This window comes from Anabrus simplex, chromosome 1 (genome assembly GCF_040414725.1).
Source record: "Anabrus simplex isolate iqAnaSimp1 chromosome 1, ASM4041472v1, whole genome shotgun sequence".
NCBI classification, from domain to species: Eukaryota; Metazoa; Arthropoda; class Insecta; order Orthoptera; family Tettigoniidae; genus Anabrus; species Anabrus simplex.
The window spans coordinates 345,518,535-345,590,623 of record NC_090265.1 but is presented as its reverse complement, the minus strand read 5'-3'; the positions used below and the strand labels follow the sequence as shown (position 1 = coordinate 345,590,623).

General features: G+C 37.8%; 1 protein-coding gene across 4 annotated transcripts; it reads right to left on the bottom strand.

The window, feature by feature from the left end:
• Positions 1-17,744: 17,744 nt before the first annotated feature.
• On the bottom strand, positions 17,745-70,375 carry LOC136865987 (uncharacterized). Of its 4 annotated transcripts, none has more exons than XM_067142592.2 (4): positions 70,323-70,375; positions 63,572-63,689; positions 22,701-22,768; positions 17,745-17,917 (listed from the first exon to the last, which is right to left on the bottom strand). In XM_067142592.2, the coding sequence occupies exons 1-4, from the start codon at positions 70,344-70,346 to the stop codon at positions 17,822-17,824; spliced, it is 306 nt and encodes a 101-aa protein (XP_066998693.1). In that variant the 5' UTR covers positions 70,347-70,375; the 3' UTR covers positions 17,745-17,821. The 4 variants fall into 4 exon arrangements, with proteins under 4 accessions (XP_066998693.1, XP_066998711.1, XP_066998702.1 ...); XM_067142610.2 differs by lacking the exon at positions 70,323-70,375 and adding an exon at positions 68,710-68,736; XM_067142601.2 differs by lacking the exon at positions 70,323-70,375 and adding an exon at positions 68,551-68,677.
• Positions 70,376-72,089: the final 1,714 nt, after the last annotated feature.

Genomic DNA, 72,089 nt, shown 5'->3' with positions numbered 1-72,089 from the left:
AAAATTTTGAGGTCAGAATTTGACAGTGCTTTGAGATACCTAGATAGGAACAAGACACCTGGAATTTACGTTGTACCCTGAGAATTACTGACTGCCTTAGGAAAAACCAGCATGGTGAGGTTATTCCATTTAGTGTGCGAGATGTATGATACAGGAGAAGTACAATCTGATTTTAGACAGCATTTTGTGATACCCTTTCTCCAGAAAGCAAGTGCTGACAAGTATGAAAACTACCACACCATTAGTTTAGTATTTCATGTTTGAAAAGCCTTAACACATATTATTTACAGGAGAATGGAAAGGCAGATTGAAGCTGAGTTGGGGAAAGTCAGTTTGGCTGCATAAGAAATGTAGGAACATGTGAAGTAATCCTAACTTTCCGCCTGATCTTAGAGTACCGGTACAGAATTAAGGACAAGCTCATGTACATGGCATTTGTAAATCTAGAAAAGGTATTCGTTAACACTGAATGGACTAAGCTATTTGAGATTCTGAAGGTGATTGGGATCAGATACCGGGAAAGAAGCAGCAATCCAGAGAGGAGTGGGGCAAGGCTGCAGTTTGTCCCCTCTCCTTTTCATAGTTTATATAAACAGATGGTAAAGGGATTTTAAAAAAGATGTCAGTTAAAGAAATAAAAAGGTATTAAAATATGTGAAATCAAAAGATACCCTTGTCCTCACAAATGTACTGTTATAAGAATTGGTATAGATCAAGCAGAGTCAACTAAAGAAGGCTAAATAGGAAAGAAGAGAGTTAGGAGGCTGACACCAGGAATTGGAAACAATGCAGACTCTCTTGGTTACCATACTAGTGTCTCATAAGATGTAAAATCCTGAAGAAAAGAATATGAAAGAGGTTCATTTTAGGGAGATAGTGGGTTCAAACCCCACTGTCAGCAGTTCTGAAGATGGCAAATGGCTGTATGTTCATCAAGGTCACAGCCACTTCCTTTCCAGTCCTTACTTTTCCTACCCCATAGTTGCCATAAGGCCTGCCTGTGTAGATGCAAGCTTAAACAAAACGTGATGTCTTAGCAAGATAAAGTCAAAAGTCTGAATATCTTAGAACATAGATGTTTATTTATTATTATGATATTTTACGTGGGGTTTCAAGTACTGGGTAGGCCTACTTGATGTTACAATAGGATATTCATGAAAAGATGAACAGACAAAAGTTTTCTGAACGATGAACAGTTAATTGGAATAATATAGAAATCTGAATTATGTAGAAGTGAATACAGTATGCTCACAGTTTCTGACCAGATTTATGAGATTATTATCTTACCAAACAGTTGACAGTAAGTAAAATGAACACCAAAACTGTTTTCAGCACAACCTCCATGTTTGTTTCCATAGATAGATTTGTATCCCAAACATTAGCATGAGGGCCAGTGATAGTTATCATTCACACTTGACTTGTTCACAGGAAGTCAGAATTCTGGATATTGTAGTAGTGTTTCCTGTCCATACTAATATGTGTTACATTCACCTGTTAAGGTGACTGGTAATTACATAATATATGATATTCTTTATAACATGAAAATAAAATAAGGTAGCAGGCAAATCATCCAAAAAGATTCCTCAACTCTGTAATTTTATGCTCAAGTTACAATGGGTTAGCTTGAAGACCATATACATTCTCCTATGGTTTCATATTACCAGTACTGCACTACATAAATGTTCATGGATTCAAGGCAAAAACAACCAGAAGCAGAAAATCTAGAATTCAAATCCATGAGCTTCTTCATATTATAAGAATGTTTGGAATATGTTACCATGTGTTCTGTAACACCATACAAAATATTTTACTCAGTATTGGATATGCAAGAAATTAATGTCCACATTTGGACACAAAAACTGATTTCTAAATGTATGCTGCTGTATTTGGGGTATAGTTCCTACAAAAGTTGGAAAGTAAAAAATAGGATGCTAATATTTGAAAGGCTCTATTTTAAACATCAAAATATTTGTGAGAATACCATGGCCTTTTGTAAATATTAACATATAACTTGAAAGCTTTTCAGTCTGTCGGACACACAAGTTCAATATAAATATTACACTATAACATGCCTTAAAAAACACATTATTAAACAAGGAAGAAAAACACACACTTTTTTAATACATCGAGTTGAGCCTCTATGGACTGCGTGGTAACAACCAACTTCATTTTAGTGTCTAGGTCTTGTTCTTGTTCTGGCTTTGACTTCCTGCCAATCTATTAACAGAACAGAAATGCTTATAAAAACCGGTCAAAACAAATTTCAGTAAATTGTTGAGTTATGCATAATTTCTGTTTAGTCTGGCCATAGACCACATTCCAAATGTATTGTCAGAAAGAAATATTACAGAAACACATTTGCCTGTCGAAAGATGATGGATGATGAAGGTACCAAATAGCCAACGAAATTGGTGATTAGAAATTGTTGAATTCAAATTAATGCCACAAGGGGCTATTCAAGTGCTGGGAGTCCATTGACATCCGTAGCTGGAAACTTTATGCTACTGTTTAGTGAACTTGATGCTCTGGTCCTACCTACAAGTAGCATATCACTACTAGACATCTCACTGTTAGATGTTATAGTATCACTCCATTTCCCATCTGGGAACAGATTGTCTAGCTATGTGCTGTTAAATACTTTATGCTCGACAATGCCAAAATATTATATGCCAGAAAACTGAATCTTAATGAGGCTCATTATAGTTCAAGTTTCTTTATGATACAGGTTCTCCACCAATCAGAGTTTAGATTTTCATTATGATACAGGTTCTCTACCAATCAGAGTCCATATTTTCATCATGATACAACTGTGTAACCAATTAGGTAAGGATAGTAGAAAAACAAAACACACATATTAACATCAATGCACCTTCTACTTCCAATATTCCACAACTATACAGTACATTCCCACAAATTCACTTCACCAACTGTACAATAAACAATTTGTATTTGAAATAAAGCTAGGTTATGATAACCTTCTATCAATGTTTTTGTTTCAAAGCTTTGAAAACATGACATTGTGAAGGTCTCTGATCCCCTCACGGAAAATCAATAATCCAGCGCATGCGCTCTGTTCAGTAAACTGAACTGTCAAGCGACATCTCGACAGAAATTTATGAATATTTAAAAAATAGAGTTATAATTATCGTTGAGCATAAACAGTCGTATGCGACTCACCTATAATGGTAATTAAGACACTCGTATGGAAATTATAAAAGTCGCTTCGTTTGTTTTATAAACATACTTGTGTCTTAATTATTGCCATTATAGGCTTGTTGCATAATGTACTATTTTGGTCCTAGCCCTGTCCTATCCCATCATAACTATAAGACCTGTCTGAGTTGGTGTGATGTAAATTCAACAGAGCAGACTTTGCAAAATTTCCTGGCAAGGCAGTATACCTCCTTGCACTACCAGTTCAACTAGGTCAGATGGCCAGAATGATGTTTAAAGCTGTCTTACCAATACAGTTCTTTGTAGTCGTCGTGTTCATTATTGTTTGAAGAAAAAGTACTACAACTAAGCAACCATCTTCTTTTCACATTAATTAAAGAGAAAAAAGCAAAGAATTAAGGCATTTGCAAAAGAAAGGGGAATGGCTGGGAAGGACCGTGAAGGGCATAGAAATGAGTGACACTCTATGCCTCCCAAACCTAAAACCGTTGGAGTTAGAGCAGAACAAGTGTTGAGTAAGGGAGGTCATATAGGGAAGGTGGAAGTGAGGAGGTTGAACAAGTGGAAGCATTGTAAGGTATAGCTAGAGGCACTTTACTCACCAGTTCATACTCCCAAGACGATAACTCCAGGGGATTCCCCTTTTAGTCACCTCTTACTATACAGACAGAACATACCATGCATGAATTGTACTGCCCTCACCCACAAGTGGGGAATGAGGGGAGGAACGATGCATATTTATGGTCATTTTTTCTGTTGTTTGAATCCTAATAAAAACCAACTGAAGGCAATTCATTCCTCTTGACTAGGTAACTACTAAATATTCAGACAAACTACAATCTGTAAATATAAAACAGCAAAGAGTGGCATAATCCAAATACACTGAGTGACCAAAAGTCAAGGGAAGGGCTGTCCTATTGGAAAATGTACCATGTATGACCCTCTGAGCATTGCAGCTAGCTGCGGCATAACTGAGCAGTCTGTCACAGACACCAGTGTCGTGAAGATACCAACTCTTCTCGAGTTAACCGACTTTGAACATGGGATGATCATCAGCGTATGGCGCATGGGTCATAGAATTGCAGAGATGACACGTGAATTTGGGTTTCTGAGGTCAGCAGTGTCGAGGGTGGATCTTTAATATCACAGAGAGAATGTTACCACCTAGGTAAACCACCATACGGAAAGACCACAGGTGTTTAACGAATGGACATCACATCACATTCGCAGAACCATACTGGGCGCTCGACAAGCTACTGTGCAGTCAGATCACCGCCCAGTTAAATGTTGGGAGTCAGGAACCCATTTCCACCAGGACTGTAAGGGGGCAACTGCACCACATAGGCTTCACCAGCTAACCACCAACTTGTGTCCCTTTGCTGATACATTGATGCAGAGCTCAACGATGTACATGGGCCCGCGAACATCAGCAATGGACCATGGAATAGTGGCGGCATGTGGTATGGTCTGATGAACCCCGGTTCCAGTTGTACCGAGCTGATGGTTGCGTGAGAGTGTGGCATATGCCCCATGAAGCTATGGATCCTGCGGGTCAACAAGGTTGTGTCCAGGTGAGAGGTGGCTCAGTTCTGGTCTGGGCAGCATTCTCATGGTCGCAATTAGGCCCCGTTGTCTGGCTGCAGGGAGCGCTGGCAGGTGCACGTTATGTGGACATTCTTTTCGACCATCTGCATCCCTTTCTGGCCCTAGAGTACCCTAATAGAGATGCCATCTTGTTTCAGCAGGACAGTGCACCATTTCACTGCTCTGTGGTGGCACACAGATGGTTGGAGGAACACTCCAGTGAAATTACGACCATGGATTGGCCCTCCAGATCCCCCAATCTTAATCCAGTTGAGCATTTATGGGATGCTGTCGATGCTGGTATACACTCTATGAACCCCACACCAACTACACAAGACCAATTTGTGGATAACAGAGCAAGATGCGTGGGTCCAGATCCCACCAGAACAATTCCAACACCTTGTAGAGTTGATGGCTTGCCGTATTGCTGCCATTTTGAGGACTCGCGGAGGAGCAACTCGTTATTAACATCACATTCAGTGTCTTCCCATGACTTTTGGCCACTTAGTGTATACCTCATTACTTGCCAACACAATTAGACTGATACAAAAGGTAGAACATAGTGACAAGCTAGTCAGTGGTAAACTTGATAGGGGTTGAGAAAAAATAGGTCTGGAATTTTAATTTAATTTCTGTATTGTCATAAAACTATTTAAACTTTTTTTTTTTTTTTTTTTTTTTTTTTTGCTAGGGGCTTTACGTCGCACCGACACAGATAGGTCTTATGGCGACGAGGATGGTAAACTGATGACTTGTCAACTTTAAAATTAAATACACAAGATACAAACACTATAGGTAATTAAAATAACTAAAAAAAAAAAAAAAACCAAACCCCATAGCACTACAGCCCTTGAAGGGCCTTGGCCTACCAAGCGACCGCTGCTCAGCCCGAAGGCCTTCAGATTACGAGGTGTCGTGTGGTCAGCATGACGAATCCTCTCAGCCGTTATTAATTAAAATAACTACATAATTGTAAATGCAATTGTTTTCTGCATGAAGTATTACAGGCCAGTAACAGAATTGCTTCAGGTTGAATTGTCTTTCATATATACTCATTTATGGAATAAAACATTTTCTACAAATGTATTTTCCTTTCTTCTGGTGCCATCTCCTCATACAGCGAAGGGGACTATCTATCAACAAATATAGTGTATAAAGATATAATTTGTCTTGTTTTCCTAAATCAGTTAGCATGTAAGTCAGGCGCGGCTCCATAATATGATCTGTAGAGCTGACGAACCATCAGAATGAAAGATATAATATACAGTCATTAGCGATACCATCCTTCATATTGAGTGTTGATGTTGAGCCAAAGATTGATACCCATACATATACTGGTGATCTGACAATCCTGTTTAGATCTGTGAACATTAGAAGAGCACACTTAACTACAGCTTTTTTCTGAGAGGTGGCTAAGAGTTGCGCATAAGGTTCTGTATGAACCAGTGCTACTGTCTGTGAGAGAATCACTGTAGCGAGTGAGCATGTTGAAATCTCAGCTGTTTTGCAAAAAGCTCTCTCCACTGTACTCATCAGTGTAAACAGAGAACTTTTAAAACTGTGTGGAAATTAATGTGGTTTAAAATTCTTACATTTCAACATTCTCAGATACTACAGTATAGTTGTGATGCTTCTGTTCAGTAGAAAGAAAACCCAAATAGCTTAAATACAAGAGAAATGTGTGATAAGAGAGGATGGTTTTGGTTAAGTAACACAAAGTGAATTTACTGTTCATGTCAAGTCTTCAAACAATGTACTTTAAAATTGGGGGTATGTATATTTCTCTACCTTTTGTGTAAATGGCCAGGACTTAAGCATAACTTTATCTGACTGAAAACATTCTCTCTCATATGAAGCGAATGAGCTTACAGGTCAGTTACATAGTCAGATTTATTTGGGGATATACTAAAGACAATCGGTTGGATTATAATGCCATATATAAAATATTTGATGAATGCAGAGTTGCTATAGTGTACAAGGGAAAGGGTGATGAATAAGTCCGGTGACAGGATTCTCAGGCTCCTGGGAAACTGAGGGGTCTGGGCCCCAAAATCCCGGTTTCTCCCCACCCTTCCCTGCCCTCATTTAATTTAGACCAGAACTGCGAACTTGCAGGTTATTTTACAAGCAAGATGTACTTAATTTATCAGCCTCCGGTAGTGGAGTTTGCACCAATAATTGGTGTAATTATAGTGTAAAAATGGTATAAAATATTTATTGGTACAAACGTGGTGTATTTTATGGTGCTAACTTGATGCAAAAGTGACAATAGATGCACCGATTTAACACCAATGAAAAATGCACTAAAACTGCACCATAATTACATCACACATTTTTCAAAACACCATTTTTACACCAACAAAACTGGTGCAAGAGAAGTGACATTTTACACCATAGTTACACCAAAAATGAAATACATTAATCGGACAATTTCTGCACCAAATTTGTGCCAAAATACACCAAAGTTTTTCTTTCAACCTTCTTTATTGTCAACACTGCTGTCCACCTATTCAATACCATACAATGTTATAAAATAATTTATTTAATTTATTTTATTTATTTATTTAATTTATTTATTTAATTAATTTAATTTATTTTATTTAATTTATAATTTATTTTATTATTCTTAGGACCGGTTTCGATGCTGGTGTGCATCATCATCAGCCATAAAATTAGAAAACCATACAATGACAAAGGTTACAAAAACAATGCATAAAAGTGTACACAAATTTTACAAATTAGGCATGACTTAATTAAAAAACATGATCCGTAAACATTAACTTAACAACCTAAACCTAAAAATATAGCACCAATTGTCTTAAAACTTTGTATATACGTCATCTTGACAAGACTCCTCTGAATCTAAAAACGTTGAATTATATGTGAGCAGATTAAATTGAGCCGAGGACAAAAACTAATATCTCACTATCTGAAAAGTCCAAGAGCATATTTCCTTATTTTGTAAGAATATTTGTATAAAAGGTTTCTTGCTGAACATCCACTGAGTCTTGAAGTGTTTTTTTTTTAAATTTCATGTGGCTATTTCTAGCCAAGTGCAGCCTTTGTATGGCAGACCCTCCAATGAGGGTGGGCAGCATCTGCCATGTGTAGTAAACTGCGTGTTATTGTGGTGGAGGATAGTGTTATGTGTGGTGTGTGAGTTGCAAGGATGTTGGGAACAGCACAAACACCCAGCCCCTGGGCCATTGGAATTAATCAATGAAGGTTAAAATCCCCGACCCGGCCGGGAATCGAACCCGGGACCCTCTGAACCGAAGGCCATTATGCTGACCATTCAGTCATCGAGTCGGACAGTATTGAAGTAAAAGGTGCAAATATTAAGAAAACATTTTACCATTGGTTAAAAAAATGTCTGTCGTTAAAATAGCTTAACCAGTCGTAAGACGTAACAATTTCTAGAACTAAAAAGAACATGAAGGAACTTCAAACTATGTTTTGCGTAATAAAATGCATGTCTTCTCTAACCTAAAAAATGTGGCTGGATTCGGTCTGCTAAGTATTATATAACAAAATTTTATTTTACATGAAAATGAGGTGGACGCTGTGTTTCCAGGGTACTAAACGTGTTCTCGGTTCAAAATGGGACCTCTGGCAGCCTGTGTGATGTGTGTAATCAAATGTTGGAGAAGACACTGCCCATTTTGAACCGAGAACATCCTCAGTGTCCTCGGCTCAATTTAATCTGCTCACATATAGTTCAACGTTTTTAGATTCAGAGGACTCTTGTCAAGAGGACGTATATACAAAGTTTTAAGACAATTGGTGCTACATTTTTAGGTTTAGGTTGTTAAGTTAATGTTTATGGATCATGTTTTTTAATCAAGTCATGCCTAATTTGTAAAATTTGTGTACACTTTTATGCATTGTTTTTGTAACCTTGTCATTGTATGTTTTTCTAATTTTATGGCTGATGATGATGCACACCAGCATCGAAACCGGTCCTAAGAATAATAAAATGTTATAAATTATTTTATAACATTGTATGGTATTGTCATCTTGTCTAGTACGCCTCATTTTGGTGCTGCCATTGGTTTTTGGGGTTTCCTTATAACCGCATAGCCTTTGGTGGTGCTATTTGAGGATCCAACCAGCCTCTGGGCTGTTGATCTGACAGACAGTATGGTATTGAATAGGTGGACCTTTCTTGTTCCCATTAGATTCTCAGTTCAATATGGAGTTAACCTGAAATTTTTAAACTTGTACACTGCTGTAGAAATAACTTTGCTTCAAAAATGTACTTAAGTTATACTAAGGATATGGGTGCATTTGTGAAATCACCTTGGTGTCATTTTAATGCAAAATTTGTGCAATTTTCTTTGTATTTACCCCGCAAGTATAATGGTTCAAAATTGGTGTAAAGTTGGTGTATTTTCGGTGTATCTTTTGAAGCAAGTATTGTGGTACATTACCTGCATCCTTCACTTGATTATATTGTGAAGGTGAATCTATTTACTTTGACACTTGCCTAGGAAACACGTCAGGGACCCTCGATCAAACGTGCATCATCCTCTTGATGAGGAGAAGGTGATACAGGATGTCCAAGCAGTTTTTTGTGGTATGTCTATAAGACAGGCAGAGAAAAAATTTGAAATTTCAAGGTTAGCCGTTCATCATTATTTGAAGCAGTCAAGAGACACCCCAGTAGCTGCAAATGTCAGCCTGACAGAATTCTTGAAGGAAATGCGATATGGAAAAGATTAAATGGAGCAGGTAAGGGGCCAAAAAAAAGGCTGAATGTCCCAGCTGGATGCAGTGTGACTCTAGGTGATTTTGAGGAAGCTAATGAAGATGATCCTGAACAACAAGAATATGTTCAATATGAAGTACACTTGAGTGATGAAGAAGGACAAGATGGTGAAGTGGAGAAAGCAAGTGAAGGAATAAATGATTCTGAAGGAAGGAGACTACAGTAGGTCGAGGTCCAATTTTCTTATGATAAGGGTGTGAAGATATTCATTGGAATGGTTCTACAAGAACTTGAAAAGTAAAAGTACATTGCAACTTTTCTTCACCAATCAACCAAATGTTTGGATGTATTTGTGTTCCCTGATGTGCGTGATGAATGCGAGTTCTCAAAAGCTGATGTACTTGCTGTTTTTTAAAGCCATCAACTGTGCGAAGAGGATGTTACACCTTCAAGCCACACCCACTTTTAAAGTGACTGCTTTCTTTGGAAAATCAATTTTTTGGATTTTAGGTTAGCTGTTCTTTTAGAATTTGTGTCTTTGTGCCATTAAAATGATAGTAAAAGGATTAAAATAAATATTTGTGTTTTTACTTTTGTAATAAATGTTAACAATTTATTTTTAAAGAGGTAAATGATGTCCCTATTTACCGCTCTGTGTGACTGAATAGGGATTACAATAAAAATAAACACCTGTCCCTTTTCACCCTAACCTTGGGGTGAATAGGGACATGAATATATGTAAATATTTATGTTCAGGGGAAGGGAGAAGCAGATTTATATTGTATGTTATGAACAATCTACAGGACATTAAAAATATAAATAATTACTTTCGATACTAAGTTATTTATTGCTAAGGTATATAGGAAAAACTGAAAAAGTTGTCCCTATTCACCCCAGTTTATGGTATTCATCTTTCTGATGATTGCCACCTTTCAGGTAGTCGTACCTGGAGATCTGAATGGGGGACTATTTTACCTCCAAAATATTTTACCCAGGAGGAAGCCTTTAGCAGTATATCATTCATACAGAGAGAGAGAGAGAATTGCATGTCCTCGGGATTTATTTACGGCTGTAGTTTCCTGTTGCTTTCATCCGTGTAGCAGTATCAACATCAAGTTAAATATTATTACAAGGCCACATCACTCAACCATTCAGACTGCTGCCCTTACAACTTCCGAAAGGCTGCTGCTCCCTCTTTTCAATGAACAATTTGTTAGTCTTGTCTCTTGACAGGTATCCATACGATATGGTTGCACTTATGACTCGGCTACCTGCTTCATTAGGACACACAAGCCTTCCCACTGTGGCAAGGTTACATGGTTCACGGAGGAGGTGAAAGAACCTATTGAAACTTAATACAACTTACCTGTTTCATGTTGTACTGTACTTGCAGCATTGCATTTACAGATGTTAGTGTTATCTTGCTCCTTTCTTCTGTTTATTGGGCAAGTCTGCATTTGTATCATGTCCAGGAACACAGAAATAATATGCAGTTTTTTTTAGGAGTTCAGAATACTGTTCTGTAGAAACACAATCATCGCAATGTTGCTGCATTGATAAGCAAAGAGCAACATTATGCATACCTTCATGACCAAAGATAGATATTTGGTGACAAATTTTAATTATCCAAAATTGACTTCAAAAACTTCTAAATAATCTCAGTAAAATATTGCAGATTTTCATCTTTTTAGTCCAGACCTTCTTACTCTATAAAATCTTGTACTGTCCATAAAATTCTTGACATATGGAAACACTAATCACAAACTTTTTAGAGACAAATGTAACCATTAACAAATTGCACATGTTCCTGATTGTGTATAATTCTTCATTGTAATTTTTTGTGGAGAGTGGCTAGTTGTTGAGTGCTCTGTGCTTGTATTGGTTGGTCTGAACTTTCATGAATAAGTGTGTGGTGTGTCATAGCAGCCTTACTGTTTAAATTAAAGTTCAACATCTCTCTTTCACCAAATGAGAAGATTGATGTTGGAAAACACAGGCTTGTGAACATATGCCATTTTCAGCTAACAAACGCATAGGCAGAATTTTGAGAAGCCTGTATTCTTTAATATGTTAAATTTATGTTTCTAATTGTTGTTTTGTGTGAAACTGAAGTCTTGAATTTGTATTACTGTAATTTGGTGGATTCAGATTCTGTTGGTACTGGAAGATTTTTTGTGTTATAAAGTCAGTACAGTAGTTGTGCACATTGTCTAGGGTTGCTTTTGTAGGGGAGGACAATATCATCAACATACAAGTGCAATTATGTTACCTTAACATAAATTTAAAGTTTTAGAAGTGCATACATGAATCCAGGTTTGACAAAATTGTGTATTTAAATGTATATTTTCTTCTCTATTCATAAATCAAAATTGCGATGATTGTGATGCTTTTTCTGCATAGTTTGCAACATAGATATAAAAGTTCATTCATTCTCACATAAGTGAAATTCTTGTTGAAATCTTGGAGACAGGATGTTGTTTACTTTTCGTATCAATACTTTGACCTAGTACGTTTCAAGTGTCAAATGTGAAGTGATAAGTTAGTTATAATAATGATTTTACAGTGGTATACAAATATGATTTTATTTGGCTAGATGTAAGTGTTAGCTACTTTCAGTTCACAGTGGTCAATCCACCTACTTTTCAATATGGTATCTTTATCCTGACAGAAACCTTTGGAACCAGCAACAGACATCTCAGGATTCTACTCCAAACAGGAACTCATTAAACAGGGACCTGTAAGAAAAATATCCATCTACAAAACACTGATTGGGAGAACCCTACACACCTTTTGAGAAGATGACATAATAATACTGGAAAAAGGGAAACTGCTGACAGCAGTGGGTATCTACAGTATGTAGAACCCCTGAACACCATTAGAAGGCATCATAACAACCTTATGATAACCTTATTGAAGAAAACACACGATCATAGCCAGGGCCTCATCTGTAGAGAGGACATCAGTGATTTTAGAAGCTGGGAATTGATTCAAATGATAGCAAAAAAAGGTTTCTCGCTCATTAACAAGAGAAATGAAAAGACATATTTTGCACATAATGGTAGCAGCATGATTGACCTGATGTTTTACAAATGAACAGATCTGAGACAAATCATACTGTAGTTAAAAATTAAATAATTGAAAAGGAGGTTCAACCTATTCAATACTTAAAAGAAAGAAATGCAGTAATCACATTCCTATTTAAATGGGTCCGGTTTCGACCTTAGTCCAGGTCATCATCAGCCGTAAAAACATGTACAATGTTTATGAATATTGGAGGTCAGTTTCACACTTTGATAGGCACAAAGACACGACACCACATTCTGTCATGCACAAAGTCACAACACTATCAACTAATATACGAAGATCAAAAATAACTTGAAGTCGCGGCACATTCAAGGTCATGCGCTGATCACCAGGAGCTGGCGGCTTTCTACTACAAATCTATTCGTCTGCGACTTCAAGTTATTTTTGATCTTCGTATATTAGTTGATAGTGTTGTGACTTTGTGCATGACAGAATGTGGTGTCGTGTCTTTGTGCCTATCAAAGTGTGAAACTGACCTCCAATATTCATAAACATTGTACATGTTTTTACGGCTGATGATGACCTGGACTAAGGTCGAAACCGGTCCCATTTAAATAGGAATGTGATTACTGCATTTCTTTCTTTTAAGTATTGAATAGGTTGAACCTCCTTTTCAATTATTTAATTTTTAACATCAATAATTTCAATACGGAACAATGAAGTTTTTATCTTTAAATCATACTGTATGTTATTCATCAGATGACAGACTTATAAAGAAACATTGCCCTGTTTCAGCATGAGTAGGCATGCTCTCCCCAAATGTGAAAACACATCCACGCAGTTCATCTCCCGAAGGTTAGATGGAAGCCTCGTGGCACATTATAAGGATGAACTCATAATACTCAAGAACAAAATGAAAAGCAATACAACACTGACTCTGCTGCTCTTGAAGACAATTAAATCAGCCACTATCTTGGTCACCAGATGCAGATCCCAGAAGCAGTTCAGTCAGATATGGTATCTGACAAAGAAACGTGTCCTACATATCCTTCACTTAGCTAAAACACCAATAGCCAGGATGACTTAATTGTGTATCATCAGCTCAGGAGGTGCTATAAAGACCTCCTTAAAAAGACACAGAATGACTTTATTAAACTTGAAACATACAAGCTGATGGAGGAAACAAAGACAGATCCATATATAGTACTAAAACCTCGGAAAACCAAACCACCTGGAATAATTGAGATGGACATCTTTGATGAACATTTCTCTAAATATTAAATCAGAACAGATCCACAAAAGCCTATTATACTGAGTCAGCAAGATCAGTCCACTTCAGTAATAGAACATTCACAATGAAAGAAGTTTAAGACACATTATTAACTCTTCACGGGTGGACACATCTATACATATATGCTATACATTTCTTCCTCTCAGTGTGGAAACATACAGTATATATATGTGTTCTGCTCAAATTTCGCAGCTTTACTAGCCGAGGAGGTACACAAATATGCTCATAGATAGCAGAAGTTGTTCCTTCAAATCTACTGATGAGGGAAATCCCCTCAATATTTGCAATATTTGCAATATTTTTTCATATGTTAGTGAGAGTTATGTAATACAGGTGTTGCATGATGCAAGATTTTTGTGCACTTTCTTATTACATATTTTCACAGATTTCTGGCAAAATGGTGTAACAAAAACAGATTAGCGATACCAATATAATGTCCATATTGGATGATACAGACAAAGAAATGTCTGATTTTAGTGTATGTGACTCTGAAGTTGAAAATTCTTTCTCCAGCTCATCTGAAAGCAACAACCACACAAGTAACACTGGCAGTGACTGAATGGATGGGACGTAAGTAATAACAGTTGCAGAACTATGACTATTACTCCCGTACATAATATTGATCAAGGGCCAATGTTGCCGTCAAACTTTGACTCTGAACACACCATACAGAATATTTATGTTATTTGTGCGGAGCGTGGGTTCAACTGCTGCGACTATTCTTTGACTAATTTTTCCACTTTTCGACAAAGATAAAAAATGAAACCAAAACATCAATGAAAGTAGCTTTTTGTATATTTATTTCAGAATAGTGGACTAATATATACTGAGCAGAATAGCTGCTCTGCAGCTATGGAGCCAAGCTCTGCAATCAGGAGACGTATGTTCGATCTTAACCTTCGGCTGTCCTGAGAATGATTTTTCGTAATTTCCCATTTTCACTTTCAAGCAAATGCTGGGCTAGTTCCTATTCATTGCCCAGCCATTTCTTTTCTCCTTCTTACCCAATTTCATTCACCATCATTCGTTACACCTTCATTAGCTCCTCGGTTCAGGTTGACATCGAGATGGGCACCCGGCTGTACAGACACACCATATAAATTCATCTCACCTCATCCCTGACCCTGTGTCAGTAAATGGGACTGACAGATAGACATACAGAGGACTAATGTGTACTTAAAGTTAACCATTGTCAAATATCATTACAATAATTGACATTAATTAATACGGGTCCTCCTATTCAATACACAAACATTTATCAATGTGAATCAATCACATGTCATTCACATGAGATACTAGTTTTGGCACCAAACTTGTGCCATCATCAGCCACCAAGTCAAATCAGGCAAACACAATAACTAGAACAACTTTAAAACACACTGTAACAACTACATAGATTAATATTAAATAAAATATGGTACATGATAATATTGCACTTCAGTATAAAATCCTTTTAAAATGACAATGCTTCATTGTTTTGTACATATGGTGGTTTGTCCAGCTTGTATATGTCTTTAGTTCTTTGATCTTGTTGAAATTACACTGCAGAGTATAAAGTCATATGAAGTTAACACTTTGTTTGATCTGTGGTTTGGTTCCGAAAATAAACGTGCATATGATGAACTTGGTTAGACCCAAAGAATTAATTCTCACTTCAATATAGGGTTTTTGGAACCTGGAGAAAGAAATTAAAAGCCGAATTAGGCAAAAGAGAGAAAGGAAAGACTAAAAAGAAGAACGAAAGACTAAAAAGAGAAATCTAGAAATGACGAGAAACAACTAGAAACAAACTCTCCTTGAGCAGCCTGTTTGATCAGCGGACGGAGCTGGACTGATGGATGGAATCGTGAGGTTAAGGGCCAAGGCAGAGGGGAGGGGAGGGGTAGAGGCAGAGCAACCGGCAGAGAGCTAAGGTGGAGCGGAGGGATGTGGTAGTGGGGGTAACAGATGAGGATTACGTATGGTTTTAAATATCGAGTTGTTAATAGGCGGTCTAATATTTTATAACCATTTAATTAAGAGATCAAAAAGAATATTAGATTTCTCGGAAATTTCATTTATATTATAGCTAACTATAGAACTAAAGATATATACAAACTGGACAAACCACCATATGTACAAAACAATGAAGTCATCGTCATTTTAAAAGGATTTTATACTGAAGCGCAATATTATCATGTACCATATTTTATTTAATATTAATCTATGCAGCTGTTACAGTGTATTTTAAAGTTGTTCTAGTTATTGTGTTTGCCTGATTTGACTCGGTGGCTGATGATGGCACAAGTTTGGTGCTGAAACTAGTACCTCATGTGAACGACATGTGATTGATTCACATTAATAAATGTTTGTGTATTGAATAGGAGGACCCCTATTAATTAATTTCAATTATTGTAATCCCACTTCCATATGGATCATGAAATTTCTAAATATCAGATTATATCATGGAGTGTCCCTTGTGCCGTTCTTCCAGTGAAAAAATGGTGAGACAATATTTATTTTGTTTTCAGATCACTTCAGAGTTGGGTTTCTGCTCTTAAAAAAGGTATGTGGTTAATTTGGGTATAATTTTATTAAAAAACAAAAAGCCCTTGGCACTACAGCCCTTGAAGGGCCTTGACCTACCAAGCGACCGCTGCTCAGCTCGAAGGCCTGCAGATTATGAGGTGTCGTGTGGTCAGCATGATGAACCCTCTTGGCCATTATTCTTGGCTTTCTAGACCAGGGCCGCTATCTCACCGTCAGATAGCTCCTCAATTCTAATCATGTAGGCTGAGTGGACCTCGAACCAGCTCTCGGTTCCAGGTAAAAATCCCTGACCTGGCCGGGAATCGAACCCGGGGCCTCCGGGTGAGAGGCAGGAATGCTACCCCTACATCATAGTGCTGGCATAATTTCATTGATTTAGTAAATTTTTGGAAATTTTGCATGCATTTTTTATTTTTCAATTTCTTTGCTGCCTACAGCTATGAATTACCACCACCTGTGAAGGGTTAAAACTGAAGAACAGAAAGGTGCCGGGCCCTGATGGCATTTGCAACTAACATATCAAAGCATCGAGTCATATTCTGCTCCCAGCTCTTACAGACCCAATGAATCTATTGCCTACATACAGGGAACACTGCAGTGGCATGAAAAACATCAATAATAAAAATGCTATACAAAAGAAAAGGTGATATAAATGATCCAAATTCCTATAGGGGAATTGCTCTAGAGAACAATCTTCTGAAACTACTGACAAGATAGATCACATCAAGGCTCACTGAAGAACTAGACAACAAAATCCCTGAGGAACAGTTCACCTTCAGGGGGGGGGGAAGAAGCACATTATAGGCCATAAATAGCCTTATGGACAACACAAGAAACAATCTACGGCTTCCTCAAGGCAAATTCCATGCCATACTTGTCAACTGTTGCAAATCTTTTGACAGCTTAAACGAGAATGTCCTCTACTCCAAAATGGAAATGATGATAGAGAGAAATGGCGAGTTCACAGTCCTGATACACAACATGTTGTAAACAAACACTGTCTGCATCAGCATCAAAGGACATCACTCAGACAAATGGTGTGCTGCAGGGAGACCCCTTTAACCCCCTTTTTCAACATAGCCACTCATGATGTTTTACAGAGAATAAGCTAAGGTGGCAAAGATATACAACTATGCATATGACTTAATAGTGGGGTCACATATTATAAAAGAACTGCAAAGGGCACTCAACATACTGGACCAATGGGCAGATATAAATGAACTGATAAAACTGATATCAATAAAAATAAAAACAAGGATAGGCAGGGAGAATGGTCCTAAATGCAGAAAAATGTATTGAATACTGTACTGCATTCCTAGTTGTGAAATTAATATAAGACTAACACAATATTAAACACAATATATTTACTGGGATAATTTTTGACATAGTTTTTCAAATGTGTCCTTGAGAATGCTCTAAATAAAACATTGTATATATATTCTTAAATATCATTTATTGATCAATGTGGTTAATTGAATTCTTAGTTTCACATCTCTGGATCAGAAATAATATTAATTATTGTTTGCTAACACTTCACTGATGTAACTCTTCATGAATTCTCCAGCCATGCTTTTAGCTGTAGTAATCATTGCTTGCACTTCCTTATTCTGAAATAAATAAATAAATAAATAAATAAATAAATAAATAAATAAATAAATAAATAAATAAATATGAGCATTTCTCATGTTCTTAGAGGTATCATTCTATACAGTAAGATCCATAAGTTCAGGAACATGGCATACAGTTCCTTACTTTGAATATTTTAAAGCTATGATGCATAACTACCTTAAAAGCAACCCCCTTGGATGATTATACACTTTTACCCTCACTGGTAAAGTTTCTAGAAGAAGTGCTATAAACCATGTTTTGCAACCTCTCATAATATCTTCTGCAATGCTGCTTTTACCTTATTTGCTCATGCAATATAAAGTTCTTTCATATGTTTTATCATTCTTGGAAAGTAGAAAATGTAGGGAGTGGGAGAGGTGAATAGCTGGGATACTGTAACACAGAAGTTCCATGTTTGGCAAGAAACTCGAAGATCATATGCTTAGAAATGTGGTGCATGTTGAGATCTTCAGTTAAAATGTGTGGATACATGGTCATTGATACCTGAATAGTGTTAATGACACAGTGCATGCGATGGACTATTAATCTCTTAATATACGATTATTTTGCTTAAGAAAATATATCAGGAAATATGATTGTTTATTTACATGGGAAGTTATGCAATTGGCAACCAACAATATATGAGTTACATTTCATTTTCCAACTTTTTAATTGAAGTCATTTAGTGTTATGAATGAATTTCATCCAATCATCATCATCATCATCATCATCATCATCATCATCATTCTCCCTATGGTGCAACAGCCCTGAAAGGCCATGGTCTACCAAGCAACTGCTGCTCAGCCCGAAGGCCTGCAGATTATGAGGCATCCTGTGGTCAGCACGATGGATCCTTTAGGCCGTTGTTCTTGGCTTTCTAGACCGGGTCCCCTATCTCACCGTCAGATAGCTCCTCAGTTGTAATCATGTAGGCTGAGTGGACCTCGTACCAGCCCTCAGATCCAGGTAAAAATCACTGACCTGTCCGGGAATCAAACCCAGGGCCTCCGGGTAAGAGGCAGGCACGCTACCCCTACACCGCGGGGCCGGCATAATTAGCCAACATTATATTTAAGGACTAGCAAGATACCCGTGCTTTGCTACGGTATTATACTGAAATTTATAATTGAATGCTTATCGTTTTATATATAACCCACCGATATTCACGATCTGACTCGTTTTCTGAGAGATTCTGCCAAAATTCGTTATCTGACTCGTTTTCTGAGAGATTACGGAAACGTTCCTCCCATTTTTCAATCTTTTTTCCAGCAATCGATTTCATACTTCCTGGGCTAGGTCCAGGTATTCCACCTGGTCAGTTGGGTGCCTTAAGTTGTTTCGCACATTCTGTTACCATAGCCATGGGGGCCAACGATGTTTTCACATCCTAGTCTTTCTTCACCCACATGGGCATTCAGATCACCCATAATGATTGTGTTCTCCTCTGTTATTTGTTCCTCAAGTTTGATAAGGAATTGCTCTTTGTCTTCTGTGGTACATCCTGTCTGCAGTGCATATACTTGCAGAAGAGTATGATATGCATTACCAGCACTCAATCTCATCTGGATGATCCTATCACTCACATATTTGACATCTGTCTGTGTGTCTATATCTTTATGAAGGAGGAAGCCAACTCCATTTTTGGATTTAATTGTTCCCACTCCAGTACAGCACATATCCATTTCTCAAGGATTTCTTCCCATATCCTTTCCATTTTGTCTCACTCAACCCCAATATACTGAGCTTACGCCTCTCCATAAGATCCACAAGTTCTTCATATTTGTTGGTGAGAGTGAGGATATTGAGTGTACCAATTTTCAGTCACTCCTTTTTGGGAGGGTTTTTTGTCTTCCGGTATCTCTGATGAGTGTCAGGCTTTTGGCTATCGTAAATTCAGACAGTACAAGAAGAACTGTCATGTCTGGTATTTAATTTATTCTTCCATCCGAGGCTTGTTTTAGGTTTGAAAGCAGTATATTCATACTCAACTGTTGACTTGCTTGGCCTAATACAGGTGACTTGTGCTACATATGAACATAAAATTAATTCACAAAGTAGCAATTGAATCAAATAAATAGTCACAGTACCGCATTTCCCATTTAAATACATGATGAGAGTTATATCCAACCATGTAGGGGAATCGGTTAATGATTTTCATCTTTTTGTCACAGGGTCGATCAGAGTGTTCATTATAAACAATGGATTTTGGGCTCTCTTTTAAAGCGATAGTGCCACTTTGAACACTTCTGATCTCACAGTGGTAAAGCCACCATTGTTGGATAGCATTGTGAATGTCTCTGAAGGTGTTTCTCCCAAACCCTGCCAAAATTTAAAGTTTGCATGCTGCTATTAAACATCCAATTTCTTACTTTGCAGTGCAAACATGGCTAACAATAAAAGAACACATCTGTGTGCAATACTGATTCACTATTTATGGGTGAAACCTCTCTAATTATGGAGGGGAGATGTCCTGCCATGTAATTCAGACACATTATTTTTAACTACAAACTCCTAGTTTACTAGGAGCTTACCTGAATTTTTGGATCCTACTTCTTATATTCAAAGTAATAAAATCAATTGGGAAATTGGAGGGAATATGCCAGGAAGTAAATTAAACATTAAAAAACATAGAAGTTTGAGATAATGTAAGGAAAAGGATGATGATGTGGAGCGTGTTTCAAAGAGGTCCATTACCAGTTCTTGCTTTGAGATCTGCTGTTGATATGACTTGATCAATTTTTTTGGACATGATAATTTTTACAGTTCAGGGGGCTATTTGCCAAACAAATATAGGAGTATAAAGATATAGTGTTTCATGTTTTCCTAAATTAGTTAGCATTTAAGTATCGGTATGTATCGTATCTGTAAAGCCATACACTAATTAAATAAATAAATAGGAGTAAAAATGATTACATACCAATCTTACTGAAGGTGAGAAATGTGGATGTACCGGTAAGGTATAAGATTCTACTTAATTTTATTATGAGTGATGCAAACTTTCACATCCTTATGAGTTTGCATGACTGCATCAAAACTCCCTTAACAACTGTTACCTTCCCATAGGGCCAAGTTGTGAGATGTGATGTAGCAACCAAGGGCTCCATCAGTATGTCAACTGTCTAGGTCCCAGTCTTTCACTTTCTCTATACAACTTCTCTTGGTCAACTCTCGTTCTTTTCTGATCCTGATAATATCGGGTCTGTAAGCTTTAACGACTCATTAATCTTACATACTCAGATTTATCTGGGGATACATTAAAGACAATAGGTTGGATTATAGTGCCATACATTAAATATTTGATGAATGCAGAGTTGCTGCCCTAGTGTACAAGGGAAAGGGTGATGAACATAAAGCAGATAATTACAGGCCAGTCAGCTTGACATGTGTTGCATGTAAGCTCTGAGCAAGCATTCTTTCTGATTATGTTAGGCACGTATGCAAAATTACTTCCTGATTTGATAGAAGGCAGTCCAGATTTTGGAAAGGTTATTCCAGTGAAGCTCAGCTTGTAGGATTCAAACAAGATACAACAGATATTTTAGATTCAGGAGATCAAATGGACTGTATTTCTATTGATATATCCAATGTTTCTGATAGGGTAGATCATGGAAGACTGCAGATGAAAATGAGCTATTGGACTAGACAAAAGAGTCGTTGAATGAGTAGCTTAATTTCTAGAAAACAGAACTCAGAAAATTAGAGTAAGTGAAACATTATCTGATCCTGTAACAATTAAGAGGTGGGTCCCACAGGGCAGTATTATTGGACTTTTGTGTTTTGTTACATATATAAATGATATGGGTAAAGAACTGGAATCAGAGGTAAGGCTTTCTGAAAATGATGTTATACTCATAGAGTAATAAATAAGATTGTGACCAGCTGCAAAGAGACCTCGACAATGTTGTGAGATGGACAGCAGACAATGGTGTGTTGATAAACAGGTTGAAAACTCAGGTTGTAAGTTTTACCTAGAGGAAAACTCCACTCAGTTTAATTACTAAGTTGAAAGGGTGAAAGTACCTCATGGGGTGTTTAATATAAGGAAAGATTTACGAGGTTGTAAATAAAGGTTACAGATCTCTTCGTAGGGATTGTAGTAAGGATCCAAAGGAGAGGGCATGTTAAGTCTCTGGTAAGACCCCAATTAGATTATGATTCCAATGTGTGGGACCCACACAAGGATTTTGTGATATGAGAACTGGAAAAAGTCCAGAGGGAAGCAGCACAATATGCTCTGGGATTTCTGACAAAAGAGTACCGGTAGTGTTACAAAATTGTTGCAAACTTTGAGCTGGGAAGACTTGAAAGTAAGGCGACAATGTGGTCATTAAGCAGGATGTTCCAAGATGTCAGTGAAGAGATGGCGTTGAATGACATAGGTAGATAAATAAGCTTGTGAAAGGTAGGAATGGTCATAATGATATGAGATAAAGTTCAAATTCAAGAGAACAAGTTTTTGGCAAATATTTATTTATAGTAAAGGAATTAGAGAATGGAATAATTTACCAAAAGAAATGTTTGATAAATTGTCAAGTTCTTTGAAATCATTACAAAAGACTAGGTAAACAATTGATGTGGAATTTTCCACCTGGGTGATAGCCCTAAATATAGATAAAGATAATTGATTGATTACACTGGTCTGCAGTAAAACCTGCAGATGTGAGCAATGGTCATCCCCCGGTTCATGTGAGATATAATGTGATCAACATCATACTTGAAAATTAAGTTACTAGTGATAGTTTATACAAGGTAACATAAGGAAGTGCTAGTAGATCTACTTACCTCCAAAAGAGTGTTATAACCAGCAGTTATGAATAGAAATGCCCTCTCACAATGATCAGCTCCAACATCTGAAACAACAAAATTTTCTGAGATCAGCATCTAATATTCTTTCCTACTATATTAGATAGTGAGTATAATACTACTTCGTCTGCTGTTTTTCTGACATCCAGTACAATTGCAAGTACAAACTGTGTCACACATATGAACATGGCCATGTTTTATGGCTGGATATCCTCGCTGAGGCAAATCCTACGTGGAGGGACATATTCACTACTGTGTGCTTCTGTGGTAGTTGGTAGTGTGATACCAAGTCTCCTAGCCAGAGGAATTAACCAGACACAGTTAAAATCACTGACTTGACCAGGTATTGAACCCAGGATCCTCTTAACTGAAGGTTACAATACTGACCATTCAGCCAATGAACCAGAAAAAGTTAAAATAAATAAACATAATAATAACTGATTCATTCGCTATAGATTACCGTATAGGCGATGTCAGAATGTTGGAATTTTGTTCCCATCTTTTAAGTCTAGGCACCAAGGCACTGAGCTTTCACGTTTAAGTACTCTCAAATGTCACTCACCAACCTCAGCTGGGATCAAAGCTACTAACATGGGAATAGAAGGCAATATGTTAATAAGTCCAAACTTATAACCTCTCAGCATCAACATAAGATCCCTGAAACAATAAGACCCTATTGCACCTACATTGAATGTTCTACTCAAAATATGCAAGTTATATCAAAATATGCCCAATGATTAATTACACATGTGTTACAGACATTGATATCCCACACAACTAAACATTTAGCATGCGGCTTTTAGTGCTCGCCCTGTCCAAGGGCATGTTCCACTTGCTTGGTGCAGGTCTTTCTATTTGATGCCCATGTGCAACCTGCATGACTCAGTGGGAGATGATGATGATGATGAGGTAGAGAGAGGGTGAAACCTGGTATTAGCACATAGCCTTCTCCTGTCGAATAAGGGGTCTGCTCAAGGCTTAACATCCACATTTGATGGACAATCATTTAGCATACACACCAGCAAACTGGAGCAGAAATCTTCATACTGGAAACTTGCTAGAATGTTGCATTACATCAAATGTTTGTTTGTCCAACCCTTGTCCTGTTTCTCTACAGGGTTGTGTATGAGGTGAGATGAATGTGTCATGGCGGGTTTTTATGACCAGATGCTCTTCCTGACGTCAACCTCATCAGAGGAGTTAATGAGATGAAATGAATTAGGTGATATATGGTAGTAGGAAGGGAGACGGTGAAATGCAGTGCTGGCACATAGCCTACTCCTGTTGAATAGCACCAATAGGTCTGGTCAAGGCTTAACTTCCCCATCTGAAGAACGAACCACCATCAACAGTGTCACATGTTCTCACTCCACCATATCAGCACTGCAAAGAGGTTTGGAACTTAATCCAGGCTTTTGGCATGCAATCTAGTGATTATAAATTTTATACCACCACCTCCCCTACCCTGCCAGCCCACATTCTGATGGTGAAAATTTTTTCGACCAGAACATTTTAAAAAATAAATAATTGAAAAGGAGGTTCAACCTATTCAATACTTAAAAGAAAGAAATGCAGTAATCACATTCCTATTTAAATGGGACCGGTTTCGACCTTAGTCCAGGTCATCATCAGCCGTAAAAACACGTACAATGTTTATGAATATTGGAGGTCAGTTTCACACTTTGATAGGCACATTCTGTCATTGTTCCCACCTGTTTCTTCTAGCTATCATTCTCGCTACTTTCATGTCTGTTACTTCTAACTTATGAATAAGATATCCTGAGTCCACCCAGCTTTCACTTCCGTAAATCAAAGTTGGTCTGAAAATAGACCGATGTAAAGATAGTTTCATCTGAGAGCTGACGTCCTTCTTACAGAATACTGTTGATCGCAACTGCAAGCTCACTGCATTAGCTTTACTACACCTTGATTCAATCTCACTTACTATATTACCATCCTGGGAGAACACACAACCTAAATACTTGAAACCATCGACCTGTTCTATCTTTGTATCACCAATCTGACATTCAATTCTGTTGAATTTCTTACCTACTAACATCAATTTAGTCTTCAAAGACGAACGTAAAAGGAAATCTTCCTGGTGGGGTTATGAACACATGCTCATGGGGAGGAGGAAAATGACATTGGTGAAATCACACTTGAGGAAGTGGAAATGATGGTAAATAAACTCCATTGTCATAAAGCAGCAGGAATAGATGAAATTAGACCTGAAATGGTGAAGTATAGTGGGAAGGCAGGGATGAAATGGCTTCATAGAGTAGTAAGATTAGCATGGAGTGTTGGTAAGGTACCTTCAGATTTGACAAAAGCAGTAATTGCACCTTTCTATAAGCTAGGGAGCAGGAAGGATTGCAACAACTATCGAGGTATCTCATTGATTAGTATACCAGGCAAAGTATTCACTGGCATCTTGGAAGGGAGTGTGCGATCAGTAGTTGAGAGGAAGTTGGATGAAAACAAGTGTGGTTTCAGACCACAGAGGGGCTGTCAGGATCAGATTTTCAGTATGCGCCAGGTAATTGAAAAATACTACGAGAGGAATAGGCAGTTGTGTTTATGTTTCGTAGATCTAGAGAAAGCATATGATAGGGTACCGAGGGAAAAGATGTTCGCTATACTGAGGGACTGTGGAATTAAAGGCATTTATGTTGACAATTGGGCTTCAGTGAGAATTGATGGTAGAATGAGTTCCTGGTTCAGGGTACTTACAGGGGTTAGACAAGGCTGTAATCTTTCACCTTTGCTGTTCGTAGGTTACATGGATCATCTGCTGAAAGGTATAAAATGGCAGGGAGGGATTCAGTTAGGTGGAAATGTAGTAAGCAGGCTGGCCTATGCTGACGACTTGGTCTTAATGCCAGATTGTCTCGAAAGCCTGCAGTCTAATATCTTGGAACTTGAAAATAGGTGCAATGAGTATGGTATGAAAATTAACCTAAATACTTGAAACCATCGACCTGTTCTAGCTTTGTATCACCAATCTGACATTCAATTCTGTTGAATTTCTTACCTACTGACATCAATTTAGTCTTCAAAAGGCTAATTTCATACCATACTCATTGCACCTATTTTCAAGTTCCAAGATATTAGAGTGCAGGCTTTCGACACAATCTGCCATTAAGACCAAGTCATCAGCATAGGCCAGACTGCTTACTACATTTCCACCTAACTGAATCCCTCCCTGCCATTTTATACCTTTCAGCAGATGATCCATGTAACCTACAAACAGCAAAGGTGAAAGATTACAGCCTTGTCTGACCCCTGTAAGTACCCTGAACCAAGAACTCATTCTACCATCAATTCTCACTGAAGCCCAATTGTCAACATAAATGCCTTTAATTCCACAGTCCCTCAGTATGGCAAACATCTTTTCCCTTGGTACCCTATCATATACTTTCTCTAGATCTACGAAACATAAACACAACTGCCTATTCCTCTCGTAGCATTTTTCAATTACCTGGCGCATACTGAAAATCTGATCCTGACAGCCCCTCTGTGGTCTGAAACCACACTTGTTTTCATCCACTTTCCTCTCAACTACTGATCGCACACTCCCTTCCAAGATGCCAGTGAATACTTTGCCTGGTATACTAATCAATGAGATACCTCGATAGTTGTTGCAATCCTTCCTGCTCCCTAGCTTATAGAAAGGTGCAATTACTGCTTTTGTCAAATCTGAAGGTACCTTACCAACACTCCATGCTAATCTTACTACTCTATGAAGCCATTTCATCCCTGCCTTCCCACTATACTTCACCATTTCAGGTCTAATTTCATTTATTCCTGCTGCTTTATGACAATGGAGTTTATTTACCATCCTTTCCACTTCCTCAAGTGTAATTTCACCAACGTCATTTTCCTCCTCCCCATGAGCATGTGTTCATAACCCCACCAGGAAGATTTCCTTTTACGTTCGTCTTTGAAGACTAAATTGATGTTAGTAGGTAAGAAATTCAACACAATTGAATGTCAGATTGGTGATACAAAGATAGAACAGGTCGATGGTTTCAAGTATTTAGGTTGTGTGTTCTCCCGGGATGGTAATATAGTAAGTGAGATTGAATCAAGGTGTAGTAAAGCTAATGCAGTGAGCTTGCAGTTGCGATCAACAGTATTCTGTAAGAAGGACGTCAGCTCTCAGATGAAACTATCTTTACATCGGTCTATTTTCAGACCAACTTTGATTTACGGAAGTGAAAGCTGGGTGGACTCAGGATATCTTATTCATAAGTTAGAAGTAACAGACATGAAAGTAGCGAGAATGATAGCTAGAAGAAACAGGTGGGAACAATGGCAGGAGGGTACTTGAATGAGGAGATAAAGGCTAATTTAGGAATGAACTCAATGGATGAAGCTGTACGCATAAACCGGCTTCGGTGATGGGGTCGTGAGGCAAATGGAGGAGGATAGGTTACCTAGGAGAATAATGGACTCTGTTATGGAGGGTAAGTGAAGTAGAGGGAGACCAAGACAACGATGGTTAGACTCAGTTTCTAACGATATAAAGATAAGAGGTATAGAACTAAATGAGGCCACAGCACTAGTTGCAAATAGAGGATTGTGGCAACATTTAGTAAATTCACAGAGGCTTGCAGACTGAGTGCTGAAAGGCATAACAGTCTATAATGATAATGTATGTATGTATAGGACTTGAACCGGATAACAAGGGTGTCAGACCGTTTAGACTTCAACGCCTTAACGATCAAATAAACTCTTAAATTAAAATTTATCAGCATTCAAAACATCGTTACAATAATATAGAACTTCACTCAACTAGAGGTTAGTCTCATAGGTTAAACTATTTTAAATATATTTTTACAACTCACAAGACTAAATTTCTTTAGCAGTAGTAAACTTCATTTTATTCACAGCTATAGGTACAGTACATATTTTTTTTACCTAACAATGCACAACAGCAAATTCCAAATAAGCAATGCTTGTGGGTGGGCTTGAATGAATTAACAATACAATGCCAATAAATTACTTAAACTTGTTTTGTAATACACAGTTACGTATACATAATAAGTAAATATTTGGTGTTGGCAATATTTAACAGAGTTATTTACAACAATATTTTATGGGTAAACATTTATTTTTAAAATAGTGAGTTTAATCCTCTTTGTCAGTTTTTAATTTCTGTTTATATGAGTTTTAAGGACTAATTCTGAGTGATAAAAAAATCTTTTTAGATGAAAATTATTGTTCTTGTTACATCTGTATTTAGGAGCCAGATATTCAAAATTTGTTTTACTCTGGGTTTATTTTTGGCATTTAAAACCCCAGGGGGGTTCAGGTATTATAAAGGCAAGGTCCAAGATAACTTGCATGTCTCTGTCCACCTAAAGTATTTCTGTATGGGAGTGGCAAACCGGATCTAACTTGCAGGCTTGTATTATGGTATCTCACTAGTTGTGGTTCTGAAATTTGGAATTCGTTAAAAAATGTACAGTAATATTACTTTTGCATCTAAGATGTCAGTAAAGTGGTATAAATCTAATATAGAAAAGCATTTTGCTTTGCACGGTATGATTTTCAAAATAAGTTTCTGCCCAACAGAAACAGTAATGATATATTTAATGATACCATACTGTAATATTGAATTTACAAGAGCTTAGTAAACACTTCTTAGTATTTTGACGGAAACCAGTTTTCTAATTCTGTAAAATATGTACATAAGGCTTTGTAGTCGAGTTTCCAGATGAGTGGTATGATAATTCCACTACAGGTGGCTATCAATAAATATACCAAGGTATTTAACATGAGTAACTTTGTGCAGTACAAAACAAGAGCAGTCACTAGTTGGGCAGGCATTTTTATGAATTTTGATTTGCAAATGTTCTCTAGGTTGAAGTGTTCTGTTGTGTGAGAATGTAACATAATATGTTTTATTTTGATTAATACTGGTAGTCAAAACTTTTTGTTTTTACTGTGTTTATTTCTCTGCTGCATTTATTGTAAGTCTCTTCCCATGAGCGACCACTGATTGTGATGACTGTATCATCAGCATAAGGAAGTATTTTCCCATCTATTTAAGTTACACAAATCATTTATCTATATCATAAGCAGTACTGATCCAAGGACTGTTCCTTGTGGTACTCTTGTTTGAATTATTTTTGGTTTACTTAGTTTATTATCTATTTAACTCTCTGGATTCTATTTGTGAAGAAGCTGGCTATGAGCCCCTGTGTTATTCCATGAATACCTACTTCTTCTAGTTTTTTTAATAGTATATTGTGATCTACCATATCAAATGCTCTTTTCAGGTCCATAAACATAGTCATTGTTTGCTTTCCTTCATCTAATGATTTGTACAAGTGGTCTGTTAGAGCATAAATTGCATCTTCAGGACCTATTCCTGGCCTAAATCTGAACTGGTTTGGTGAAAAAAATGTAACACCTTCCTGAGGAGTGAAAGAAGGGTGTCCTCATGAAGATACCAAAGAAGGGTGACCTCTCAGATTGCAATAACTGGAGGGGAATAACGTTGCTTTCATATGGGGTAAAGTGATGTCAAGACTCATACTGAACAGAATAAGCACAGCCATTGACAGGAGACTACATCAAGAACAGGTAGGTTTCAGAGAAGGTCGGTCTACTGTGGATCAGATTAACATACTAAGGCTAATCATTGAACAGTTTGCTGAGTATCAGACATCTATGTATATACTTTTCATTGATTTTGAAAAGACCTTTGACTCTGTCAACCAGAGGAAAATGTGGAAGGCTATGGAAAAGTTTGAAATTCCACAAAAGATAGTCCGTCTTACACAGGCAATGTATGATGGATATACTTGTCAAGTATAACATAAAGGGAAGCTGTCTGAACCTTTTGCTGTAAAATCTGGAGTAAGACAAGGATGTCTACTGTCACCAATCTTGATTATTATGACACTGGATTGTATGCAGAGAGAGGCAATGAATAGAAAGTGTGGCATTCAGTGGGGATTAAATAAACGATTGGAAGAACTGGATTATGAGGATGATCTTTGTCTTCTTGCAGAATGTTTTTGGGACATGGAAATCAAACTGAATGACTTAAAAATAGAAGCTAAAGAAGTAGGCTTAAAGATTAATAACAAAAAGACTAAAGAAATGTGCATAAACCATCGTAACAATTGTAGCTTGACTCTACATGGAATCGATATAGAAAGGGTAGAGGAATTTTGCTAAGCCAGGATGGAGGTGCTTTTAGATATATGGTGAGTCATATAAATAAAGCCAAAGGAGCTTTTGCATAGTTACGACCAATATGCAGATCCCCTCACATTCGTATAAAAACGAAGCTAAGAATATTCAACTCAAATGTTAAATCTGTGTTACTGTATGGAAGTGAGACCTGGAAAGTGACCAAAGACATTACCACAAGGTTACAGACTTTTATAAATCGGTGTTTGAGGTGGCCAAAGACCATCTCAAACAAAAACCTTTGGGAGGCCACAAGTCAAAGTCCCACACAGGAACAGATAATGAGAAGAAAATGGAGATGGACTGGGCACACCCTGAGGAAGACCACAAGAAAGTATCACAAGGCAGGCATTGAATTGAAATCCACAAGGCAGTCACAGGCAAGGCAGACCAAGGATTACCTGGAAAAGAACTATAGACAATGAGATTGCTGGAGTTAACGAGACATGGGGGGAGGTGAAAGCATTGGCGGCAGATAGAACAAGCTGAAGAAATTTCTCCGAGGCCCTATGTTCCACCTGGAATTAGAGGAAATAAGTCAAGTAAGTAAAAAAATGTAACAGTCTGGTTTTTATGCATTTCTCTAATAATTTTGAAAAGTGAGAAGTTACAGATACTGGCCGGTAATTTTGCATACCTTACTTGCTTCCCGATTAATGAAGAGAAGTTATTGTTGTCATTTTAGAACAGTCTGGGAATACTCCATTCACAAGTGACAGATTGGAAATATGTACAGTAGTAAAGGTTTCTTTATAAATGGCTTTACCTCCTGTATTGTTCTAGCTGATATCTTGTGTCCACATGCAGATCCACTGTTTAAATTTGAAATAAGTTTACTTGTTGTTCTTTCTGATACTGGTTGCAGGAATAAAGATTTGCTGTTAGAGGGAACTGAATTAATGTTAAGGTGTGTGTTACCAACAATTTCTATGGATTTGGTTAACTTCACTCCAATTTCAGTAAAATAATCTGCAAATGAATCTGCTATACTGACTGTAACTGTTATAATGGAGTTTTCTAGTTTTATTTGTTTCACAGTTTCTTTGGAGTTTTGTTTTTTCTATTATGTCATTAATAACTTTCCATGTGTCACTTAAGCTTCAGCTGTTTCAAATGTTTTGGATTAAAATATTTCTTTCACTGTTCTAACTAACGTGTTAATCCAATTCCTGTAATGCTTGTATCTATTCATAAGGTCTGTATCAGGAGTTTGATTCTGGACAGTTTGTTCTTTGTGTAGTGTTGATGTAACTTATCTCTTGTTCATATGGGTATCCAGTTATCGGGAGATAGTGGGTTCGAGCCCCACTGTCGGCAGCCTTGAAGATGGTTTTCCGTGGTTTCCCATTTTCACACCAGGCAAATGCCGGGTCTGTACCTTAATTAAGGCCACAGCCACTTCCTTCCAATTCCTAGGCCTTTCCTATCCCATCGTCGCCATAAGACCTGTCTGTGTCGATGCGACGTAAAGCAAATAGAAAAACTGTTCATATGGATGTGAGGATTCCCCTAATTATCAATAGAGGTAGTTTCTTAAATTTGGATTGAGTTTTGATTTGTTTTATAATTGTTCTTTCATGGATATAATGAATTAAAGTTTGTATAAACTGGTTTGAGGCTATGTTCACATCTGTTTTCTGTACCACTGCAGCCCAGTTTTTTTTTAATGTGCTGTTCACTAATTTATTACACTGGACAATTGTTACAGGAGTATATTTTACGTTAGGATTTTCGTACTTTGTCGAATTACCTAAGGGAAATATTGGGTCATGATCACTAATGCATGTTCTGAGTACCGCTGAAGAGAATGCTAGTTTTGGATTTAGACAAACATATGGTTTATACTTTTCGAATGATAGATAACTCTCATTGGAATGTTAACATAAGAATAGAATCCTTCCTTATTCATCTATATATATAAAGTAGCTTGTCCTGACTGACTGACTGACTGACTGACTGATTCATCATCGCCGGGCCAAAACTACTGGACATAAAGAAATGAAATTTTGGGGATATATTCATATTAAGATGTAGGTGCTCGCTAAGAGAGGATTTTTGGATATTCCGTCGCTAAGGGGGTGAAAAGGGGGGTGAAATTTTAAAATGTGTGTGTTTATATCTCAAAACTTTAAAAGTTTAGAGATGTGAGAATTGGTATGTAGAATCTTCTTTAAAAATAAGGAAACACGTATTTTTTTGTTTTCAGACAATCCCAATAGGAGGGGTGAAAAAGGGTGAAAAATGGGTTGAATGCCTAATCAGGATACCGGTGCTTATATCTCAGAAACTGAAGATATTACAGACCTAAAAATTGGTACTTTTGAACTCTTTTAAAAATAAAGAAACACGTATTTTTTGTTTTAGGAAAATCCAATTAATGGGAGGGTGAAAAGGGGGTGAATTTTAGAAATGAGTGAATCTATATCTCCAAACTTTTAAAGTTTGCAGATGTAAAAATTGGTATTTACAATCTTCATTAAAAATAAAGAAACACGCATATTTTTGTTTTCGGAAAATCGCAATAGGAATCGTGAAAAGGGGTGAAAAAGGGGTTGAATGCCTTTAATGAGGCTACTTATATCTCAGAACCTGAAGATATTACAGACCTGAAAATTGGTGTTTGGGATCTCTTTTAAAAATAAAGAAACACCAATTTTTTGTTTTTGGAAAATCCAATTAATGGAGGGGGGGGGGGTGAAAAGCGGGTGATTTTTTAAAATGAGTGTATCTATATCTCAAAACTTTTAAAGTGTATGGATATAAAAATTGATATTTAGAATTTCCTTTAAAAATAAAGAAACACGTATTCTTTTGTTTTCGGAAAATCCCAATAGGAAGGGTGTAAAAGGGTGAATAATGGGTTGAATGCCTTTAATAAGGCTACTTATATTTCAGAACCTGAAGATATTACAGACCTGAAAATTGGTATTTGGGATCTACTTTAAAAGTAAAGAAACACACGTATTTTTTCGTTTTTGGAAAATTCAAATATTGGGGGGTGAAAAGGGGGGTGTTAATTTTTTAAAATGAGTGTGTCTTCATCTTAAAACTTTAAAATTTACAGATGTAAAGATTGGTTGTTAGAATCTCCTCTAAAAATAAGGGAACACGTATTTTTTTGTTTCCTGTAAATCCCAATAGGAGGGGTGTAAAAGGGTGAAAAATGGGTTGAATGCCTTTAATGAGGATACATATATTTCAGAAACGAAAGATATTACAGAACCGAAAATTTGTATATGGGATCTCCTTTACAAATAAAGAAACACGTATTTTTTAGTTTTTGGAAAATCCAATTAATGGCGGTTAAACACGAGTGACAAATTGGGGTGAATTTTTTGAAAGACTATATCAACGGAATATCTTGGAAACGTAAAATGTTACAGGCATAAAAAGTGGGTGTTTGGAATCTCCTGTAAATGTAAAGAAATATAGGTGATTTGTTTTTGGAAACTCCACTTAAGGGGGACTCAAAAGGGGTGAAATTTTAAAATGAGAATTTTTACAGTATATCTAAAAAAACTTAACATGTTACAGAAGTGAAAAATGGTATTTTTTATCTCTATTAAACATAAAGAAACGTGTATTTTTAGTTTTCGGGAATATCACTTGGGTGTAGGGGGGGGGGGGTAAAAATGACTGAAAATGGTGTTGAATTCTTTTAATTAGGTTACTGATATATCAAAAATGAAGATGTTACAGACGTGAAATTTGATATTTTCAATCTGCTTTAAAAGTAAAAAAACACGTATTATCTTAAAATCCAATGACGCGGGGGGGGGGGGGGTGAAAGAATTGAAAAATTAATTGGCTTAATTGTATGAGAATACATACATCTAATAAAAAGTAAAGTTATTACAGACGTGAAAATTCGTATTTGGATCTCCTTTAAAAACAAATAAAAACGCGTTTTGGGCGGGAAACCATCTTGGAGGGCGGGAGTGTAAAGGAGTTGAATTCCTTTCATGAGGATACATAAATCAAAAACTGAAGAAGTTAGAGTCGTGATAATTGGTATTTAGAAGACCCTTTACTATTAAAGAAACAAGTATTTTTTGCAGGAAATTTCACTTAGGTGGGGGGGGGGGGGAGTAGTGTGAAATGAAGTGAAAAAAGTAAATTACTTTTATGGGGATACTTATATCTCAAAGCTGAAGGTAGTAGACGTGAACATTGGTGTTTGGAATCTCCCTTAAACATAAAGAAACAAGCCTTCTTTTTTTTGGGGGGGGGGTGTTGGCGGTAAATAAACTTAACGGCGGTGGGTTGTAGAAGGAGGTGAGACCAATTGATTTTACTGTTATTAATGTACTTATAAGGATCCTTCGTTGCTCAGGCGGCAGCGCGCCGGCCTCTCACAGCTAGGTTCCGTGGTTCAAATCCCGGTCACTCCATGTGACATTCGTGCTGGACAAAACGGAGGCGGGACAGGTTTTTCTCCGGATACTCCGGTTTTCCTGTCATCAGCCATTCCACCAACACATAATAGTAATAATAATAATAATAATAATAATGTTCCGGACCGTCGTCAAATGTGCGGACCGCGCTGGTAACGGCTCCTGGACGGGTAATGACTAAGAATGCAGTCCGGCCGCGGGTTCAGTGCCGCCAAGGCACCCAATATGACACCACGCAGGATCTCCTGAAGGATTTTATCCATATTAAAAATGATTAAAGGAAAAGATGGCAAAGATTTACGGACCCAACTGACCAGGAGGAATACCTGAGCCTAGCCCGGGAAGTACAAAATCGATTGCTGGAAAGGAAGATTGAAAAATGGGAGGAAACGTGCTGTAAAATAATAGAAAACGAGTCAGATCGGGAATTTTGGTGGATTCCCGCAGAAAACGAGTCAAATCGCGAATTTTGGCGGATTATATATCTAAAACAATAAGCATTCAATTATAAATTTCAGTATAATACCGTAGCGAAGCACGGGTATCTTGCTAGTTATTTCTATAATCTCTGGTGTTTTTATTTTCAGATGTGAAAGTTTGTAAGATATCTGCTAGATGGTTCATCAGTCCCATTCAGTTTAGTTTTTGGCAGCCTGCTGCTTTTACTACAATTCTGAAATACATTGGTCCCTCTCCATAAACTAGGGCAATATAATGAAATGTATGTTTACGAGCTACTGTAGAAGACAGCAGGAATCGTGGGCACCTCAAATTAACCCATAAAACGAGTACAGATATGAAGAACACATACCTTACAACAGGAGGTACCCACACAGACCAGGAGCAGGTATTATATAGGCCAGAAAATGCGCGCTGCATGTCAAGCCTCGCAATAGTTCATTTGGCAGAGGCACAATGAGAGTTACGATATTGGACGGTACTCGAAGGTTAGAATCCCATGCAAGTATAATTTTTATTCTTTTATACATACATACATACATACATACATACATACATACATACATACATACATACATACATACATACATACATACATACATACATACATACATACATACATACATACATACATACATACATACATACATACATACATACATACATACATACATACATACATACATACATACATACATACATACATACATACATACATACATACATTATCATTATAGACTGTTATGCCTTTCAGCGTTCAGTCTGCAAGCTTCTGAGAATTTACTATACGTCGCCACAATCCTCGATTTGCAACTAGTGTTGTGGCCTCATTTAGTTCTATACCTCTTAAATCGTTAGAAACCGAGTCTAACCATCGTCGTCTTGGTCTCCCTCTACTTCTCTTACTGTCCATAACAGAGTCCATTATTCTCCTGGGTAACCTATCCTCCTCCATTCGCCTCACGTGACCCCACCACCGAAGCTGGTTTATGCGTACAGCTTCATCCATCGAGTTCATTCCTAAATTAGCCTTTATCTCCTCATTCTGAGTACCCTCCTGCCATTGTTCCCACCTGTTTGTACCAACAATCATTCTTGCTACTTTAATGTCTGTGCCTTCTAACTTATGAATAAGATATCCAGAGTCCACCCAGCTTTCGCTCCCGTAAAGCAAAGTTGGTTTGAAAACAGACCAATGTAAAGATAGTTTAGTCTGGGAGCTGACTTCCTTCTTACAGAATACTGCTGATCGCAACTGCGAGCTCATTGCATTAGCTTTACGACACCTTGATTCAATCTCACTTACTATATTACCATCCTGGGAGAACACACAACCTAAATACTTGAAATTATCGACCTGTTCTAGCTTTGTATCACCAATCTGACATTCAATTCTGTTGAATTTCTTACCTACTGACATCAATTTAGTCTTCGAGAGGCTAATTTTCATACCATACTCATTGCACCTATTTTCAAGTTCCAAGATATTAGACTGCAGGCTTTCAGCACAGTCTGCCATTAAGACCAAGTCGTCAGCATAGGCCAAACTGCTTACTACATTTCCACCTAACTGAATTCCTCCCTGCCATTTTATACCTTTCATCAGATGATCCATGTAAACTATGAACAACAAAGGTGAAAGATTACAGCCTTGTCTAACTCCTTTAAGTACTCTGAACCATCATTCTACCATCAATTCTCACTGAAGCCCAATTGTCAACATACATGTCTTTGATTGATTTTAATAATGTACCTTTAATTCCATAGTCCCCCAGTATGGCGAACATCTTTTCCCTCGGTACCCTGTCATATGCTTTTTCTACATCTACGAAACATAAACACAACTGCCTATTCCTCTCGTAGCATTTTTCAATTACCTGGCGCATACTGAAAATCTGATCCTGACAGCCTCTCTGTGGTCTGAAACCACACTGGTTTTCATCCAACTTCCTCTCAACGACTGATCGCACTCTCTCTTCCAAGATGCCAGTGAATACTTTGCCTGGTATACTAATCAATGAGATACCTCGATAGTTGTTGCAATCCTTCCTGTTCCCTTGCTTATAGATAGGTGCAATTACTGCTTTTGTCCAATCTGAAGGTATCTTACCAACACTCCACACTAATTTTACTACTCTATGAAGCCATTTCATCCCTGCCTTTCCACTATACTTCACCATTTCAGGTCTAATTTCATCTATTCCTGCTGCCTTATGACAATGGAGTTTATTTACTATCCTTTCCACTTCCTCAAGCATAATTTCACCAACATCATTTTCCTCCTCCCCATGAGTTTGGCTGTTTGCAACACCACCATGATGATTTCCTTTTACATTGAGAAGATGTTCAAAATATTATCTCCATCTCTCCAGTTATTCCCTGGGATCTATTATGAGTTCACCTGAATTACTCAAAACACTGTTCATTTCCTTTTTCCCTCCCTTCCTAAGATTCTTTATTACTGTCCAGAAAGGTTTCCCTGCTGCTTGACCTAGCCTTTCCAGGTTATTACCAAAATCTTCCCATGACTTCTTTTTGGATTCAACAACTTTTGTTTCGCTCTGTTTTTTTCATCTACGTACCAATCGCTGTCTGCCTCGGCCCTTGTTTGGAGCCATTTCTGATTAAGCCTCGTTTTACGTTTACAGGCTGCTCCCACTTCATCATTCCACCAAGATGTTCGCCTTTTCCCATCTTTACACACAGTTATTCCTAGGAATTCCCTTGCTGTTTCTACTACAGCATCCCTGTATGCCACCCATTCACTTTCTATATTCTGAACCTGCTTACTATCTACTGTTCGAAACTTCTCACTAATCATATCCATGTACTTCTGTCTAATTTCCTCGTCCTGGAGATTTTCTACCCTTATTCTTTTGCAGACAAATTTCACTTTCTCTACCCTAGGTCTAGAGATACTTAGTTCACTACAGATCAGATAGTGGTCTGTATCATCGAAAAATCTGTGAAAAACTCGTACATTCCTAACAGATTTCCTGAATTCAAAGTCTGTTAAGATATAGTCTATTATGGATCTGGTACCCCTAGCCTCCCATGTGTAGTGGTGAATTGCCTTATGCTTGAAGAATGTATTCGTAACAGCTAAACCCATACTAGCACAGAAGTCCAGCAAACGCTCCCCATTCCCATTAGCTTCCATATCTTCCCCACATTTACCTATCACCCTTTCGTATCCTTCAGTTCTATTCCCAACTCTTGCATTGAAATCGCCCCTTAGTACTATTCTATCCTTGCTGTTGACCCTGACCACGATGTCACTCAATGCTTCATAAAACTTGTCAACTTCATCCTCATCTGTATCCTCACATGGTGAATACACGGACACAATTCTTGTCCTAATTCCTCCCACTGACAAATCTACCCACATCATTCGCTCATTTACGTGCCTAACAGAAACTATGTTGCGTGCAGTGGTATTCCTGAATAAGAGCCCTATCCCAGACTTTGCCCTTCCCTTTCTAACACCCGTCAAGTACACTTTATAATCTCCTATCTCTTCCTCATTATCTCCCCTTACCCAAATATCACTTACTCCTAGCACATCCAGATGCATCCTCTTTGCTGACTCAGCCAGTTCTACCTTCTTTCTTCCATAAGCCCCATTAATATTGATAGCTCCCTATCGAAATCCATTTTGTTCGCCAAGTTGTTTCCAAGGAGTCCCTCGCCTGTCAAATGGGAGTGGGACTCCATTACTCCCATAGGTCCGAGGCTTGCTTAAAGTGTTCTGAGCTCGGTAAATTCATGAAGCAGGATGCTGCCCTACTTGCACATAGTCCAAGTGAGGATCTCTCCTCTAACGGGTTATGGACCACCGGTGAATTGTATAGTCCTAACCGCCTGAGCACAAGGAGGGCCACTACTCAGAATATGTCCGAGATGCCCACTCCCATTCCATAGCAACTGGTATCCCGACTCTCAGGACCACTTACTAGGCCACTCAGCTGTTGCCCATGGTTCACGAAATAGGACGTGACTACAGTAACCCACAAACATGAACTATTGACTATAAAATTCACCGGTGGTCCATAACCCGTTAGAGGAGAGATCCTCACTTGAACTATGTGCAAGTAGGGTAGCATCCTGCTTCATGAATTTACCGAGCTCAGAACATTTTAAGCAAGCCATAGACCTATGGGAGTAATGGAGTCCCACTCCCATTTGACAGGCGAGGGACTCCTTGGAAACAACTTGGCAAACAAAATGGAATTCGATGGGGAGCTATCAATATTAATGGGGCTTATTGAAGAAAGAAAGTAGAACTGGCTGAGTCAGCAAAGAGGATGCATCTGGATGTGCTAGGAGTAAGTGATATTCGGGTAAGGGGATATAACTAGGAAGAGATAGGAGATTATAAAGTGTACTTGACGGGTGTTAGAAAGGGAAGGGCAGAGTCTGGGGTAGGGCTCTTTATCAGGAATATCATTGCACGCAACATAGTTTCCGTTAGGCACGTAAATGAGCGAATGATGTGGGTAGATTTGTCAGTTGGAGGAATTAGGACTAGAATTGTCTCGGTGTATTCACCATGTGAGGGTGCAAATGAGGATGAAGTTGAGAAGTTTTATGAAGCATTGAGTGACATCATAGTCAGGGTCAACAGCAAGTTTAGAATAGTGCTAATGGGCTATTTCATTGCAAGAGTTGGGAATAGAACTGAAGGATACAAAGGGTGATTTGTAAATGTTGCCTATTATCTTTAGAAATGAGCCTTACACCTAGAATTTCATGTGTCTCATCTTTAACTTTTTCATAGCTTACAAATTCTTCTTTCAACAGAATGAATACTCCCCCTCCAACCATTCCTATCTTATCTCTACGATACACTCTCCAGTACATGTTATAATTCTCATATTTTGGTCCGTATGGAAATGTACAATGAAGTCAAATAAATAATATTTAATTATTCCACCTATTCAATACATAAAAAGAGATGTTGATAAAGAATTAAATCTCCACACTCCAGTTCTGTGAGAAATCAATCAATCAATCAATCAATCAATCAATCAATCAATCAATCAATCAATCTGCATTTAGGGCTGTCACCCAAGTGGCAGATTCCCTATCAATTCTTCATCTAGCCTTTCCTTTAATGTTTTCAAAGAGCTTAGAAATTTATCAAACATTTCTCTTGATAAATTATCCCATTCCCTAATTCTTCTCCCTGTAAGTGACTTGTGCCAAAAATTTAGCTTCACTCAAATGTATTTGTCTATTAATTATTATTATTATTATTATCAATAATGCTGGTATCGACTTCACGAAATCACTGACGAATGGTGACATAAGTATAACTTCAGCAGAGGCAACATTTGTCAAGGAACATGCCAATGATTTAGTGGAATACATCACTGAACTAGAAGGATCTTCACTTCAGAAATGGAACTTTATAGCATTAATCCGTAAAATATTTTTTTAACAGGTGCTGGATATTTGCCACAAGTTAGGTTGTTAAGGGAGAAGTACGTTCCACTGTTGAGAGATGAAAGAGATCAACAAGTGAAAGAAGCAGTCTGTGACCAGAAGGTTACCGTTACTATGTGAAGAAATGACAGATCAGTTGGTTCGATGTGTATTTGTCATGTTAATTCACCCTCTTGAACCAAAAATAGAGCAGGAGTTATATGTTGCTGATGTACATATTTTGGAAGCAGCTGATGCAAAACCATGCAGCAGGGTAATACTTAATTCTGTACACAAGTACTGTATTAACTACGACAATATCTTGGGACTGGAAAGCGACAGTGCAAGATGTATGTCAAAGTGCTTCATTTCCCTGAGTGCCTTCCTCGGAAAGAATGCAGTTCACATTCCGTGTTGGGCACACTGGCTAAATTTGGTGGGATGCATATTCACGAAAGAAATGATGAAACTCAATTCAGTGGTGGCTAAGGTTAAAGCTATGTTTCTCAATACGAGAAAGAGAAAACACCTGTATGTTTGATTTCTCAAAGAAAAGTATCCGTCTGAGAATCCTAAACTGGTTCCAGTTCCAGTGCTGATAAGATGGAATACTTGGTTCGAGGCGATTTTCTATGTTGGGAAGCATTCATGCAGTTAGAAGATGAGCCTCCGTGGTTCAGGCGGCAGCGTGCTGGGCTCTCATCCCTGGATTTCGTGGTTCAAATCCCGGTCACTCCATGTAAGATTTATGCTACCGAGCTCAATAGCTGCAGTCGCTTAAGTGCAGCCAGTATCCAGTATTCGGGAGATAGTAGGTTCAAACCCCACTGTCGGCAGCCCTGAAAATGGTTTTCCGTGGTTTCCCATTTTCACAACAGGCAAATGCTGGGGCTGTACCTTAATTAAGACCTCGGCCGCTTCCTTTCCACTCCTAGCCCTTTCCTGTCCCATTGTCGCCGTAAGACCTATCTGTGTCAGTGCGACGTAAAACAACTAGCAAAAAAAAAATTTATGCTGGAAAGAGCGGAGGCAGGACAGGCTTTTCTCCAGGCACTCCGGTTTTCCCTGTGATATTTCATACCAGGAACACTCTCCAATATCATTTCATTTCATCTGTCATTCATTAATCATTGCCCCAGAGGAGTGTGACAGGCTTTGGCAGCCGGCACAATTCCTATCCTCACTGCTAGATGGGGGCTTCATTAATTCCATTCCTGATCCGGTTGAATGACTGGAAACAGGCTGTGGATTTTCATTTCTTTCAGTTAGAAAATTCAGACTCTATCAGCAATGCTGGTATTGACTTCATGAAATCACTGACAAAGACCTATCGGTGTCGGTGCAATGTAAAGCAACTAAAAATAAATCACTGACGAATAATGAAGTAAGTATAATTTTAGCAGAGGCAACATTCGTCAAGGAACATGCCAATGATTTAGTGGAATACATCACTGAACTAGAAGGATCTTCATATCCAATGAGTCCTACACTTTATGGAGAACTCAGGAAAATATTGCAAAATTCAGAGTAGCAAAAGAAGGGAATTTTTATAGCGAAACAGAAGAGAACCTAAATTGCATCAGAAGTGCAGATGTTTAAGGAGATATTATATCAGCTGTGAAAAGCATTGCAGCATTAGCATTTACAAAATTGCAGTTACTGATGTTTGAAGACCCTGGTAATAAGTTGTAATCAACACTTGAAGTGTTTAGTCCAGTATTCATCATTAATAGTAATGTCGATTTAGCACTAGTGAAAAAAATTAAGTCTGTTCCATTCTTTGAAAATGAGAATGATCAAATGATTACAAAAGGGTACAGTGAACTTTAAGAGCAAACCAATCAAATTATGTTGCAAGATGGAAAAATAAATATTGTGAAAGTTCTGATTAGTTTGCTTGACAATCATCCTGAGTTTAGTGGCAGAGCTCTCTGGTCATTGTGGTATCCATGTGCTAATATTGATTGTGAATGTTTCGTTTCTTGCTACGTAGGAGTTTTGATCAACTTGCATTGCAACATGAAAGAAGAAAATGCAAACATTATGGCAATGTTCTCCTTTGACAGTTAGAAAACTCAACATAATGTACTTTTATTTTATGGTATTATGCTCATTTCAGTGAGACTTAACAGTCAGTCATTGTGTTATCATTGTGCTGATGTTGACTGTAAAATTCTCTATTCTTGCTACTCAGGAGTTTTGAGCGACTTGCGTTGCAACAGGAAAGTGATAATGTTTTCCTTCGACAGTTAGAAAAAAAAAAAAAAGAATATTATGTATTTTTCTTCCATGTTATACCTTCTTCAGTGATAATTGAATGATAAAAGTGTGTGTTTTTTAAATAAAACTCTATTTTCTTTAATAATTTATTTACAATAGAGTCTTGATTATCCGACCTAAATGGGACCTGGAGTATATCAGATCACCGAAAATGTTGGATAATACAGAATAACTTTGAAAATGAACTGAAACGAACAGGAAGGCTATATGCTAGTACTAAAACAATGACATGTTTTATGATACTCTATTTATTGAATTATCAATTCAATTGTACAGTACATGCAGTATTGAACGAAAACATTCCAAATGTCTTACGAAAAGAAACTTGTCAACAATGTCTGCTTGCCTGCTGATCCACGTTTTCTTGCTGCGAGATCCCACCATCGACGAAAAATCAACACCTCCATTGCGCTTGCTTCCGGCTGTTGCTCACTGTAGGTTAAGGCCATTTCCAATGCACTTAATCCTTCACTGTGAGTAATCGTTTTCTTCTTTTGCTCTGCAATGCCTCCTTCTTCTTCATCCTCCTCATTTTCATTAGCATTCACAAAATGAATAATATCAGGGTCAGTTAGTTCAACAGCTGATCTTGTGCACACCACTTACTCACATCTTCAGTCATAGCATCCTCACAGCCAGGAATGCATTTCAGTAAGGATACAATATTTTCCATGTCTTCTTGTACCACCTCCTCTCGCTGTTCAACCTCACTCAACAATATGTTCTAAGACTTTGCTAATGTTGTTGTTTCATCTTCTTCCCAAGACTGCACTATCCAGTATGCCATGTCTTTCACGTTGATTCGTTTTAACTTTTCTATCATGTCGTTGCCATTTTTCATTTCCTCTATCAGGGATGAAAGGAGTTTCCACCAATATTTCCTCTTCAAAGTTTCCAGCACACCTTGGTCCATTGGCTGGCATAATGACGTCACGTTAGGAGGGAGGAACATAACTTTGATGTCACCACTTCTAAGTTGCTCCTCATTTGGGTGTGATGGAGTGTTGTCTAGTAGAAGAAGAGCTTTTCTAGGGAGATTGTTCGAAGCTAGAAACTGTGTAAAAAAAACAGTCTATAAAGATGTCAGCAGACATCCAGGCAGCCTTCTGATTCATGTAATGGACTGGAAGAGCATTAACAGAAATGTTTTCAAATGCCTTAGGCTTCTTTGCTTTACCAGTCATAAGCAGTTATGTTTTTAAGTTCCCAGTAATATTACTACAGGCAAGAACACTGACTTTTTCCTTACTACGCTTGTAGCCAGGTGCAGATGTCTCAGCTTCAGCTGCGAGAAATTTTGATGACAGCATCTTGAAAATAAAAATCTGATCACCGGTTAATCCTTCAGCAAGAATTATTTCCTGAAATTCCTTTTTAAATTTCACAATCTCATCGGATTTAGCTGACAGTTTTTCTCCACAGATATTAAGCTGCGTAATGCTGTACCGTTTTTTACACCGATCAAGCCACCCAGCACTGGCAGTAAAATTAGGGCCCCCTTCATTAAACTCATTCTGGAAATACACAGCTTTTTCTTGCAGAATGGTGCCAGATATTGGCAGGCCCTTTTCCCGGTGTTGAGTGAACCAAAGAAATAGTGCTTCACTTACTTTTTCGTACTCACATTTTTTCATTGTTTTTCTCTGCTCTGGTAGAGCACCACTTTTCAATTTCTTCCCTCATTTTTTTTCCAGGCTCCCACTGTAACACGTCCAACACCATAATCTGAAGCTACTTTGTGCAGGCTCTTTAATGCACTCAACTTGTCTTCCATAGAAACAATCACTTTCTTCCATTTACTCGCCATACTCACAGAGGATATGAAAACTATAACATCCGAACCCAACCAATACCACAATGAACAATGACTGAAGACTCACGGCACCTGTCCTTGAAAAAAAAAAAACGGTCCTACCACCAGCGGTCAGGCCAGTGCTCGTTCCACGGTCGCACCTTCCACACCGGGTGTCCCTGAATTTAGTCTCCACCAAAAGTTCAAATTAAGTCTACCAGTGTCGGATAACATGGAATGTCGGATAAGCAAAGGTCAGATTAGCGAGACTCTACCGTACATAAAAATGTACCTTACAAAAAACCAAACTATTAAAATAAAATGATTAAAAAATAATGCAAAATTCTATTTTTAAAAATTAGCAAAATTCTTCAAAAAAATCCAGATTAACATTAAGAAATGAAAAACACAGGTCCTTATAACCTATAACTCTTTTAAACAAACACCCTCACTTTAATGTAAGTTAGGTGAGCAGTGATTTAAGTACTGTGTGGAAACTTGGAAAAAAAATGGTGGAATCATAAATATATTCTTCAAGGATCTCACAATTAGCCAACTGAAGGAACAATTGGAGGACTTAATTATACAACTCCAAGAATAGCTGATCGCTGATAGACTTGATCCGGAGAGTTTTTACATAGAAACAAGAAGGGGGGATTAGACAAGTTGAGGAGAGGAGTAAGCATGGAAATATTGTTTGCCAACCTAATGACAGTGGTCCAGGGGTTAAATTCACAAATTTCAAAGGTAGGACAGAACCTGGGTGGAAAGATCTCGCATGTGAACTTCCAGTTAATGTCTGTGAACTCTCAATTCAAATTCCCATATTTCAAATGTACAACATAGCCTAGCTAGTAAGATCTTGCTAGTAAATTCCCAAATTTCAGATGTAAAATAGAGCCTAAATTCACAGATTTCAAATGTAGAACAAAGCTTAGATAGAAACATATCACACCAGATTTCAAATGTAAAGCAAAGCCTAAATGTCTAGATTTCTGGTATAAATAGTTGACAAAACGGATATCCAACAAAATTAGGAGAAGGTGAACAGATTGAAGGTCAAGTAAAACAGATGGTGGAAGGAAGTATTTCTACCTTCGAGGAGGATGTAGAAGTTTGCCTTGGTAATATGAAAGAGACTGTCCTCACACTGTGGAAGTCAGGTTAGCTCAAATTAATTGTACAGTTTCATCTTCACATCTACCAGCGAATACCGTACATGTAGATCTCAAGGTTATAAAAGAGTCTACCTGAGTTGAACGGGAGATTAGAAGAGAACACACCTAGTTTTATTAATAGGTCTATTAGTGTATTAAGATGAAATAATTTGCCAGAAAACATTTTTGTGTAAATTATCACACAATTGAAAGGCCTAACTTTACACTGGAACAATTTTAAAAGAGAGCTTATTGCAAGAATTGATTCTGAAAATGTGAACAGAGTTGTAAGGAAGAAGTTCTTGACTGATATCTAAACCTCTGGCATGTGACCAAGTGCATTTGTTATACAAAAGTATCAACTTTTTGTCTGGCTCCATGGCTAAATGGTTAGCGTGCTGGCCTTTGGTCACAGGGGTCCTGGGTTTGATTCCCGGCAGGGTCGGGAATTTTAACCATCATTGGTTAATTTCTCTGCCGCAGGGGCTGGGTGTATGTGTCGTCTTCATCATCATTTCATCCTCATCACGACGCACAGTTCGCCTACGGGTGTCAATTCAAAAGACCTGCACCTGGCGAGCCGAACTTGTCCTCGGACACTCCCGGCACTAAAAGTCATACGCCATTTCATTTGATCAACTTTTTAAGAGATTGCATCCTGAAGAGAATGAAGACAGTGCATTACAGACATAATTGAACTATTGCATGGTAAGATCAGGCCATTAGTAAAGGTATTGCAGCCTAAATCATTTGATAACCTATGCAAGATTAGAAGTCAGCTGGAACCAAAGAAACAAGTCAGATTAGGAAATGTTTCCAATGTGAGAGTACAGAACATTTGAGAAGTCAGTGTCCCAATGTTATGTTGAAAAAAATAGTTTTCAGTCCATTCTGAATTGAGGGGGACAGAACTGGCACAAAGATACCCCTCAAAAGCATGTGACCGAGAAGCCCTGGATGACTAAGATGATGATTAGCCAAAATGTTGGTTAGATGGGCCATCACCACCCAGCTATCACCTTGAAGATCAGTAACTAAGATTATTCAGCTATACTAAATAGCCAAGCATGCAACTTGTTTGTGAATAAGACTAGCTGATTTACTACCCCTACAAAACCTTACCAACTTAAACAAGTAAAAGGAGTGGCTGATGATGTGAATTAATTTAGTTAAGGACATACTAAGCAAACAACTAAATGTCTACAATTAAATTAATAATATATTACAGTTCCACCTATTCGATATAATAACACTTAGCAATGCAAGGTTACATCACAAGTCAATCACAAATGGTACCGGATTCGACCCTAGATGTGGGTCATCATCAACCGATCGTTCAAAAGGTACAAGATAAAAGCAATGCACAGATGAATAACAAGTAACGTACAAGATATAAAGATTTTTCCATGAAAGTTTGTGTGGAGCTATATAATACTTGAGTATAAAGCACTAGGTTTCAAATGTCTTTAAAATCTTGGTGTGAAGATGAATTAATAGCTCGATGTTAAATCTTATAATCGTATGTTTGATATATTAAGGTGCAACTAGCTAGTTGTCTTGCTATGCAGAAAAATTGAAATTAAACACCACTGTGAAGAGAAATAAGTGAAACAGAGTGCAATATTAGAATAATTGAGAATCACAGTTGACAAACGAAGGTATCTTTAAGATAAATGCTCGAGTAGTTCTTGAGGTGGCAAAGAGATCAATTTGAAGGTCATATTGTTCTGAACCATGGTTGATTTTAATTCCCAGTTCGATGCGGATATAGAAAGACATAATGAGAGTCATAAAAGCCAATTTAGGTGAGTTATAGATTTTAAAGGCCATGAATTGATCGAGAAAAATATAACATATAACTCACATTGCACAGCGTGATACAGTGAGGGGCTGAATTTGGAAATGTGTAAGAGAGCGGAAAGGGAAAGAAGAGAAGGTGGGGAAGGGGGAAAGGACGAAAGAGAATTTAAGGCGGGGCAGGTGGATGAGGTAGTGGGGGTAAAAGACGCAGATTGGTAATATGCAAGGCGTGAAAAATCAAATTTGAGTGTGCACTTAAAAAAAAAATGAAGATAAGAAAATTGAAAAGAATATCTGGTTTCTCTGAAATGTAGTTTAAATTGAAATTAGGATTAAAATGCCGGTCAAGAGGAATGTAGTAATTTTTTTGACTCTGTTAAGTAGGGCACCTTTGTTTATTATTTCAAGTATTTGCATGTCCTGTTCTATGTTGGTGAAATTATGTTTACCGGGCAAGTTGACCATGCAGTTAGGAGCATGCAGCTGTGAGATTGCATTTGGGAGATAGTGGGTTCGAACCCTACTGTCAGCAGCCCTGAAGATGGTTTTCTGTGGTTTCCCATTTTCACACCAGGCAAATGCTGGGCCTGTACCTTAATTAAGGCCACAGCCGCTTCCTTCCCATTTCTAGGCCTTTCCTGTCCCATCATCGCCATAAGACCTATCTGTATTGGTGCGACATAAAGCAAGTAGCAAAAAAAAAAAAAAAAAAAAGTTTAGAATCATGTATATGCTGTTCTACTGCAGAGAATCTATTGTATTTTGAAGCATTAACATGTTCTGAATATCTAATAGTAAAATTACACCCAGTCTGTCCCACATACAAAGAACTGCAGTTGTTGCATTTAAATCTGTAAATCCCGGATTTTGAAAAAAACATTAGATTTGTTCACCAAGGTAGAGTTATGTAAGATATCTACATTCCTGTTGTTAGTTTTAAAAGTTATTTTTACATTGTGTTTTTTGAAAATGTCGGTGACTTTATAAACATCTTTATTAAAGTAAAAGTGGAAAATGCGGAGGCATTGAGTTTTTCTTTCGTTGAAATGGTTTTGGAATGGTGCTTTAATTTGTTAATTATTTGATCTGTGAAAAAGTTGTTATAGCCATTGAATTTAGCAATAGGGCGGTTATTATTCAATTCGTTTCTTAAATCTTTTTCAGACATAGGAATATTAAAGGCACAAAAGACTAGGCTGTTGTAAATTGCATGTTTGTGTGCTTGCAGATGCGAAGAGTCTTGTTGAATGGTGGTTGCTGTTTGCATGGTTTTCTAAAAATTTTGTAAGATAAAGAGGAAGGATGTCTGTTAATGGTTAAATCTAAAATATTTATAGCTTTGTTAGTTTCAGATTCGAGAGTAAATTTAATATGAGTGTCAATGTTGTTGAGAAGATGAAGTGTATAAGCTGCGTTAGTAATTTCTTCATTCATAATAATTAGCGTATCATCAACATATCTAGCCCAAAAGAGGAAATTAGTAAAATTATTACTATCAATTTTTGTGTATTCTAAGGAATAAAGATAGATCTCTGCCAAAATGTCTGAGGCCCCATAGCTAATGGTATTGTCAAAGGGGGAAAAGTTATTATTAACAACCAATTTTAAAATAGAAATAAAGTCTTGAATTTCTAGTTTACTTATTTAAGTTATTCTCGATGATGGGGAATAACTTTGAGGTCTGTACACTGGGGTACATATTTATGATGTCAAATGAATGGAGAGAATGATTTGGTTGGATGTCAAAGTTCTTCAGTTTTTCAGTTATTTCTGTGGTGTTTCTGATAGATTTGTTGGCTAAAAATCGGTAATTTTTTGTTAAAAATATATGGATGAATTTGGATGTATTGTATAAAGGACTGGATCTGTAATTGATTATTGGGCGAATGGGAATGTCGGCCTTATGTATCTTGGGGAGGGCTTTAGCAGTGGGCAGATCTGGGTTCATGTTTAAAAGTTTTATTTTTTCTTGATCTGTGAAGAGAAAATAAGTATTTTTTAAAGTTTGTTTAAGTAGATGTTGGATTTTTTGGGTGGGGTCTTTTTTAACTTTGAAAATGTATTTTTGTTAAAGAAATCTTTTGTTTTTACAACATAATCGGATTTATCTATTATGACAGTGGTGTTGCCTTTATCAAATTTGGTGATGATAAGGTCATTATCATTTTTTTTTTAAGATCAAAGACGTTTTTGATCAGTGATTAAGTCCTTGTTCTTCTTAATATTATTATTATTGGGAGGAATGTTTTTGTTTTTAGTACTGAAAATCTTGTCAAGCTTTCGTTTTACGTCAATCCTTAGTTTGTCTTGCTGTTCTGACGGCATTTTATTGATGGCTGTCTCGGATTCAATTACTAAGTTGGTGACAATCTTAAGAGTGCTAAGGTTTGACCAATTGTGCTTGACGCCTTTAGATAGAATCAAGTTTTCTTCATCACTCAAAGCTGTCTTAGACAAATTAACAACTGGAGGATGGAATTGTTCAGTTGTTGTGTTGAATATTTTATTATCTTTGACAAGATTTTTAGATAGTGAGGAATTGTTTTTTAAGGTATTAAGCTTTTTTCCAAAATTAGTTAAATAATCGTTAAATAATCTATTGTCAATTTGGGCTTGAAAAAGGTTCCATTGGGCACTTGGAAGTAGGTTAGCTATTTCAAGGTGAGTTTCATATAATCTGTTATTATAAAGGATTTTTTCTTACATAACAAATGGATCTCATTTTTTAACCAAATTTTGTTGGTAATTTTTGGATTTTAAGGGAATGAAGAGAAGATTGATGTTTTCTGAACTGCCTTCAAGAAATTTAGGAGTTAGGTTATGTGTAATGCATTGCTTTCGAAAGTCTATGTCCATTCCCAATTTGGTGATCTTAATTCTTAAGCCCATATAATAGTATGCTTTACATTTTGCCTAGTTGGCTTGTTCATTGAAAGATAAGAATTTCATTTTGGTCCGTATTGAACTGAGATTACAATTAAATTAATAATATATTATGGTTACACCTATTCAATACAATAACACTTGGTAATGTGAGGTTACATCAGAAGTCGATCACAAATGGTACCGGTTTCGACCCCAGATCTGGGTCATCATCAGCCGGTCGTTCAAAATGTACAAGATAAAAGCAGTGCACAGATGAATAACAAGTCATGTAGAAGATATAAAGATTTTTTTCAAGATGAAAGTTTGTGTGGAGCTATATAATACTTAAGTATAAAGCACTAAGTTTTAAATGCCTTTAAAATCTTGATGTGAAGATGAATAAATAGCTCGATGTTAAATCTTATAATCGTATGTTTGATATATTAAGGTGCAAATAGCTAGTTGTCTTGTTATGCAGAAAATTGAAATTAAACACCATTGTGAAGAGAAATAAGTAAAAGAGAGTGCAGTATTAGAACAATTGAGAATCACAGTTGACAAACGGAGGTATCTTTAAGATAACTGCTCGAGTAGTTCTTGAAGTGATAAAGAAACTGATTCCCATAGGGAACCTGAAATTTTTGTTCCAAATGAGTAAATTTATAATACCAATATAGTTTGTCCGTTATTGGACATTATAAATTTTCCAGCTAACTCATTCCTGGTTGCCAGCGTTTCGCCCCAGTGTGCTAAATCAGGCTCATCAGTTGGTAAATAGCACACCCACCAAGACGCATGGCTAGTACATACCATGGAGGACACTGCGTAGGCTACTTGGAGACACCGGCAGTGCCAATACACTTGAGACACTTTGTCTCATTTTCAAAAATTGATGTCTGCCTGGCCATGAGATGATAAATTTATTCCCATAGTGAACCTAAAATATTTGTTCCGAATGAGTAAATTTATAATACCAATATAGTTGGTCCGTTATTGGACATTATAAATTTTCCAGCGAACTCATTCCTGGTTGCTAGCATTTCGTCCCAGTGTGCTAAGTCGGGCTCATCAGTTGGTAAATAGCACACCCACCAAGACGCATGGCTAGTGCATACCGTGGAGGCCACTGCATAGGATACCTGGAGCCACCGGCAGTGCCAATACACTTGAGACACTTTGTCTCAACTTCAGAAATTGATGCAGTAATTCAAGATTGGTTACCAGACATTATACTAGGTTATGACTTCCGAGTAGAGTATAATGTGATTTAGGATTATGTGGTGCAAGAGATATTCTTGGGCAAAGATAAATATCTTAGATTAACACAGTCTGATGGCAACTTCATGACTTGTGGAAACCCAATTTAAAATTCATCCATGGGAGAAATCCAGTTATGGCATTTACAGCCAAGTGAAAAATTTCCTGCAGCTACTTAGAAAGGAGTAGATAGTTTATGTAGGCACCTTACGAAGGAAATGGAAAGAGGAAACACTATTATAAAAAAGGAATTTCCTAAGAAAAGTTTGATTTGTAAATATTGAGAAAATGGCAAGAGCAAGACAAACCCTGAAGGACCATAGCTCGTTGGTTTGGTAGGCATAGTTCAGATAGCTGCCTCGTTCCAAAGGACTTCAAGATGTGTCATAAGACAGGTTGATGGAGGTCTTTTAATGTACAGATCACATCTCTACGACATGCCTGTGGTAGTAGTTATTCCCATTTCACACTCAATGGACATCCTGGAGAAGTTACACAACAGAACTGAAGCCAGTGACCCAAGAGGTGAAGAAACATCCCAAACCATCTGCCGACAGTTATTTTGGGTCTAAACTACGTCCAGGGATACTTCATTTGTGCCTGCACTAAAGCGAACAACCAGAGGGCAGACTCCAGCCATCAAGCATGATAATACAATGCCCTTGGGAGGTTATAATTCTTGACCTGATGGGTCCATACCCTAGAACACTGAGGGGAAAGACTGGACTTCTGTAGTCACTGATCTCTTCACCAGATGGGTAGAAGCCTTCGCTATACCAGAAGCAACAATGGGACAGATCACCAGCCTACTGCAGGATGAGATATTCACCCACTGCAGCTATACATGGTGCATTCTATTGTATAACGGGGGCAGTTCACATCTAAGAAGTGGCAGCAGGTAATGAATACATTGGGGTGTGGAACACTGGACCACCCCATCTACAACCCGAGGGCCAACCCAATGGAATGACGAAAGCAAGAGCTGAAACAGATGCTATGGGTTCATCTAGTGGACAAAGAGCACAAATTGTGGGGCCGTCAAGTATTGCATTTAGTGTTCACCTTCAATGATGTAATACCAATATAGTTGGTCCGTAATTGGACATTATAAACTTTCCAGCTAACTCATTCCTGGTTGCCAGTGTTTCACCCCAGTGTGCTAAGTTGGGCTCATCAGTTGTAAATAGCACACATACCAAGGCACATGGACATCCTGGCTACTACTACTAAAAATGTTTTCATTCCTTCCCTGAAGGGGGAGGTGGGCCCCTTAGATGGTGACGCCATCTCTCAGGCCGGGAGATTTGTTACGGTGAAGGAAGTGCTCGGAGAAGGTGAGGCGGTTGGCGGCCTTGGCCTATACTAGGAACTGTCCTGGCATTCGCCTTGGTGCAGGAGAATGGAAAACCATGGAAAACCATTCTCAAGACAGCCGATGGTTGGAGCCAGCCATAAGGTCCAGCACTGTCCCATCTCCCAAATGCAAAGGCATAGAGCTGTGGCCACCTCTCCTCTGCTCGGTTGGCCAGTCAGAGTGCAGAGCTGTTGGACCACGGACCAGCCATGGTCACTTATTGGCCCAGACCCACTCTGCATCTGTTGACGCCGTGGAGGCCACTGCGTAGGCTACTTCTAGCCACCGGCAGTGCCAATGCACTACGAGAGACTTTGTCTCATTTTCAAAAATTGATGCCTGCCTGGCCATCAGATGATATAGATCTTGATTCCCATAGGAAACCTGAAATATTTGTCCCAAATGAATAAATTTATAATACCAGTATAGTTGGTCTGTTATTGGACATTATACATTTTCCAGCTAACTCATTCCTGGTTGCTAGCGTTTCGCCCCAGTGTGCTAAGTTGGGCTCATCAGCTCTCCAGTAGAGCTGTTCCTTGGATGCAGACTGCATTGCACCAGTGACTGGGAGATTCAATCATCTCTATCTTCTGGAGCAGTCTCCCTCAACGAATGGTAGTACAACTCGCAGCAGGACATCCAGTGGAAGCATGTGTTGGGCTGAAAAGAGAAAAGCCCAGGCCAAGGTACTAGGCGTTTAAGAAGATAAGGTCATACTACCAGGCCAACAGGTACTGCGGCATATTCACCCAGTCAGTAACAAGACTGGTGGATTCCACGCAGGCCTCGCATTGGAGTAGATAGAGTCAATAAGTGGACAAACACCTGGGTTGTGGGGTGTATTTACTGAAGATCCTTAACACTACCCCTCCAGTTAAGGTCCACACACCAGGGCAATGACCAGTGAAACAACCACTACAAGTCCCGAGTGAGCCAAATGCAGTGAGGAAATCTGTTCCAGCTAGAAGGGAGGCTGATGACAGTTTTGCCCCGACAGCCATGGAGCATTCCAATCATGACAAGGAGCAAACTGAACTCATCAAACCAGAACCAAACTAACCAAACTAGAAGAAAGGATGGACCCAAGAGCCATGACAGAGGATGACTCAGAACCAAGGTTCAATTTCAGTCCTAGAAAATGTTGATGAGAAGTGAAATATTGTTTTAAGTTTTAGGGGGGATATTGATGCAAGTTAGGTTATATGTGTACAACTTGAAAACAATTTTTCATATATGTTATAGATTAGGTTATGTATTAAGGTTAATTTTTGTATATGAGGGTGGTCCTTATTTTTCAACTTAAGAATTTCCTTGAGTTCACCCCATAGTTTTTTTCTTTGGTTATAAGAAGAATTTTAATACCTGCTTTGCTGAAAATGAAGATGATGATTTCATGCCGCAGTGGCTGGGAAGTTGCATTATGTTGTGTCATATCGCTGTTTGTCAGCTTATTCCTGTATATGTGTGTGCTCGACTGCTGTCTACGTTCAGTTGAGTGTCAGCTTCCATATGGTAGTGTTGTGAATGTTTATTAACATCATGGTGAGTGGTTTAAGAAACAGTGAAACTTATTTATTTAGTTGGTAAAGTTAAAAACCATATCAGTGGTTATAAATTACTGTCTAATTGACAGGTTTTCTCAGTCTTGTTTTATAACTAGAGTCTGGATTTTTAGGCAGTAATAGGTTAGAATGCAAACTTATTGAAGCAAATAACAAGTATACTCCAGCCTGCACAATGGTTATGCTATGAGTTTTGCATAAACATTAGGGGTACAGCCCACCAGAACTTTTATTATATTATGGAAGAGTGGGCTGGACTACATTTCCTAATAAACAAATTACCTTGAATTCTAATCTGTTACTGCCTAAAAGTCTGAAGTCTACTTATAACATACGCAAGGTGAAATGGACTATCAGTGAAAGTGATAATTTAGTTGTGTGAATGTGTAATATTTGGGGAGAAGGCCAGAATTCTCATAAGAGCTTTACCTCACTATACGAAAAATTTATAGACCTACATTCAGAGTGGCACAATTTGCAAAAAATGTGCCCATAGGACAAATACTCATAAACATATGAGTGAAAGTTTGTAGCAAATCTAAATAATCACTTTGGTGATGCCCATGCCAATGCTTTGAACATGATAAAAAATAGAGGTGGATAAACGTCTTTTATTATATCAAAGAGAGGCTGGCCGTAGGGTTTAACCTGGAGGGGTTGAATGGAATTGAAGTTGGTGGCAAAGGAGGAAAGGGAAAAGGTTAGAGTTATCAAAGAGGAGGAAAATAAGAAGAAGGGTGATAACAGTTCACAGTTTCTTGAGATTACTAATGATTTGCCTGTTGAATTAATTGAATTGAGTGACTCTGATGATAATCCATTTTTACAGAAACCTCCATGAATCTAGGGGCTGATGACCTTAGATGTTAGGCCCCTTTAAACAAGCATCATCATCATCATCAACCTCCATGAGCTCAGCTTCAGTTTCTGTTTATGGTGCAATTGCAGATGAAAGGAAGGCAAATTCATACACGGAAAAATAACGTTGAAGAAAGGTTTTTACAACATCAAAACTAGTAGCCATTTCAGACATGCCAGTTAAGTCTGAGAGATGCTGTGTTTGTCTGTGAAGATACAACTAAGGCCTTGGGAAATAATGTTGACAAAATAGGACTTAATTGTAGTTCAATTGAAAATACACAAAAAAAAACAAAAAAAAAAAAAAAAAAAAAAAAAAAAAAAAAGGAAGAATGTATTAAATGCTTGTTTAAAGAGAACAACCCAACATTTATGACTCCTCACTGGGACAGTAAGCTGGTACCAGCATTAGACCTAAATGTCAGGGATTCAAGAACTAAAAGACTACCAATCACCATAACTTATGAAAATCCAGAACAATTAATTGGTGTAGTTGCTTACTGAATTCTGATAGGAAAAAACAATCATGGGTAGTTTGGAATGTCAGAAATATTTGGACCAAAAGGAGGTACACTGTTCTACCTGGCCCTGTTACAACACTTTTGGGTGATATATTCTTTTTTTAGATAATTCTAGCCTGCCTCTGTGGTGTAGTGGTTAGTGTGATTAACTACCACCCCCGGAGGACCGGGTTCGATTCCTGGCTCTGCCACAAAATTTGAAAAGTGGTACGAGGGCTAGAACGGGGTCCACTCATCCTTGGGAGGTCAACTGAGTAGAGGGGGGTTCGATTCCCTCCTCAGCCATCCTTGGAAGTGGTTTTCCATTGTTTCCTACTTCTTCTCCAGGCAAATACCGGAATGGTACCTAACTTAAGGCCACGGCTGCTTCCATCCCTCTTCCTTGTTTATCCCTTCCAATCTTCCCATTTCCCATAGGGCCCCCATTCAGCATAGTAGGTGAGGCTGCTTGGGCAAGGTACTGGTCCTCCTCCCCAGTTTTATCCCCCAATCCAATGTCTCATCTCCAGGATACTGCCCTTGAGGCGGTAGAGGTGGGATTCCTTGCTGAGTCTGAGAGAAAGCCAACCCTGGAGGGTAAACAGATTAAGAAAGAAAGAAAGATAATTCTATAAATTTAAATTTAGCACTTCTGCCTGAGTTATTCAGAATATATAAAAATCTTACAAGTGATCAAACATTCCATCTTATGATGTATGGTTATTTTACTTTAAGTGGTAAAAAGGGACAGTATTCTTCAGAACTATAAAAGTGACCCTAGAGGACATCGTCATAAACCTATTGTGCAGAAAGACCTGGGAGAGGCTCTAGGGGCTATGAGAAAAGGGTTGTCACTCTGAACTGCTGCTCAAAAGTTTTGAATTTCAAAATTTTCTTTGCAAAGGTACAGTAGAATATCTCCAGTGGAATTTCAAAACAGAAGAAACAAATATAACCAAACAGTTCTTGACAAACAGTGCTAAATGAAGATGTAAATTCCAGCCATAGAAACAGACATTTGCTCCGGTTTCAGAAAAAAACAGGAATCTATTCTTTTAACATGAACAGTGTGCTTGAAATTTTCCCAAATGAACATAATAGGGAAGATAGCTCTGTCAATGACAGCCTAACAGAGTTCCAAAAAAAAAAAAAAAAAGGTGGAGTGGTAATGAAAGATTACACAAACCTGGCAGAAAAAGGAAACTGAGAATGTACTACCTGGCTGAAGTGTCTGTGCACATGATTTTACAGGCAATGGAAGACGTGCAAGAACACAGCAATGATAACAGTAATAGCAATCGTGATCACAACACTGGACAGACAGAAGCTGACAACCACAAACCCTGATGAACAGTCTGAAGAAACTGAAGAAACCGGAGCCCAGGCATAACTTGTTGGTCAGTTTGATAGCGTTAAGGAAGATATAAAATGTTTCATTGGGAAAATTACTTTCATTGTACATGAAGGAGTGACTTATGAGGCAACATCCTTGAGACACAACTCCAAGGTTGAAAACATTTATGTTTTTCAAAAGTGGAAGATTTGTGTAAATTTGGTCAAGAAGAAGTGGTTCAAATGATGAAGGAACCAACTCTTAGGCAAGGCATACATAGTTTTAAGTAGTAATGATTGTGACTGTATTGTATATTTTAGTGGGTTTTGTATTTTCTTATATTTATCTGTGCCCCTAATAACCCCAGTGGCTGTTAGAATAGGCTTTTGTATTTTTAAGCATGACTGTCCCTAATGACCTCATCCCTAGGGCGAATAGGAACGCATTTTAATGGCTAATTATTCAAAATTTTGAAATACTATGTGGATGATAATTGGTTTAAAAGCATGTGACATAATCTTTCACTTCAAAGAGCAGAAAGTACACTGCAACTTTTATTACTGGATTTATTGTTAAAAAGCTTAAAATCTGTTCTTATTCATCCCAGTTTATGGTATATTTAAAATATTATTGTATTTGTGTTGTGAAGGAATATATATAAGTGTATTCAGTGATAGTGGTGTTGTATGTTTTACTATATTGTTGTAGCTATGTCAACATTTCTCCTGTACTGTACAAAAAAGGTAGTACCACAAAAATGATCTGTAGTAGGTTACTGTGTAATTACAGTGTATCCCTCATGAACTGGATGACCCATTATGACACTTAGCCTACTGTAAGTTAAAATGAACATCAGCCTTGTGTGTGATAAATTTTGTCGAACCGTGTATTGTCAGGACATCATCATTCCTTGAACCGTCCCTTAGGTTCAGGCTCACATGCTCATGTCCACATTTCATGGATTATAATGATACAATTCAGCATGCCATTTCCTTCAAAATAAAATCTCTGCAGATTGATACAACATGTGTTATAGCAAGTCTACTTCTCTACCTCAGTTAAGTGATGTGCACCCACATGGCAGCAGTCTTCTTCACATTGAAGTCTCAAGCGTGTCTCACATTAGGTATGGTTTGATCACGGCCATTAGCACATTTTCGTGTTAAAGAACATCGGTACATCGGTACAGTGCAATAGGGTAGAGCATAGTCGTCTACTTCATAAAACTCTAAATGACACATTCATGTGATGAAACTGCAGAGAACACTGTGGTAGTATAAAGACAAAAGTGGAAATTGGTTGAAATTTCTTAATTTTTTGTTTAAAAAAAATATTTTATTGTTGTATAAGATTTTGTTCTGTTTGGACCTTTGCACTTGGAAGAAGTGTTTTGATCTTGTAAACCTCGATCTATCCAGATCTTTTTCAATTCTGTTTTAGAAACTCTTATTTATGGGTTGTATCAAAATTATAATTTATCTGTGAATTTTAATATTTTAATATTTTTGTTTATTGTTGTAGAAATTTGTGATACTGCGTGTACCTACACGTGCAGTTCCAGAAGCGTGTTTCTGGTTGCATAAACGAAGAATTTTCTCGAACATTTATTATCAATGTATCAGCAAGAATGAAGAGACTTTATTGGAGAAAATAAGAGTTAATAATGTAATTGGTGAATGTGGAAGTCAAAGGTGATTTCTGTATTCTGATTGGTTCTCTTTGATGGTAGCACAATGTCCTGTTTCTCAATCTTACCCCACTCCTTGCTATCATCTGCTTGTTGCTGTGTAGCAGCGCCTTCATGGAAGAATCAGCCAGTGTACCACCGTTGCCCAGGGAACGCCCGAATGCCTTATCTAGCACTCTTCGGGGAGGCTCCTTCCGTGTTCCCCATTCTATTCAATCTTTACATCCATAACCTGCCAAGAACAACTTCAAAGAAGATACAATTTGCAGACAATCTAGCTTTAATTACTCGGAGTATGGATTTGGCACACTGTGAAGATGTACTTACAGAGGACCTAGCTACCATGTGTGACTATTTTCACAAATGGAGACTCCAACCAAATCCTAGTAAAACGGAAGTAACAGCATTCCACTTGCATAACGTGGAACTAATCAGAAACTACATGTGTTTTTTAATGGAACAGAAGTCTCCCACAACTTCTTCCCAAAATATATGGGTGTCACACTGGATCGATCCTTGTCGTTCAAACAGCATTGCTCGAATCTGTCAAACAAGCTGAGTACAAGAGAAATCTACTGCATAAACTAGCAGGCAGCAACTGAGGTGCAGATGCAAACACTCTTCGCACTGCTTCACTTTCTCTAGCATACTCGGCTGGTGAGTACTGCGCTCCTGTGTGGGAAAACAGTGTACATTTGAGCAAGATTGATGTACAGCTCAATGAAACCATGAGAGTTGTTACTGGTACAGTGAGGCCCACTCCTACTCAGTGGCTGCCTATTTTAGCAAACATTGCTCTGACAGATCTGAGGAGAAAAGCAGCGAAAGTACAGTTGCTCAAGAAGACCTTTACACACAGGAACTCACTTTTGTTCAATGCCTTACGAGATCCACCTGTGATGAGGTTAAAATCCAGGAATCCACTCTGAACTGATCTACACTCCTATGAAAAATTCAGCATAACAGCAGAATGGAGACAGCAATGGGAACAATGTCCACCCACCTACGTCTTTCTGATTAAAGACCCAACAAAGAAAGTGCCAGGTTTCGATCTTCCTTGACATGAGTGGTCAAAACTCAACCATTTCAGAACAGGCCACGGCAGGTGCCAATATATGATGAAAAAGTGGGGACATTGTGAAAGTGCTGCATGTGCTTGTAGTGCTGAAAAGCAGACATTGCTTCATGTTGTTGAGAGCTGTCCACTGTCAGCATTTAAGGTTGGTTTACGAACTCTGCATGAATTGACACCAAGTGCAGTGGACTGCTTGTTGAAGCTGGACATCCTAGTTTAATCACCTCTATATTTTAATTTGTATGTTAATTGTATATTTTTACACATTATGCTTGTAAATGCCATACGATAATAATAATAATAATAATAATAATAATAATAATAATAATAATAATAATAATAATAATAATAATAATAATAATAATAATAATAATAATAATAATAATAATAATAATAATAATAATAATAATAATAATAACCCCACTCCTTCGGTGGGAGCAAGGTAGGATCTGTGTCTTTGATCATGTGACCATCTGAGTGAGCAGACGTGCTCCTCCTTTGGTCCCCTCATGAGAAATCCGATTTCAGGGAAAGCACTGTTTCTACATTTTAACTTCATTCGAATGTGATAATTTCTTTTCTTACGCAGGAGTTTATCCTCCAGTTTCTAGTTTGCCGCTAAATTTGTCAAAATGACTTAGGTTTTCAGCTAAGATCTTATACCTTTTGTTTTGGAGGCAATACCTTTTTTTCTTAACATTATAACTTGTAATTATCCCTCAAGTTTGCCTCCAGGTATTTCTGTCACCTATGCAGTCTATGCACATTGCCTGAAGAGTTTTAGATAGTGATGCAAGTTTTCTGTACCTCTGTGTTTGGTTTTATTTCTACATTTGTGTAGATTGGGATTAGCCCTCATTTTAATCGATATGTATCATTGAATAATTTGTTAAAAATGAAGCCATGTTTTCCAGTGTTGACTTAGTTAAATGTAACATGTTACATGTAACATGTTAAATGTAAATGTGTTTGACAGACTGAAAAGCCTTTGTTACATTCATTGAATAATGTTTCTCGGCATTCCTATTCTGTGATTAAATTTCCTTTAGGGCACTGCGTGTGTCTGCAGGTGCTGTTAATTCTTCAATTTCACTTTATAAAGATCTTTCTCTTTTGAGTTTTTGATTTGTATCCTTTGTTCTCATAATGCAAAAGATTAATAGAGTCCAGTGCGCTTGCAGGATTTGCTTTGCAGCAACTTCTTAGTATATGAAAGGCAAGCAGAGGGATATCAAATCAAAATTGCTTTATCTAGATAGATAGATAGATAGATAGATAGATAGATAGATAGATAGATAGATAGATAGATAGATAGATAGATAGATAGATAGATAGATAGATAGATAGATAGATAGATACATAGATAGATAGATGTCTTTATTTTCCTCCAGATCTAAAGCATTGGAACCTTATTGATCTAATAAAGGAGAAAAATAATAATGCCCAACCTAGGCAGCTTAAGCTGACATTCACATATAATAATGGTCTGTTGGCCCTAGTATAAGGCAGTATGGCAATAAGAAACTAAACTGGTAACATATTACTGTGTAGAGTACAATGGTGTCGGATTGCATCTGCACTTTAAACAAAGAGTATATCACTTCCGGCCGGGTTCGCACTCAGCACATTCTTTCTTGAACATTGACCTCTCTGTTTTTTACTTAAATTGCAAACCTGGCTTCGTATTACCTCCACTGTAGTACTGGTGTGCAATTTTTCACCTTACGTTTCATTACTGTTGACCACTATTTAAACTCTATTATCCCACTATATTTATTATCTTTAGAATCCAGACAACTCACCACATTAAATGAAACCATATTCACTCACAGTTAACTTGGACCCTCAGCTCATATACCATCCATCTCCACATTTTAGCTTTATCCTTAACACCTATCCAATTTACAAACACTCTCTTCCTCATTCACTACACACTTTACTGCCTACTAATTTGACTATTTAATCACTCTTGTCATAGTTATGAATAACACACACACTCCGCTATTCTCATGTGTACAGCAATTTACTTTCTACTGCAGATTGCCTTTTTTGCTTCTTGTCTCTATGCCTTCATCCAATTTGTTCTTCTTACCCCATATCTCTCTTCGGCTTAAACTTCTCCCTTTCGCCACAGCACCTCTTGTTTCTTCTTCCTGCCTCCCAGCCATATTTTCACTTCGTTTGTGTGCTCTTGTCACATCTTGTGTTTCCGCCCCCACAATCACTCCCTGTATCTTTCTTTCTTCTCTCACACAGGCCTCCATCCTCAGCTCCTTAATTAATGCCCTAGTCTCCCTGGTCTCCTTCCTTATCTTCTTCCTCATCTCATTTGCTACCTCCCTGGCTCCTTCTTCGATCGATTTGGAAATAGCATTCACGTCTTCCTCTGTCAAGTTAATTTCTTCTTGCTGCGAGCTAGGATCCAGTGTCTTATTTTCTTTGGTTCTTTTTTTGTCTCCAGGTCTGTCTTCACCCACTTTACTGTCTCTGACTTGCCTTTCTTCCACCCCTTCGTCCTTCCTATTTTCTTCCATTTCCCGTAATTTCTTTGCTGTCCACACTCTGGTCCATAGTTCATTGGTTACTACTAATTGTTGACCCTTAATGTAGGCTCTTAACCCTCGTATTTTAGCCCTGACCAAATGTTTCTTCAGAGTGTTTATATTCTTTACCCCTTCTCTTCCCACGTCTCTTTTAATCCAAATTTTTGTGTTACATATATTGTCTGCGCCCCTTATTACTACTTCCGCCATCAGGGTAGAAAACAACTTCAGTTTTATTGGCCTATCACCCCGTTTTTTTACCTATCCTTTCCACATCATCAATATCACTAAAGTTAATTCTCATCATTTTCTGGATGACTTCCACAACTTTGTAGGTTGTCAGCACTTTGTCTTCCCCTTTGTCTTCCGGCACTCCATATATAAATAAGCATTTCTTCCTGCGTTTTCAGTTACTGTCTTCAATTTCTGCTTTCAGCTTCACCACCTCTTCCTCCATCTCCTTTATTTTTGCCTTGAGTGATATAATTTCTCTCTCACTGATTTCCACCTTGTTCATTGTCTCGTCTGTTTTTCCCTGTATCCAACGCCTCATATGTTCAAATTCCTTCATTTGTTCCTTCATCATATTTTTAATCTGTTCAAACGGACATACTTCTTCCACCACTCTTCTTATGACCTCCACGTCTTCCCATTTCATGTAATTGCTTTATTTGCAGATGAGGTGTCTATCTTGGTGGCAAATGGTACATAAAATACTACATTATCAAGCACTAAATTTTAAATTAACAAGAGAAGAAGACATTTTCCTGAAATACAGTATTAGAAAATTTACTCTAACAATTTTTCTATTAAACATACAACTCTTCCGTAATAAATTTATATTATTTACAAAATTCTACTCATAATATCTTCTGTAGCCTACTTACAAACATAATCAACTTATGTACAGTATGTGGAATTACTTCAAATAATACTATACAACTGCTATAAGATTAAAATTTACGTTGCATTTTTAGAAACTCATTTTGGTACCTAAAAAGCATAACGACTTGCTGCGTCTTAACCTGAGATCCTTTTGTCACCACTTTTCGGCCATAACTACGCTTTTCGACCATAACTACTAACACTTATTACCGGATTACACGAGGTGCAGCTGGTTCACCTGGTACAGTGTAGAGCACCTGCAGATGGAGCAATGCTTGCATAATTACAAGAAGTAGAGTTTGCTATTATTTTATCGTTATTGTGTATAACTGAGCAGACTGTCATATCTACATCGACAGTTATTTAGAGTCAAATTAACACTAGGAACAACACAAATGTTTTATTATAATACTTACTACTATTTTTAACCATATCTTTCAGATCATTTATAACTGCAGTCCTTAGGCTATCACTGTTGATCAAGTGAATATTCTTCTTCAATTGGTCCATGTCGATATTTCCTTTGTCATCCATCTGTGAGAGACAAGCATACAATATATCTGATTAGGTTACTTCTTTCAATACTATTTCAAAACCTATCTAATTCTTGTTCTAAGTCAATGAGAACTACATCAGCAAACTGTTAGCAGAAAATAATACAGTACATATTTTGTCTTATCTCAACCTTATTTGTCTAATGTCATTCCACAACATCTCTCCACTAGCAACTCAAATATAGCTCTCAGTTGAGCGACTTGTCTCCTTACTTTCAAGTCTTCCCAACCCAAAGTTGGCAACATTTTCGTAATACTACCCTGTTGTCGGAAATCACCCATAACAAATTGTGCTGCTTTTCGTTTTTTGGATATCTTCCAGTTCTCAAATCAAGAAATCCTGGTGAGGGTCCCATACACTGGAGTAGCCATATTCTAGTTGTGGTCTTACCAGTGACTTACATGTCCTCTCCTTTACATCCTTACTACAACCCCTAAATACCCTCATAACCATGTGCAGAGATCTGTACCATTTATTTACAATCCCATTTATGTGATTACCCCAATGAAGATCTTTCCTGATATTAACACCTAGGTACTTACAGTGATCCCCAAGAGGAACTTTCACCCCATCAACACAGTAATTAAAACTGAGAGGAATTTTTCTATTTGTAAAACTCACAACCTGACTTTTAACCGCATTTATCCTCATACCATTGCCTCGACCATTACCGGACTCAATAATCTCACAACATTATCGAGGTCATTTTTCAGTTTCTCACAATCTTGTAACGTATTTATTACTCTATACAAAATTCACTTGGTACAGTTGTTGGATCGATGGGACAGATGATGCTGTTTTCCAAAGGCGAAGCGTGTTACAAACGTAGACACTCAAACGGAAGATCAGCCTTAACATTAGTTTCTGTACTTCGTTCTAATGTGTGTGAGAGCAGGAAAGGTACACTCACACAGAGGGGGACCAATTACAGACAAGAGAAAGTACCCGGGTTTGTTAATAATTAAACAAAGTCATCATCATCATCTTCCTTCCAAGTATTGGGCCATGTGACCCGTTACGGTCTTGCATTTTACTTTTTGCAAGACTTGAAAGCAGTCAAATGTCCTTCCGACGGGTTGCTAGCCTGAAGGAAGTAAGACCATTGGTGGGGCTGCCACCTCTCAGCTAATGGACTAGCTGAAATCACAGCATTTCCTCCATAATGGATATAACGGTTATACCGCCGTGACTCTGTCAACAGGGCTGGGAACAGGTTTTCATCTCGGGAAGGTGAGGTTGGCCTTTGGGCAGGAGAGGTTATGTCATAATCATCATCATCATCCTTCCAAGTACTGGGCCATGTGGCCCGTTACGGTCTTGCATTTTCTTTCCATCGCTTTATTGGACGTCCTACCGATCTCTGTCCTCTTGGCTGATAGCGTAGGATCTCCTTTGGTAGTCTTCCAGATTCCATCCTTTGAACATGACGTTTCCAGTTTTCTTGGTAATCATAGATGTAATTGATTACTGATTTCACATTCAGTCCCTTAAGCACATCTTCATTTCTTATACGATCCCATTTCGTATAGCCTGCTGTTCTGCGCATGAATGTCATTTCACGTGCTGTAATTCTGGAAATGTCTTGAGTTCTTATTGTCCATGCCTCACTGCTGTAGCAAAGGGTTGGTCTGGCTAAAGTGTTATAAAGACGTAAGCGAGTGTGTTTCTGGACAAGAGATGGCTTCATGATATGATTTATGATTCCTGTTGTTCTGGTAAATTTGGTTATTTTTGCAGAGATATCAATTTCTCCTTGGTAAGATAAATTGTATCCCAGATAATTGAATTCGTTGACTCTTTCCAAAATTTTATTATCTAAACAGATTTTACTCGGGATAGGGTCCTTCCCCTTAAAGGCCATTATTTTGCTCTTTTGTGGTGAAATGATCATGTCGAATTTTGAAGAGACTTTCTGTAGATTAAATACTGGCCACTGAAGATCATCTTCTGATGATGCTACCATTGCAACATCATCAGCAAAGAGTATGGCATCTAGATGTGTGAGATATCTGCTGACTGGGATTGATCCATGCCTTTCATGCCTCCATTCCTGTATTATGTTGTTCATATAGATTATGAACAGCAAAGGAGAAAGTCCACAACCTTGTCTCACACCTCTGCTGATCGGTTTCCATTCAGTCTGATGATTACCTAACTTTATTGCAATAAGGTTGTCACTGTACATGTTGTATATGTTATCTATTAACTGTTGTGGGACATTATCTTCTGCTAAGATATTAAGAAGTCTGTTCCTGTTAACTAGGTCAAAGGCTTTCTTAAAATCAACAAATGCTATGTGAGTTTCCAAGTTAAATTCCCTGCGTTTTTCGACTAAGATTTTCAAGGTAAAGTAAGCATCAGCACATGAGCGCCCCTTTCGAAATCCATGTTGTTCATTTCCAATCACATTTTCATAATATCTGAATAATTTTTCTCTGACAATATTTGAGTAAATTTTGTAACCTGAGTTGAGTATACTTATCCCTCTGTAATTTCCACAATCTTTCACACTGCCCTTCTTATGAAGAGGAATAACTATAGCTTTTTGCCAATTCTCTGGTGGTCTGTTGCCATTCCAAATTAAATTGATGAATTTGAGAAATCTTTGCTTGAAGATGTCAGTGGAATACTTGAATAATTCTGCATTTATTGAATCTTCTCCAGATGCTTTTCCATTTCTAAGTTTTCTGAGTATTAGCTCCAGTTCTTTGAGTGTAATGGTTTCCGAAGACTTGTTAAGAGATGTTGGCAGAAGAAATGGCTCAATATTTGAACCTCTCCAAAGGTTCCAGAAATAAATGAGCCACTCCGTTAGAGGTATTGCATTAATGCGTATGTCTTCTTTTACATCATTATTTAGTTTCTTGAGTATTTTATAGGTCTGTGGTTGTGGTCTTGTTATATCAGTCTCCAGTTGTGAAACAAAGTTTTCCCAACTCTTTCTGTGCTTTTTCCGCACTTCCCTTTTTGCTATTGCTCTCTTGTGGTGATACTCTATTTTATCTTCTAATTTGCCACTTGACAAAAATGTTTTCTCCACAAAGTGTGGGGCGACTGCCCCTCCCCCTAATCATCACCACTTTTTAAACAAAGATGACTCTACATGAATTAGGGCTACTATGCCGTTAGTTTGAAATGAAAATGCTGCAACAGACATTGGCATAATACCCAACACATCCACAGGTGAAACCCAGTGATCTCAATCACCACAACCTGTCATAGGGAAACAGATATCCGGTTTTTTGTAACGTTCATACTGAAAAATGTTTTCCTAAAATATATGGTCTTGTTCCAGTGTGTGATATTTTGTGTTTCCTACTCTTTCTTGATTTACTGATCACCGAATATGATTTTAATGTACAGTTGTCTGGTGAAATAGTAGAAGTTGGTTACGCATATTGTGCGGTAAGTTCGTCCATTTCTTAAACTTATTTGTTTTGTGTATTATCTCGAGATGTGATTTTCACGACAAAAGGTATTTATAACAATTTGTAATCTATGCCATATGCATTTTATATTCACTGATTTTATATCTGAGTATTCTTTTTTATAAATTGGCTTTACATCGTAGCCTACCGACACAGATAGGTCTCTTTGCGACGATCGGATAGGAAAGGGCTAGGAGTGGGAAGGAAGCAGTCATTGCCTTAAATAAGATACTGTCCCGGCATTTTCCTGGTCAGGGTGCAAAATTGCAGGGGGGGAGGGGGGAAGGAGAGATTTTCCCCCCACCAACGATTTTACCTTAAAGGTTCCCCCCCCCCCATTAAAATTGCCCAGGGGGGATTCTTTCATGATAACATTATGAGGAAAATGTAGAACACTATAATTTCTGACTGAAATTAATGATTTTTAATGTACATATTTTTATGTAAACATCAGCTATAATTCAAGTGACTGACAGACCTTCAGCAATAAAACAATGCAGCAGTGGCAGTCTGAACCTGCAGCCTATTATTCATGTTTCACTCTGACAAGTCCATCTGAAACCCGGGGAAAAAAATATAAATTACTTGGAGCTCTCCTCCTTTGTCATTTCGCTAAGTAGCTCGAGCTTACACCACTCCTGTACTTCTTGGAGAGGGTGTGTTTCCGATAAGTAGCCAATGGGACAATATTCACTTAAGCAGTGTACAAACCGACAAATTTTTTCAGTCAAAACTTAGCCCTGATAGAGGAAGGTTCCACTAATAAAGCAATAAACAAGGACAAATTGAGCCTCGTCTGGCCTTTCGTAAGAAAGCGACAGTCTCTCAAAACTTCTCAGCTGATTGGAATAATGTTCTAATGTTTATCATTCTCGTTATGACAACAAAATTCAAACAAAAAGATCTACAATTTACATTTGTCTTGGAGGAGAGGGTAATTCATTTACAGGAGAAATTTAACCCCCCCCCCCCCCCGCGAAATACTGCCTGAAATAAACACTAGTAGTTAAGCTCTATGTCCCTTCCCCCCTCCATTTATTTCTAATTTCGCACCCTGTTCCTGGTGTAGAAATTGGAAACCACGGAAGACCTTCTTCCGGACTATCGACAGTAGAGTTCGAACCCACGATCTCTCGAATGCAAACACATAGCTACGTTCAAAGCCCATCATTGTTTGTGTACGTCTACATTTTGTCTCTTTGAATCTACTGCATTTATATACTACAACTCAGCACAGAAATACGGAATGTCTGGTGAAAAGGGCGAAATCCGAGTACCGGTACATATAAAATGTTTCCTAGAATCAGTTTTGTCCTGTTTCTATATGATACCGGTACACTTTTATAGGCAGTAATTAATAGAAACCGTCATGTCACGGCTATCATTGGAGGCATTTCCGGTCTTTTACAAACCTAATTTATACAGCTGTCGACGTAGTATACTACGCTAGGCCTACACGTGGCTGTGTAGTCAGAGGCGCATGGTGATAGACTGCACCAAAGAGGATGGACTGCACATAAATGATTCTCAAAAGATCCCACTCCTTCGATAGACTGCGCTGATTGATTCACCCGTCAAAATATCTGGCGCCTTCTGGCAAAATCTTCGTTCAGTACAGTAACATTATAGGTACTTTGTTAGTTTTGGAGCCTGTTATTTTTATAACATCTTACTGCAACATGTTACTTCAGTGGAACTGGAATGTTGGAACATGTTATTCGAAAATAACACTTTAGCCCACTTCTACAAAAGCCTTGAAACCGTTCTTCGACTTTTTCATGTACACAATACCGGTACCTACCTCACAATAATACTTAACTGTGATTTAACGGAAACATATGTAGTTTCGACAGCTTGGACAGAAACGAATTCAGCTAATTCTATCTCTTTTCGAATACGTTAATGAACGGCAACAGTAACAGCCTTAATCAAATAATTGTGTTTGTCACTAGAAGTACGGTACCGGTACCGGTACCTCTGAAGACATTTTCTGATTCCAAATGGTCTTCCACGAAAGATTCCTCCGAAACCAGTAAATCAAGAGTAGCCAAGTAGGCCTAATTCCCTTTAGTAAATGAACATAACGAAGAACATTGACTTTCTCGATGACCCCTGAACGGCAATTCCTTAATACCGGTACTTAAGCGACAAACAACGTCTGCTAAGCTGCTGACAACTTTCCCATTTTTGAAACCATTTCATTGTGTTTTATGACATGTAGTCTCTGCCTCTCTGAAACGGCATGGTCGATACGGCATCGCCCCAAAATATGAAATTTCTTGGCGAACTTTTTATGATTCTCAGATGCCGCGTGTATTTTAGCTTCCTTCTTGAATATTTTTTATGGAGTTTACACCCATTCTGGGCCAAGAATCTTCCCCGGAACGCCAAACATCAGGCAATAAAATCACAATAACTTTTGTCCATAACCTTTACCACTTCTACGCAACCATTGATATTTATCATACCAGCTTTTCTAAAATTGTCGAATAAATTTTCCGTCCAGTTGTGATACGGTAACCTTAGGGCAGGCCGTTTCTGTAACGTTTTTATCGTTACCGGTACCTTTTGTTCCGACGACAAGTATGAAATACCATTGTTAAGTAAATACACTGATGAATTGAAGTCAGGACTGTTAAATTCAGAAGCCATTATAGGCCTATCCTGATTAAACACAAACTTCCACACGAGCAAACAAGAATAGCACTTAATATTTTATCACCAGTAACTATTCCTATATAATGCAAAATTAGCACTTGGCCTATCACTTTATTATAATACACTAGCATACGCATACACTTTTAGCCACCTTGCTCTCACGTTTCGTACCACATTCGTAACTTTGAAAGTGTAACTGTTCGATTCCGTTATAATACCGTACCGTACCGTAATTAATATTGGCGAGTACCGGTATGAAAATGCATGCAGGCCTACTTGAAGGGTTTTGATGCTATCATTCATTTATTAGGTGTAAGTTTGCTATACTTCGTATGTGAATATCATTATTTTATTTTAGACGTGTCTTATAATAAAGTAAATTTAAATTAATTACATTTTGTGACATGAATTTAAGCAACCCTAATTATTTGGACATTGTTTATTAGTGTATGGGGATTATTAGTTATTATTACTTAGTGTGGCCAAGCATGTATGCACATTTAAAACTGTTATCTGCGATTATTACGTTAATAGCTGCAATCTTCCCCATTCGCTCAATAGCGATTCAATTAGTGCGCGCGTGCGCGGGACTCACTTTTGAATTGTGCGCTGTGCATCTGCTTCAATCTTCCCAGCGTTGTGTTGTAGCTGTGCTATGGACGCAACAAGTCGTGTTCGTTTGGAAAACATGTTGCAAAGCTGGCGGATGGAAATAAACACTCCCGGCTAAGCTGGATATCGACTAAGGCTATGCCTTAATACGATTTCTATTTAACATGTACTTCTACCTACTGTAATTTGATGCTTTAATGATTTTTTCAACTTATTTATTATGTGAGCGTATTCACCGCTGCCTGTGGAGCAAGCAGGCATCCTACCACTGAAATGGTAATTCTGATATAAGTTTGGTGATATTGGATTACACTAAATTGGATATGATACCACCGGCATGTAATATTTATTTAAAAATTGTTTTGGAAGATCATGTACTTCAGTGGATTATTTGGTGGGAACATTATTTACAACCATCGTCATGAAATTTTCAACAACATTAACTAGACTGTTTACGAGCCAACCTTGCCACCGTTATTAAATTTTAGACCTACCTTGAGTTTTCGCCAATATTGTCAAGATTGAATCAAAAGTACCGTACTCTCTATCCCGTATTGTCAAAATTTAGTAACCGACTCAGAAAAGTTAAATCTGTATTGTTAAGGTTTTCTCATGTAAGTGATATGTAAATCGGATTGCGAGGTAAATTGGAAACGCGTGGTGCGACCATATGCATATTTATGCCATTCTACTCTTGATATTATTGTAAGTGTTTAGTTTTCTGCTCCATATACGGTGTGCACATAGTTTTGATTTTGGGATTATTATTATTATGGGGTGTTTTGCTTTCTGCCTATTTTCCCTGATCTTGTTATGCGTCCTATTGTGTCGTAAATTTCGTGTGATATTCTAACTTGGTGATTTGTTGTAATGTAATCCTTTTCTTGTCGGTATCTGCCGCGCTTATGTCTCATCTCATATGCCCATTGTCGTGCTTCCAAGGCCACCTCGCATTTAATTTAATAACGGCCATCTTTGTCTTCTGTAAAATTATTCCTTATATGAAATGTCACTGCCTATGAATTTAAATCTAATGATTTATGCAATAATAATTTTATTATTATTCATGTTTGGTAACTCCTCGGTTGTAGAAAATTGAAGTTTGTTTGCCCGGTTCTTGAACTTTGTGGTGATTAACGCTCACATATCTTATTCTCTTCAGTGTTTGTTTTCTTTCTTATCTTTTGTTGCGTCACTAGTCTACTTATCTCGTATCTTGTGGACGCTAAAATTTTGGGAGATTTTGACTGTTATTAGAATGTAATGTAGCTTGGCTTGAGTCGCTGCAAGTTCAGCTTGTGTTTGTCGTTCGGTTTTCATTGTGGAACATAACTATATTTTTTACTCTTCCCTTTGTAAAATTATAATTGGTTTGGGGAATATTCTCTATTAATTGCTAATTATCATTTAACGTAATTAGTTATTGTGTAAATTTAACTACTGATCCTGACATATTTTCTTTCTCTCTCTCTCTCTCTCTCTCTGTGTGTCAGAGTTTGCGTTACTGCTTAAAGATTCACGTAAGAATTGTAGCAAACAAATTTAAGATTAACCAAATTTATTGTGACTGGCCAGTATTTTAATTTCGAAAAGCATGCCTTAAAATTAAAATTTAACTTTTTAAAGGTATCAGTTCATAATAGTAATCTACACGCGTGTAAACCTTTTCTGTAATCTTAGT

Coding starts and splice junctions, on each gene's coding strand:
- LOC136865987 (XM_067142583.2), bottom strand. CDS start 63,991: ATGGGTGATTTCCGACAACAGGGTAGTATTACGAAAATGTTGCCAACT. Junction 63,690..63,922: donor TGGGTTGGGAAGACTTGAAA/GTAAGGAGACAA, acceptor TGTCTCTCACAG/ATGGATGACAAAGGAAATAT. Junction 17,918..22,700: donor GTTATAACACTCTTTTGGAG/GTAAGTAGATCT, acceptor TATTTATTTCAG/AATAAGGAAGTGCAAGCAAT.